Genomic DNA, 55,747 nt, shown 5'->3' with positions numbered 1-55,747 from the left:
GAACAGCTATGTGAATGACCAAAAAAATTCAGGCAAAAGAAAAAGAAGAGAGAGAGAGAGAGAGGAATTGCATTTATTTTTCCCTTTGAACAAAATGCATGGACTGGTCCGGATGACTGAACCGTCACCGGAAAGAAAATAATTAGGTTAAACCATTTGGCCCAATTGACCTGCTTTGAACCAGGCTGGTTTTAAAGAGCCGGGAAATAACGGAACCCGGAACGGACATTTGTGGGTGGGCAGGCCTTTGAAGGGGCAAAATTGGTATTTGAAAAATTGGAAAACCCTGCTTTGAACCGGGCCTCTCGCCCTCGCCTTCGCAGTCGCTCTCCCTTGTTCGGCCTCCAACCCTTGGGTCTCACCCTCACCGTCTCAGCAACGCATCACTCAGTCTCAACTCTCGGTCGGCGTCGATCGGCCTTCTTTCTATTCCGCCCTTCTTCATTCTTCGTCTTCTTCAACGGTGGCAGAGTAGCAGACTGGGAGTGGGAGCTCGAACTCGAGTTCGTCTTCGTCTTCTTCACTCTTCACTAAGCTCAGCATCGATCGACGTTTACGTTCTTCACTCTTCTCTCACCTTCGTCTCCTTCACCCTTCTTATCTTCGTCTTATCCTCCCACTTCCAGGTTAGATTCTTCGCGATGCCTTCTTCTTTTTCTCTGCTATTTGAAAAATTATTCAATCCGATTGTGTGGCCATTTGATTGATCTTGTGATCTTTGGTTCTGAATGCTGCCAAAATTAGCTCCAGTTTATTTTTAATGTTCTGATAGCTTTTATGCATTAAAGGGGTGTTTGTCTTTAAGATGGGCGATGCTACATTATCACCAACTTCCATTGTAGAAAGAAAATTTCCGCTGCATCTACACAAATTGTTTTACATGTCGTGGGGTTATGGTGCTGGCAACTAGAACATATTGTGAATTTATGGTGGTGTTGTATTAATAACTTGATGTAGTGTGTGTGTGTGTGTTTTTTTTTTTTTTTCCAAATTATTAGGTTACAAGTTCGACCGCCGGTTGAACCATGAGATATGTGGCCTGCTGACATTTTCGTTTCGTTGTCCGGTCTGAGTTTTAATACACTGCTTCCTCCTCACCACCAGCTTCCACTTCCGCAGTCGGCTTAAGAACCCTGACATACGCAAAGAGACTCGCGAACACTCACTTCTCCCTCCCTCCTCTATTTTCGTGCACGTATTTTCTTATTGAAAATTGAAATCCACTTTCTCCCTACTCTTGCACTTAAAATTCATTGTTCGTTCCTAAAATGAAAAAGCGAAAATCGAAGGGCGCTTCCAGTTCGGAAACCCTGGGAGAACATCTCCAGGCCGATGATGAGACTCTTCAACGCGAGGCCTCTCCAATTTACGGTGAAGAAGAGGAAGTTGCTGTAAATCCCCAAATAAAGAGGAAGAGGAAGAAGAAACTTTTGGAGGGTAACTCTGGGTTTGCGCTGGAGGAAAAGGAGATTAATGCTTCGAAGGAAACCGGTTCACATTCCTATGATGAGAAAACGGGTGCCATAAAAAACAAAATAAAGAAGCGGTTGTTGAAGGAGGCAGAGAAGGCCGATAAGCGTGGTGTCTGCTATTTGAGTCGGATTCCCCCGCATATGGACCATCTAAAGCTTCGGCGTATTCTCTCTCCATACGGTGACATTCAAAGGATTTATCTTGCTCCTGAAGGTGATATCCTCTAGTTCATTATTGATACTTAATTACATCTCTTTTAACGCTCTACCAGAACATGGATTGTGACTAACTACGGACTTTACTGAATTTGTCAATAGGAGCTTCTGCTGCTCCAGCACCTTCAAAGCCGTCACGTAAACCTCGAGACCAAGTATTTTCAGAAGGGTATTCTTTTAATATTTAATTGACAATTTTGAAATTCGATTGCTCTCTTGGCATATGATCATTTGCTTTGCCTGCAATTTTGTAGATGGGTTGAATTCACCAATAAAAGAGTAGCAAAGAAAGTTGCTAATATGCTAAATGGTGAACAGATAGGTATGTATTCTAAATTAACTCTAAGCCAAATATGGGTTTGTAAGACTTAACATGCAGAGGCAATGATGTACCATGTGCTATGGTTGTTACTAGTAATGCCCTGATTGTCCATCATGTTGGGCCGTATTGATACCATGACAACTGTCCGTACTGTTTATCAGGGGGAAAGAAGAGGTCTTCATTCTACTATGACCTTTGGAATATTAAATACTTGAGTAAATTCAAATGGGATGATCTGACTGAAGAACTTGGTATAGCTTTTATTATCTGTATGATCTTTGTTTTTAATGGTGCTAAAGCAGCTGAGCTTACAGTAAGGTACTGATTTTTTATTACAGCCTTCAAGAAAGCCATTCGGGAGCAAAAACTAGCTGTAGAACTTTCTGCTGCAAAAAGAGAGAGGGATTTCTATCTTTCTAAAGTTGATCAGTCACGTGCTTTGAGTTCTATAGAGGAACGACTAAAGAAGGTATGCTATGTCTGCACTTGTCAAAGTGAATTAGTTACACTGACTATCACCTATTACTCTGTCCAGTCCTAAATATAGATCATATTTACCATCACAGCAGAACAAAAAAATGGGCATTTTCTGGAAACAAATTTAAGTTTCCATCTTCTTCCCTGGTTAACACCATCAATTTAAATAAAACAAATACCCTCTCTATATAGTTGTTGAAAATTGCTATAAGGGCATTTCTGTGGAAAAGCATTAAATACCCTGAAAAACTTATGGATAGTACCTATATTTATTAGGACCGCAAATTTCTTCTAAAACATGACCTATATATATAGGACAATAGGGAGTAGTTTTTAGATATGATTTAATGTTTAGGTTATTAATCTCGCGTTAGACAGGAAATTACACAGGGTTAGCATTTAGTTAGTTCTATGGATTCTATTTCCAAAGAATTGTATAGTGGTGTTTAATGTAATTAATAAGGGTAATATTGGAAAATTTTTCAATTTTATGACAATTTTAATCCTTTAACTACTTTTCTCGGTACGTTTGAATTAGTTAAAAGTGATTTATATTTATGATTGGAGGGAGTACAAATCTTACTTATTAATAGAACATTACAGCTTATAGCTTGATCCAAGGCTCCAAGTTCCATGTCAATTGTCATGTATACCTATGCATTTTTCATATAGCAATTAGCAATGCTGAATAAGCTATTTTTGTATAGCTTCTAATTTTGGCATTACATATAAGTAAAAACAGCCCTGATTTTAATGATTTTGCATAGGTTGTTGCTGGAGATTCGCTTTATCGATCCTTAGATGATCATTACTGAATGATTCCGTATTAAATTAAATAACTTACACAGGCCTTTGAATTTGCTGCAAATTCTCAGATAGTTGGCTTTATCAACTTTAATCCCCTCTTCCCATGGTATTGCTTCTTTCATGATTGCTCTTGTAATGTAAAGCTTGTAAAAGTTGTGGCAAGAACACAGGCTGTCGCATTTGTTGATGTTAACATGTTTTTACGCTGTGTATGCCAGGTCATGCTGACTTCTGTAACTTCATTAATTGTGAATTCGTATTCACAAACTTTGTTCAGTGATGCTTGGTCCTCTGTAGTTTTAATGCAAATAATATAATTTGAAAAATTATTAAGTGATACAATTTCGTTCTGCTTTCACAGAAGCAGAAAGTTAAACAAGATTCGGGAAAAATTGCTAAAGTAACTCGCCATTTCCCTCAGAAAAAACCAATGTCTGCTAATGCTGATGGGAATAAACCCGGACTCTCTGATGATATATTGGATGCGGTAAGTCAATTTGGTTAGTGGTTATAGCTCTTGGTTTTGTCTATGTATTTTTGCAAGAGTGTACTTATTGCATCATGCATGGTATCATGGTTTTTTTAAATTGAACCTTTTTTCACTATGCCTCTTGCAGGTATTTGGTGGTTTGTAATGCATGTCTTGATATCTTTCACTATCATTAGCCAATTTTGTTCAATACTAGGGACACAGCGTGTACACTGTCTCCCAACCGGTTGATTGTTGCTAGCTTACTTATGATGTATTTTCATGATTCAGCCGTGATTCCTCTTAACACAATTTTCTTTTCGTCCAGCTAAGGTTTTGTAGGAAAATCAAATTTAAAACCATGTGAGTGTACCAGGTTACGTAGCCTAATTGTTCAACATTCTGTTTGCTGTGATGAAACGATCCAATTATGAGTTGCAGAGTAAAGGTATAAATATATGAAGAATAATTGTATACTTCAGCGTTCAGAATAACATGATGAGTGCATGTATGGTTTAATTAAAAAAAAAAAAAATCATACATTTAATCTGCAAAAAATCATATGGAGCCATGACTTGATGGTTAACGCAGCATTATAATGAAATACACTGGAAGTCGTGTCATTTTATCACTTTTGAACGGTATAATGTGCTTTTGTCATTGGTGAAGTAGTTTTTGCGTCCATAATATAAATCATAACACAGTAAATTTCTGCGATCATTGGGAGGCTAAATTATTGTCGCATGCCTTCCTGTGGGTTGCGGCGTTTCTTTCTCTCTAATTCGAGTTATTTTGTGTAATGTTCAAGGTTTTGATGTGAATCACATGCTTACATTCCATAAATACTACAGCTTGCTAAATTTGCTATATTTTATATGCAGTAATTACAGTTTTGATGGATCTATAGAAGTACACTACGCAAATTCCATGTTGGAATCCATTCAATTTGTTGTCAATCTCAACAAGACCGATTTCACAATATCCGATATGTTTAATTCGTTCAAATCTAATGCGCGGGATTATTTTCGATTGTTTTTAACTTTTATTCAACGATTTATCACACAATAATGACACAGATGACTGATTGCGCGTTTACAATAATTCTGTTTTACTGAAGTCAAACTGGTGGAAACAGATGAATCGGTTGCTAATTGGGTATCAATTGCACCATTTTCCACATAGCTTGAGAATGGGTATATTGTTTCAATGCAGTAGCAAACAAGAGTAACAACCTAGCTCTTAAAATTTTTATGAAAGGCGTATGATACTCAATCAGGCTTTCATATCTTAGGTTAAAATTTTTGCAACGCTTGAGATTAGAACTATACAAGAAACTTTAGTGCTATCCATTATTCTCAAGACAATTCTTGTGTGTATTCAACAACATTAAATTGCAGGTATAGTTGGGCCGAAAGGATCAAATACAGTAGCTGGCATTCCTCAAAATCAGCTGCAACACCCACCACTCTGACTAACTGTACCGTCTCTAGCCCCTGATTGACCCAGCGGGCGTCCATACCCAACCTTTATGCCAAACGACTGCAATAAAAAGAATCATATAGTTAGATCATCCAATCAGATGGAGTATCCAAACTAATGCTATTTAGGCCTATAACACACTGGTGCTATATTGGCCTGGGGCCAATGGTGACCAATCGAAGATAATTGGTCCCAACTAAATAAAAGTTTCCACCATGAAACTAACGCTATATTTTACCTCATTAGATACATCAAATACACCTTCCTGGATGTTTTGAAGAATCTTAGCAGCAGTCTTAATGAAAGCCTGTAAAATATACTTTATAATTACTTTTGACTCTAATGGAAAATCACAATATTCCAGAAGCTTTGAAGGACATTCAATGCACTCTTAATTTTGAGTCTGCAAAGATGAATCACCTCTTCCACATTTTGAGCCGTCCTCGCAGAAGCCTCTAAGAATAAAAGCCCATTTTCCTTTGCAAATTGTTCCCCCTCCTCTTTGCTCACTGCCCGTCGGTGAGCCAGATCACACTTGTTTCCTATAAGCATGATTGTCATGTTAGGATTAGCGTGCTGCCGGGCATCTTCCAGCCAACTTGCTAAATGATTAAATGTCTCTCTCCTGATAACAAAAACTTCTGATTTTCAGGTAAGGGCAGGATTAGGAAATAAAACAAGCATAAAAACTAGGAACTTGGCATTGGATGGCATTGATTATCATTTTATGCATGCATAACAAAAGGGCAGGTAGCCTACACATGCAAAAGGGTGAGGGGGACTAGCATCCATGCATAAACATTACAGAATAAAATAATCTGAAACAGCTTAAAGTTCAAATATTAGATTTTATTACATTTCTAGAGTAGTTAAATAAACAGACGGGTTAAAAGAATCAATGGACAGTACATAATTTATGACTTTCAAACAGAAGAATCAACAATGAAAAAATGGCAAGGAATAATAAAGCTTCAATCAGCTCCCAGAAGCAAGTGAACTTAATATATGCTGCAGAATTACAATTACACAGAATTTCACATTAACCTCTATTATAAGTACAGTGAAACTCTGGGAACTATAAAAATAAATAATAGAGGTAAACACTAGACAATATAGAACAGTAGAAGCACGCGGAAGGGTTATACAGAGTCTAGCATGACTCTTAACCGCAAAAACAATGCCTACATGTCAACTAACATGTACAATACGCACCTTGTAATGTCATAAACTAGAAGTGCTCCAGCAGCTCCTCTGTAGTATGATCTAGTTATTGATCTAAAAGATTCTTGCCCAGCCTACATATAAATTAGGTATTTTGTATCAGTAAATATGCATTGCAAAAATTTATACAGTGAATCTAGAATCTAAAACCACAGCTATACATTGTGATAAAAAGGACAAAGACAACATTAATTAATGTATCAATTTAAGGTTACCATGCAAGGGCGCACTCTAATTCTACACTCCAGAGACTTACTTAATGGGAAGGAAAAGAGTCGTTCAGATCAGTATCATACTGCAGAGGTTTCAGATATGATTTCATAACTTACTATGCTTAGCGTCTCAATGACCGAAAAGTTTGCAGTCAGTCATTTAAAGATGATGCTCAATGGGCCAATCATTCTTGATATGAAATTCTCCCCGCTTCAAACAATCAAAACAAGAAAAATATTTTTGAAAGAATATAAGGACATCAATTCAATGCTGGCCTTTAGAACTTTCGGAATAGCGAAAGCACCAAACAAATTATTGTAAACTCTCTGAATATTCCATCAATCCTCAACAACTTATTTTGAATACTTGAAGAAGCAATGGGAGAGGTCAACGGTTAGCGTAATTAAATTTTGAGAACACAAGTAAAAAGAAATAATGGAAGAAAGGGAGATGCAATGAAAAATAGACTAATAGACTTACAGTGTCCCATATCTGGAGCTTGATGGGTCGGCCGTCGATGGTGATCATACGAGCGCCGAACTCCACACCAATAGTCAGATCATGGACGGGTTGGAACCTCTTGTCGGTGAATTGCAGAAGCAAGCATGATTTGCCAACACCTGCACCACAACCAACAAATGCCCGAAGTTCAATAAATTAGATAAACACAACCGAAGTGGCAGAGAAGTTAGGGTTCCGAGAGGAAATTAACCTGTGTCGCCGATAATGATATACTTGAAAAGGTAGTCGTAAGACATGTCAAGAAAACGACGCCGTGCAGATCAAGAAAAGAGGTGGCGCTGCTGAAGAAGCAGTTTCAGCTAGGGCGGTGAAATATGTAGTGGGTTCAAAGGCGGAATGGGAAAGAGAACTGAGAAGGAGGGAAAGAAGAGAAGGAGTGACAAAGAATGAAGAGCGTCGAATCGAAGGGGGTTTTATAGTTCAATTGCCAGAGCGTGACGTGTGAGGAACGCCTTCGTAATCGTAAACCCATTCCCGTTCTGGATTGGGTCTTCCGGTCCTCCTCTTATTCATTTATTATGATTTTTTAAATTTTTAAAGCAAAATCGCATGTAAATTTGGTATGTTTTTCCTCATGACATTATAGAATCTCATCTAAGTTATACCCTCGTGCCTGTCTTATGAGTTCCGTGGATGCTGGATTCGTTCAAGATAAAATCGATCAATATTTAATATGGTATGCCACGCCCAAGCAAGATTTTGTAGCTCCTTTGATTTTCTTCTATTTTTGGGTGAAGGTGCATGTTTACTTCCTCTATTCTCTAAAGAATATCAGTGTTCTAAATTATTTATTGTATTAATTTTAGTTCTAAGGTAACTAAAGTGTAGTATATTTGTTCCTAATATTAAATACTCCAATGTTAATCATTAAAAATGTTGTTTGGCCACATAAGTTTGACAAAAAATATCATTTATCATGTCCCATTGATTTAAGTTAATGTTCATTTTTATTGTGTTTTAATTTCTTTAGAGATGAAATTGCTACAATTAAAATAGTTTAGAATATTAAATATTTTTTGAAGAATAGTTTATAAGCAAAAATACACTTTAATCTTTTATTTTTTGTTTATAAGAAAATTTCAGTCAAACCCTGTTGACTTAACATAAGTTGAGCTAACCTCTCAAAACTATAAAATTTTACTGCATATTCAGGGAACTAAAATAAAATTAAAAAAGTAACTCAAATGATCTTATTATCCTGGATGAAGTTAGGTGCATCAATAACTTGTGTAACAAAAATAAACAATTAATGTATAAAAAATGAATCATTAGTGTGAGTTGAATTATGCAAATCTCATTAACAGCAAAACACTATTATGAATTTGTAACTCTTATTCTATTTACGTCAATTATTCATTTTCTACACATCAATGAATTGTTCGTGCGCTTAGTTGTATCGGAGACAATAAAATTATTTAAGTCAGTTCTTTAATTTTATTTCAATCGTCCCAAATATATAGTGAAATTTTAAAAGTTTAGAGAGTTGATTGAAATTATATTGGGTTGAGAAGGGTTAATTAACATTTTTCCTTTTTTATAGCCTATAACTGAAAAATGAATAAATTCAGGCAGGATTGTTAATCACTCCTTTCTATGGAATTTATAAAACCTACTTATTAATCCTTGACACCAAACTATTTATGAAAAGAAAGTATTTATATTCTTAATCCTATATATTTAATGTATTTGTTTTTAATTAAATTAAGATGTTTAGATTTTTTACATAATATTTATTCCATAATAAATTTTGGTTATTAACATGTTTGACAAACTGGGATAATGAATCGTGGAAATGGAAGGGCCCATAATGTGCTCGTACATTTCTTCGGCTTGCCATGAAGGGTAAACTCTTAACAGATGTGGAAAGGATGAAAAGGGACATGACTTCTATGCCCACTTGTGAACTCCGCGATGCAAATGAAGAGGATATTCTTCATGCTCTCTGTGACTGCCAGTTATCAAGATGTGTTTGGTGTCATCTGCAAGCTCGTTCCTTCCAGTAGAGCTTCTTAAATATACATAACACACGTGGATGGATCGTTCATTATCTTAACCACAAGGACCACGGTTGGCACACCACCTTTGCTGTTGCACGCTGGAAACTATGGGAGAAGCACCACCTCATAATTTTTGCTCATGATAGTGATCTAGTGGGCATGTGGAACCTGTCATCCGCGATATTAGATCACTCTGCACAATCATCAGTGATGCAAGCCTAGGCAGGGCTACCATTGTCTCAATGAGTAATGCTACCCACCACCAGGCTGGGTCAAAGTTAATTGTGATGGATCATGGGTGTTTGAGGGGTTCTCTATAGGTTCGACCACGTTACCCAAGTACTGTGATAGCTCTGCTCTTGGTGGAGCAAGCCGAAAACTAGGTGATTGTAACGTTGTTCAAGCTGAACTATGGGGAATCTTGGATGGTTTGCTGTTGGCCTAGTCTAATGGCTACATGCTTTTGAGTTCCCCTCACTTACTCAGTTGAAGCTTCGTCATGATGATGCTATCGGCATTCCTACGCCAAGACTTTGTTCGGTTCGAGGCACTAACCTCTTTGTAATTCCTTTTTAATTTTTAAAAAAATTCACTTGTTTCAATTTGATTGAAAAAATATATTAAATATGTAAAGCCAAGACTTGCCCTCTACAAAATTCAACAAAATCCTTATTAAGAATACCCTTTATATCTTTATAATGACTTCCTTCTTTTCTCCCTAATAAGCCATACTAATCAAAAGGTAACTTTAAAAAAATTTGTAGAAACTTTTTAACAGTTAACGACCTCTAAATAATTTCCTTAATCTTTATAAAATAGTTAATAAAACCTAACAAAAGCACTTGAACAGGGAAAAGGAGAAAAATAACTGTAATCACAGTGAACAATCAATCAAGAAATACCCAAGTGTTTGAAACACAACGCTCGGCCAATGATGTAACGACTCATGCAGGAACATGACAAAGTCATTCGACAAATTCGTTTCCATCCCCCGTGCCTCCCTCCAAAGCTCCCACCCTGGGGGGTAGTAGCATACGTTCCCTCGGGCTTACCCTGAAAAGAGATTCTTCGGCCTCCACAATCCCAAGTACTTTTCAGTGAGAATCAATACTTCAATTTTAATAGCATGTAATGAGAATTTAAAATAAAAAAAAAAACACGGTTCCCACTTGAACTGATCTAATGGATTCATTTGAGGTAAAAACAGGGTCACGGTTCTAAAGTACGACAATACATATTACGGAACCATTCCACTAGTCATTGCTTGCAGTCAAGTTTCGGCCACAGGCATTAGTTCCTGTTGACACGAATGCTACTCTTCCATAGCATCACCTCCTTCGATCACCTCAACCTTCTCCTTCAAGGGAGTAATCTTTGTTAAGAGAACCTCTGCCAGAGAAAAGATTTAACGCCTTAGGCACCACATAGATATATCACTAAATTCAAACGGGCTAAACTTCACACTACTTGATCAGAAAAAGAAGACATGATGCGGGAAAGGAAGCACACAAAATGCCTTACATACTGCAAGTCATGTTAATTTACGTAGACTCCTAGCCTAGCAGACTGATAGCAAGAAATAGAGATGCAAGGCGAAGGGGCCTCAAGTGTATTAAATGGAAGTTTGCCACAAACCGGTCTTTTTAGGGAAAGTAAAGCCTTTTGGATTGACATATGTACGTGGATTTGGCAAAAGATGGTTTCTGAGGTAGTCTTTATGTCCCTGTGCAATATTAGAACAAAATCAGTACAACAATGAACATTAAATTCTTCTCTTCAAAAGCCCAGTTGCAGCCTTGCAGGGTCTGGATGGCATCAAAACTATACCTTGGTTATCACACAAACGTCCACGTTGCTTCCACTTCCCAAATCATTAAATATACCAGCACATATTGCCTCAACCACTAGCTGTACCCCTTCATCCCTCTGCACCACATCAGAAGGTTGATAATAAATCAACAATATCTGGCATTCTGGCAAGGGCCAATATTAAATTTCATGACTCAAAATCAAAGCCTAAATCACCACTAACATTTGTACATACTTATTTTTAACATACCAGTTTTAGAAGGAAAAATCATCTGGCAGACTCAAATTGTTGACAAACGTAAATGTTAACAGGTGTTAATGTTGTCTATTTTCATAAAATGAGCTGGCCATTTAACAGTCCAAGATTTCTGAACCACAGCATGCTCACTTACAGTCAAGCCTTCCTTGTATTTAGACTCAAATAGAGACATTGCAGCAAGTGAACCTGATCCCATTGTTGCAAAGGGAAGTGAGTCAGTTGAACCATGAGGGTATATCTGCATATATAATTAAGAGTCACAAGATATAACATTGCACGCATTCAAAACAAGGAAATTCAAATACAGAGCTTTTAAGCAAAGAACTTACAGTATGTAAATGAGGTCCAGTGACATCAACTCCACCAAGTACCAAAGCTGCTTGGACATAACCTTGGTAACTGCACAATTATTTAGAAAGTCAACATGAATACTGATACAGGGAGTAAATTTAATTGCAATGGAAGTTCTGAAACTCAACTTGAAAAGATGTTTCTTCAGAAGTGTCAGTGCCGTAACTACTCTTGATTCTCGACCAGTATGGTAGCGATGTAATTGCAGTTGGGAGCTGACCATATCTACAGAAATGGTCAAACTTCTCATCATCAAAGATGAGTAAATCTTAAACACAGCCCTATTACAGAAGCCATGAGACATGAAATAGTGTTATGAAGCCAAAAAATATACTATGGCAACAAAATACCTGTTACTGCTTCTGTATCAGCAGCAGTACCTGCTCCACAGCAATATATATTGGGTGCCATGTAATGAATTTTCTCACAGTTTTTATCAGCAACTATGGGTCCTTCAGTGGCCCTTGTATCAGCTCCAAGAATGATGCCATCCTAAGAATTTTTTCGAGTGATTAAACACACGAAAAGCAGCAAACCACAACATTAAAATATGTTATACAAACCAGACAATAAGAAAAAATTATTAAGCATGAAATTCTGGAAAAAATATATTTTGAGCATGTGGCAATGCCATCAACGTTAGCAATCATTAAGAGCCTTAATTATGGGTTGCTTTGTGTTAAAGTAAGCTGCAGCAAGTGGAAATAGCTACCGTATACATTTAAGATCCACTTTTATTAGTTATACTCCATCTGATGGAATAACATGCAAATCTTATGAGAATCATAAATCTGTAAAAGCAAAGCCTTATTATCTGTCCCCTGCTTTTCAAAGTCAGGCAGGGGAGGAGAGAGGTCGCTCAGACCAGGGATTTAATAAAGAATTTAATATGTAAACGGTTTATATATTATAAGTAGACCATTAAGAGCGTGTGTTTAGTTTCAAATTGGAAACCATAAAAATCACAACATGAAACCAAACATGCTCTCAATAGCTTCCCCTAATTTACTGTTTCCATGAATCATTATAAGACTTGAACAACATCATTAACTATCACTTTGTGTTTAAAAGCCACCTCTAAGCATCATGCTTGGACATTAGAATACAAGTCAACTTTTTATCATATAATTTGAGAATTCAATCCAACCCAAACCCTTTCGCCTCTCTATTGAAGTTTAAGCCACATGGCTACCAAAACAGATGGAGATACCCACAAAAATGCAAGCAGCTGGTTCAACTGAACTTAATCAATTTAATAGATTGTGTTGTATGCCACAGTCATAAAACCAGACATTTCACTCTCCACATAAATCATGATTCATGACCAAGTTTCTAAGTTTAGTCTTTCCTTGCATAGCGGCTACTTCATGGTTTCTGAACATGCTAAAGAGGATTGTCATTTGAGTAATAGAAACGGCAAGAAACAAAAGAAAACTCTTAGCCATTACATATTATAAGTGGGAACGTATTTCAAAATTTAGCAACAAACGCCAGAATGCAAAACGCTCAAGTACTAGATCAGCATTTATAGTATACTTGGAATGTCCCCAAAAAATCTATGGTTTTCATCGTGTCACTTCTTTGGAAGAGACGTGACCATTTCCACTAATGCAAGGTAGACCTTACTCACCGAAGACTTAAGACGTTGTTAAAATTCTACTTAAATTCATGGAGCGAAAAGAATCACCGAAGAAAGAGGGCCACATGAGGTGAGACAGTAAACACTAAGCACTAAAAATTAAAGAGCACTGAAACAATCATACCTGAAATATCAAACCAACAATAGTAGTTCCTGTCTTGAGAAAAGATTGCGGCTTAAGACCCTTCTTTTCAAGCATGTCATTTCTTCTACAGAGATCAAAACTAAATCCACCTCTGGGAGGAAGATCTACCGCCAACTTAGACATACTTAAAATTCGTATTGACCTACAAAAGATATATACAAAATATACCGGTTAGAACCACCTCCCAGAAAATAACGTGAGTACTTAAAACCCCATAGAAGTCTGCCAAAATACGAAATCCTATATCCCAAATTATGATGACTGAAAGTTAAAGTTTCATCCAAGTATCACATATCGCGCGCGCTCGCGTTCCCAGGGAAGAGTAGGGAAGTTCTACTCTGATAGTAGTTATTCTTTTTCTATCCTGAAAAAAATTCTTCAGCAACCAAAGGCAGCTGCGTCAAATCTCATATAGATGAGGATCAGATTTGAGATTGATTGGGGGAAAATTAAATCGCTAAACAAGGAAAAAGGAAAAACCGAGCAGAAGACCGACAAGATATTTAACGTTAAGATCTGGGTCAAGGTGGGGACTGTGCCAATGTGCGTTGCTATCAGTGCTAATTTACAGCTGAATGAAGTTCGATGACAGAGAGAGGTGCTCACAGCGCTAGACGGAGTCGACTCGACGAACTTTTTCAACAAGCCAGGACGCCCGGTGTGTCATGGAAAGGAAGAAATCGGAGGCACAGTAACGGCGCAGGCCTTTAACTCCGCTGAGTTCCTGCGGTTTTTTGGGTCAAAAGTCAAAACTGGCCTGCATTGTCGTGAACCATAACAACGAGCCCCCGTCATTTCAGTTACGAAAGAGGCCTAACAAGATGGGCCGACCCATTATTATAATTTTGTATGTGATGTGTATTCTATTTTTACATATCTCTATTATACATTGAAAGCGATAAATAGGATGACATATAACTCAAAGTGGAACCCATTGTCTCGGTATATCAGCGGGGTTTATTACTTTATTCTTATGGTTACGGGAAAAAAAAAACTTGAGGGATGCAAGTCTCACGTTCTATTTTTAGCTGAAACAATATAAATAAATAAGACTATTATTAGTTATTTTTCACAATTGTACAAATGAATATTATTATATATGGAACTCACTTCTTATTTGTATGCTCGTTATCTCTTTGGCTCCGTCTCTTTCTAAATATGTTATACACGTTCATTTGCGAATCTAGAGAGCCATGGAATTGACATGTAACATATGTAACTTATAATTTAAATATTAATTTCAAGCTTACAGAATGTATCCTCATAAGTCAAAGTTAAATAAGACCCGCTTTATATTAATGAAAAACCCGGGGGTGCGATCATGCGATTACTATTTTACTGTCGAACATGTTTTTCCTTTATTGTAACTTACAGAACATGGATCCTTGAGTTACAAAGACACAGGACCTACGAGTAACAGAACAATCTGTTCCTACTATTCACATGGACAATTGACATTGAGCCCAAGTATCGTCAAGTACCAACTACTAGAACTAGAATTAGAATTTTTTTTTTTGTATTTTTTTTGGGTAATAACTAGAATTAGAATTTCTATCACATGCCTTAAATCATCCCAGATTTGGATTCTAGACTTCGGATCGGAACACTGGATATCCCAGCTAACTGAATACGCACTAGATTTATTCACATATCTCGAGTGTCTCTCCAAAACCAGTGTTTTCATGAGCTTAACTTTTCAAGGTCCAATAGCAACCCTTGGGTGAATTCCACGTAAGGAATAGCAAGTGGGCAGTCATCTGATTTGATCTTCCACCTGGTGCATTCACGCAGCAAGTAACATCAAAAAAGCGAATATTATTTTTTTATTCTTCGCAACCCCATCAGCGTAATTAGCTCAATGTTCATTGGCATCAGGAGCAACAATCATGCACAGTGCTCCACATTGGCTTGCATCAGTACTGTTTGCTAATAAACTAATAAAATAATCATGTGGATTCCCAAGTGGGATGCAGTGAGTTAATTTATTCACCAACCTGCCCATCTTGATACCCATAAGCTGTGCATGTCATGATTCTAGTGGACAGTGTTGCCTAGTTAGTGTGATATGGTGATTACCTATAATTAAGGACAAGATGATGAAGGAAGAATGCTATCTCCACCCTAGCTATATCAGCACCTGGACATAGTCGTGAGCCTCCACCAAATGCTGTAACTTTCTTGCATGTTGAAGTGTCCTGCCAATGGATAAGACAAATGTTTGATATGTAACGTTAATTTCATTACACTCTAACAAATGTTTGTTAATGGCAGGGTATCACAACATACTTCCCATCTGGAAGGATCGAACTTTGAAGGATTTTCATGAAACAGAGGATCCAAATGCCCAGCAGACAGAATAGGAAGGACCTTCCATCCTGCTGGTATAACAAAATCTGCAACAATTTTCAACCATTGATGAAACATGACCAGATTTTTTTCTGTAAAAAGAGAACTAAGATAACGTATGCTTTCAGTTTAAATACCTTTGAATTTGACATCTCGAATAGCTTTCCTGTGCAAAAATTTGACTACGTTCCCATATCTTGTTGCTTCATTTATAACCTGATGGCAAGAATTTTGTTGAGATTACATGAGAAACTGCACAATCTTAAGGAGGTAATTAAAATTGTTGTATGGTAAAGTAACTGTTTTTCTTACATCAAGAGTGAACTTCATTTGCTTGAAGTCTTCCCAGTTCAGTGATTCCCCATCTACTTTGCTTTTCCTAATGACTTGATGTTCCTCCTGTGGGGTTTTTTTATTATTGAATTGATAGCAGCGAATCAGTAAATCATTATCAACAGAGTTATGACTTAGGATTAAATAAAATAGGGAGAGTTGAAGCCCAAGTACCTTGAGCCTTTCTAGCAAATCAGGTGACTGGCCAAGGAAATAGGCAATCAAGGACAATAGCTTTGCCGTTGTCTCATAACCACCAAACATGAGGTCCAATACAATACTCACCATCTCTTCAACGCAAAGGTTAGGCTTTGACAATATCACATTTAAGAGGCCCTCTCCTTCTGACGACCCCACATTATCACCTCTACGCCTTTTTATTATTATCTCTTTGACAATGGACGAGAGTCTTATTCTAGCCTGACATATAGGATCCGAGAACAGTAAAATATATCAGCATCAACATCTGCTGGCTCTCGCTTAACCAAACAGTTTAATATAAATCCATTTTTTATCTGTACCTTCACAGCATTGGAAAATGTTGTTCCAGGAATATTCAGTGGGAATGATATGAAACCACTCATGTAAGTCTCGAAGTTTTCTAGAATCTCAGAGCCTAGAGGCTTGTCCGGATTAATGTCCAGAAGGAGCTTCAGCATAGCACAGATTGTAAACTGTTTTAACCACAGAAGAAAAACGGAATCTTATGTCTTCACTTCTACTGCTTCTTTTCTAATATATATACACATATATATATCAAGTGGCAGATAGAAATTTCACCTTTTTAGCTTCAACATAAAAACCAACTTGTTTAGAGTGACGCCATGAATTCACACTCGAGAGTGCAAGCTTCTCCACAGAAGGAAGGAAAGTAGATTGGCACTTGGCCGCACAGACGAAGCTAACAGCAGTGCTCCGTAGCTTCTTATGAAGGTCCCCAGTGACAACAATGAGAGACAAGTTGCCGAGAATGTAATGCATTACCTTGGGATAATCAGCCTCGAATAGCTTCCCTTCGTTCTGAAGAATGAACATGTTGAAGTCGCAGTCGCAGGAAACGATGGTAGGGGAGCCAAACAGATGAGACTTGAAAACTTTGCCGTACCTACATAACAAGGATAATTTCTCAGTGACAATGATTGTCTAACAACACGAGAGAACGGCCTTGAAAGAATATGGTACCTAGAACAGCGTTGTTGTAAGAAGCTTCCTAAGGAGAATGATTCATGGGGTTTGAGGAAGCCAAGAGTTTCGCCACAGAATGGCAAGCCCATGCTTCCATGAGGCAAATTTTCATGGTTGCTCTGTTTTCTCAGATATTTGAGAAGCAAAGCCAAAACCAAGACCAGTCCACAGAGGAAAACTGAGATGAGCGAAAACTCAACCATAATGCTTAATAATCCTCTCGCTGAAGATGCAGATTTGGTCTACAGGCACAGCAGAATACACACACACACACATATATGTAGATGTGAAAATAAATATACCTGGTAACTGTCCTAGATTCTGATTTAATGATTTAATGTCTGATATAGCGAAAAGCAGGCACTTTATTGTGATAACCCGCGAACATTCAACAGGACCTTCCTTTTTATATAGCGGATTCGATCTTTTATTTCTTTAAAAAAGGGCGAACTATCGAATTTGCCCCTGTACATCTGCTGAAAGTCCAAATTCTCATATCACACGAAGATGGGTCTCTGCAAGAAGAAATAAGGGCATGTTTGGAAAAAAAAAGAGGAATAGAGAGAAAACTGAATTGTATCGAGTAGCTTCTTTTTGTTGGGATGTAACAAGAAAATGGGTAAAATTATTAAGATTCTTGATATCCACTGCAATAAATTTTGCATATGCAAAGTTTGCTGCAAAATCCTCATAATCTATTTGATAGATTGAAAAGATCCATTCCTTTAAGTTATGGATTATGATGAAGATAGAAAAATGGATATTAGAAGCCAAGCACGCATAAATAATTAATATACATGGTATGAAATTTATAAAAAGTCATATCAAGGTGGCTATCTAAGATTTCACGTGAAACATGTAACTCAAAGGCTAATTTAATGGAAAATTAACTTTATATCTGGTACATATTTAATAAAAATGTAATATGCGAAGTATTTCATTCAACACAAATAGTTAGAATTGCAATTTTCTTATAAAACTGTAGATGAAGTAATTGTTGTGTACGACCCTTTTCATGCGGTTATTATAATCTAGGAGATGTAATTCCTGGTGAGATAAAACTAAAAACAGCGCAAAACTTATGTTTTTTTTTCAACCTCTTTTGGTTCTAGAAAGCAAATAGAAAAGAAAAACTAGTATTGACGGTGAGGCTCACCAAACTGTGTTTACAAAAAAGGCATTGAGAATGATTTGGCTTCTCCTGTCAAACAATTTTCTTAGCTTTATTGTCCCTATCATAAACCCACTGATTAAACCTCCCTTGAGTGGCCCCATCCATGTCTGTTAAATCATATTTCTCAGTTCTCACCCATTTTACGTGCGCTCAGTTAGTTTCTGAAAGCCCTAGCTTTAACATGTTCGCATACATTAAAATATGGAGAGGTGTCCCCTGAACAAAGAACAAAGCAACACATGGAGCCAAAAAGATTGAAACTATTAACCCACGCAGAAGAAAAAGTCTCAACATAAAGCTTCTTTTGGTATGAGAGGCTTTGATGTCTGTCTTGGCCAATTCGGCCAAACTTTTGTTCCATTACTATATGGTTCTGCAATCTGCATAATCATGGACATGCGCAAATTCTAAGCTTTGGGTCATCATAATAAGTAAAAAGGAAGAGACATGAAGAAGGTACGGGCCTCTGGGGAGGCAAGAAAAGAGAACCGATTCCCTTTCGGTCTGGTACTGTTGTGCCTTGCACGTGCACGTGCAATGGATATGGGACCCTTGATTTGATTGAGTTGAATTTAGAATCACTGGCAAATAGCTGGATATTCATTTTCTCCCAGTGCAAGCATGTTTTTCATTATTCTTTTAGTTTTCCTCTTGACTTGGATCCTATTTATGAAAATAAGTTTCAGATAGAATCTTATGCCGGGCTTCATGATTGAAGTTTGTCAGAGTCTGGTTTGCAAAATGGCGTTTCATTCTAACAATTCATTTGAACAGAGTATCCAGACACTTGTAATTAGTTCGGACCTTGAAACTGTTCTTCACCGAGCGTGCTCAAGATGACTTGAACAAAGGCCCAAACTATGTCACAAGTCCACGTGGAACTATTTGCGTGGGGTACTTTCAAACTTGCAAATCACGAGGGCCAGATAAAAGTCATCAAGTTTAAACTATAACCTGATGCTCCCTAGCCCCTGATTGACCCCAAAAAACAAAGGGCAGATAAAAAATGTGTCCCACCATGAACTTTTGGAAATTTCAAACCAGCTAACACACCATCTTCTATTTTCCTTCTTTCCTTTCCCCCCTTTTCTGTTTTTTTCATCGTTGTGCATCATCACTGAACTGAATGGAACAGTAGAAAATTTGGAGAAGATTTTGTTGAATCGCGAAGGTTTGGTGGACTGCATGGAGGAAACGCCTAATTTCTTAGAAAAAAAAACTAACCTAGTCAAAGTTAATTTTAAAGTTTTTTTTTATAATTTTCTAATCAATTAATAGTTAGAATTATTTTCTGTCAACAGTTGGGGTGCATTGTTTTAAAATGTTAAAAGAAAAACATAACACTAAAAAAATTAGGGTCATGCTTTGAAATTATAAGGAGAAAATATTGTTGAGTCCCATGAAAGGATTTTAATTACTCAAAGATCTCACGAAACAGAAAATTAGCTTTGAAGTCCCGTGGGACTTTGTTGTGAATAATTTTTATTACCTAATTATTGAATTGCCCATGGTCTTAAAAAAGAAGTTGGAGGCAGAAAATCTCTCCAACAAACCCAGTCTTCTCCTTCCAGTATTTGAAACTCACTCTCCCCCCCTTGCCATAACCTGAAACTTACTACCAATTACTTCATTTGTTTATTTGAAGCCATGCGATTTTTCATCTTCTCTCATTTTCAAATTCAATTATTGTATGTGTTATCACCACTTGGTGCTTATTATTAAAGGCTTGCAACTTTTGAGTCAACTTTTTGTGCAAAACATTCCCACACTTTGAGGCATCTAGGAGAATTTTGGATGGTGGAACCTGAAATTGCATTTTCAATTTGAAGGTACAATTGTAACATCCCAAAATTAATTCAAGGGTTTAAGTTAATTAATCAAGTGACTTACTTAATTAATTAGGTTAATTAGGAGTTAATAATCAAATTAGGATAGACAATTAGGCTTATTGAACCCTTTAAAAGTATATTTGGTTAGAGGTTTTTTGAGGGAGGGGAGAAATGCTCCCCTCCTCTCATTCGGTTTAAAAATTTGGAAGGGAGAGGAGCTAAAATTTAGCCCTACCCTCCTCTCATTTTTGTCCCCTCCAAATTGATGCTTTTTTTAGGGGAGCCAAATTATTTACCCTCATTAGTTATCTTATATCCCATAAATGTTCATTACTGAAAAAATAAAATAAATGCTTGTGTTCTTACTCTTTTTGCTCACTGTCTCTCTGAAGAAATCAAAGATAAAGCCAAGGTGAAGTTTCTGATGAGGTTGAATGAGAATCTAAGTAAATGTTAGTTTTGAAGAGATTGGGGAGGGTGACGAGCTGCCAAGCTTAAATCAAATTAAATCGCTCTTTATTTAATCAACACAATAAAAGATCAAAAATTAATATATATATATATATATATATATGTGTGTGTGTGTGTGGCCACTAATTATTCTTCCTTTGCAATCTCAGCCTCATCTTCCTTCCCCTTATCTTCTTCATCAACGATCACATATGTGACTTTTGATTTGTTGCAATCATGACTTTCAAACTCAAAGAGAAACCAATGAGCAATCCTAGACAGGGCCTAATGCTATCTAAGTTATGTTTGGATACATTTGAATTTGGATTTGAGCCAAATTTATTGTTTGGGTAATTAAAAATGTATGAATTTAGATTTGTCTAAATCTAGATTCAAGTTCTACCTTAATTTCTTTATAATTTAAAATTCTTTTTAAACTCTTATTATTTCAAATTCTAACTTATTTTTTTTTATTTGACCCAAATTCATAAAGGCTTGATTAGCCCACCAATGGTAATTAGATCAGACCACCAAAGTTGATGGAAACAAGTAGCCGCTGTTGACAGAGATCAAAAGACTGACTTCTACTGGGACCGGATTAACAATTGACTTCTACAGGGATCGAACTGATAGCAACGACTGAGACTAGATCAGACTAACAGGGATGGCAGAGACAAGGTGGCTGACACTGGACGACCAACTTTCATCGGGATCAAAAGGTTGACTTCTACCAGGACTGAACGACCAACTTCCACAGAGATAGAGCGGTCATCGTCGATCTGGTCCAAGTGGAAGTTAGCCATTTGGTCCTCATAGTTGTCGTTGCCTGTCACTCTAGTCCTAATAGAAGGTGATCGTCTGGTCTTAACGAAAGTTAGCACGTCTATCCTTATGAAAGTATGTTGTCCGATCTCGATAGTCACTATCGGTCCGGCCCAATAAAAGATTGTCATTCAACCCCCATAAAAGTTGGCCATCCTATCCCAAACGTCATCGTCAATCTAGTTCAAGTGGAAGTAGACTGATATGATATTCTTGCCAAAGTAAAAATGAAGCGTGCATAATATGATGAGGCAAGCTTGTTAATTGAAAGTTTGAATGAAAAAGGCTCAATAGAAATGTATTTTTCATCCTCTTTTAGCCAGAGCTGTTTAGCTCAACCTTGAACTTGGTGAACTCAAAGTCAGTGCTTTTATCGTGCCTTTCTCTAGTGTTTTTTATAATGTTCTAATTTTTTAACTTTTTTTTTGTTTTTTTATCAATAGTTTGTACATAAAATAAAAAATATTTTAATATCTTGAAGGTTTAAAATGGTAAGGATTTGTGTTTTTATTATTATTTTTTATAACAATATCACTACAGCTCAGAGACGGAATCGGAAATCTCGATCAAATGATCTGTTTTCATTTCCAAGCATCCCCATTCCTTAATCCATATCACACGAGTCGATATAATTTGCCAGACATAACTGCAAGTAATATGAGTGTTTAACATACCTTGAGACATGGCAACATGCGTTTCGAATTTCAATATCGAGTCACAGATCAAATTCAAATTCAAATAGCAATATAATCATTATAATAGTAGTAATTATAATTACAACAACAATATACGATAATGGAAACTTGTCACATGCGCCGCGCCGCTGCGGTGAATTTCTCGAGAGGACACCGGATAAATGGAAGGACCAAAAAGCTTCCTGTAATTCACTTTTCTCACGTAAATGATTTTGTTTAAAGTTTCTCTTCTCTTATCATACATTTTTTCTTTATCTCCTCGGACCAGCCTTCCATTGAAAAATTACATTCTAAAATATATATATTTTGTGTCCAGACGCGAAAATCTTTTTGATAGGACCTTCCTTTTCTTTTGGCAATATTTGCTGGAGATATCAGACATCCTAAAATATCATATTAATGGGGGTTAAATTTTTGATAATTTTTTTTAAAAAATAAATTAGAAATATTGATTGAAGCAACTACAAAATCAAAGAAAATTAATAATGAATATGACATTTAAGGTTTAAATATAACTACTAAATTGCAATTAAAATTTCTGTCAATAATTGTCTGAACCAATATTCACAACTCTTTTTTTAAATTTTTTTTATCAAATTTAATGATCACTAATTCAATTTTTTAAAACTTAAATCCTTACATTGTTTAAATATAGAACAGGACCACAATTTTATATAAAGAATCATATTTTCATATGTTATTCGCATGGTTCGGAAAACAAGATTGGACTAGCAAAGTGATCATATATCCATCCAGACCTGTCTATTGTCTAAAATGATAGAAGAACAACCCAGAGTAACTCGAGTGACTTGAAAAAAGGTTGAATTAACTCATTCAACCTCACATGTGGAGGCAAGTTGGGCAAGTTACATCACTCCCTTCCAGGAGCTTTAAAGGGACGTCATTCTAGTTTTTCCTTTTTGGTGGAAAAGAGTGAAATGTGGTTACCCGATCTCTTTAAATTTGTTAAAATTATATAGACTTCCCCTCTATTTTCAAAAACTTACACTTTAATCCATCTTTAATTTTCTAAAATGTTTTATTATATTAATTAAGATATGTGAAAAAAATTAAAATTATCAGTCTTTCTCCTCCTATTTTAAAAAATATTGTGGTTATATTTACGTAAACATTTTACAAAATATTAAAATTAATAAACATAAATAAATTATTACAAAAAATTAATAAAATAAATATAAATTATATTAATTATTTTATCTCTTTTTATATTAAATTCTTTACTCTTTCTTTTGCTAAGAAATTTTGTAATTTATTAAATTTTTTATTCATGGATGTCTGAAATATTTCTTTTATCAGCTTATGTATTTAAAATTTAAAAAGAAAAAATTGGTGAAAAGGACCTCATTGAAAGAAAAATTAGTCTTAAGAACCAAATGTAATTCAAGGATTAAGGCTAATATTTTATTCATTAAATAATATGAATAAATGACTGAAACACCCCTTTATTTAAATAAATGAAATTGAAAAAAAAAACCTGACTGTTTAACACATGCAATCCAAAAAAACATTACACTCAAGTCAAAATTCTTGTACCCTAAGATGAAAGACCTTGCACCCCAAGCCAAAAGGCTTCTAGCTTGGGGTGCATGTGTTGAATAAGCAACTTTATTTTTTTTTATTTTATTGATTTAAACAGATGGGTATTTCAATCATTTGTTCATATTATTTAATTAATAAAATATTAACCTTGATCTTTAGAATCAATTTTCCTTCCAACAAATTCCTTTTCACCAATTTTTTATTTAAAAATTACCATATAAATAAGTTTATATAAATGATTTTTAAAATTATATACTATATAAATAGGGAGAGTGATAATAATGTATCAGGATATGCAAATGATAAATAGATACCACAAAATATGATAATTATCTTACAATCTTTAACATCTGCATGACAAATTTTTTTTTTTTTTGGGGAAATCACATACTTGACCCTCCCTCAACCCTCCCCTCCCTTTTTGCCTCCAACATGGTCCCTCGGACCCAACCTCTTCACAGTATTTATTTGTTATTTATATATTTTAGCAGTATTTTATTGTCATTCTTCTATACAAATAAATTTATTTATATTTTATTTTTTTTCAACTTGTATATTTTAGTTATTATTTAAAAACTTAATGATTTTTGACTAATATTTATATTAAAGAAGGGCATTGTAATTTAAAACAAATGATTTAAATAATTAATTAATAATTGGATAAATGAAAATAGAATCTTTAAAATAGGGAGAAAGTATTGTGTTATGTAAATATTGATATCAAGAAAAGTTTATATAGATTTTTAAAATAGAAGAAAATTTTATGCAATTGAAATGAAATAGAAGAAAAATTAATATTTTTTTTTAAAATGTAAGGTATTTTTTGAAAAGTTAAATATTAAAAAATATAATGTATTTTTAATTTTTTAAAGTTTAATCGTTATTTTTTTAAAAGTATCTTTATTGATAATAATTTTATACTTATTATAAAATATTTAATAAAAATAAATATAAAAAGATATAATTAATTTAAAAATAAATAATTATTTTTAAAATTTAATTAAAGATATTTTATATTTTTAAATTGAGAGTATATTTTACTGGAAAAAAAAAATCAGACAGCGGGGTCGACAAAACGATGCGGTAAACGTGAATCAGATCAGAATTCGTGTGCCCCACGCCCTAAGCTCGTCTCTCTGCGGTGTTGCCTGCTCGAAGTCGTGGAACTCGTCTCCGCTGCCTTCGGCCGTGCGGCGCATCGTGAGGTCGCCGAAATCATCCCTGCTTCGCTTCTTCCTCTTCCCAATTCCCCCTTCATCCTGGCTTCAGAGTTCAGATTCTTTCTCACTGTGTGGTTTGATCTATCTTCTCGTGGCTTCAGTTCTTCCTTCCTCGTGTCGCCAAATCGTCTCTTCTGGTTTGATCTATCTCTCCCACTCACTCTCCCTGTTGAGTTCGATTTTAAATTTTTATTTATGCTGAATTATTGGTGCTGATTTTTCATTTTAAGTCTTGTCTCCCTAAATAACTTTATGGTTCCTTTGTTGAATCATTCTTATTAGAATTCAAATGTTAGACAATTGAATTCATCAATAATGTAGTAAGATAGAGATTTGTTGTTACTGTGGACTGATACTGTAATAAAAAAATTATATTATATTTTTAGATTTCAGAATTCCTTTTTTTATCAATACTGTAAGGGAGAATGACAGAGAGGTCCAAGAGGATCAGTTAATTCAAATTAAATTTTAAGTGTTAAATTTCAAAAATTTGAAACTTCCCTGTGACAAATTTCCAAATTCTAACAGGAAAAATAATTTTTTTTTATTCTTTAACCATGTTAAAATTTAAAAAATAAGTTATAAATTCATCATAAGATAGTTGTGAAATTGAGAAATTGAGTTGTAAATTTTTAGAGTTTGGCACTTGAAACTTAAATTAATTGGTCTTTTTGGAACCTTTTTGTCATTCTCCCATACTGTAATCAGAAAATGCAGTCAGATAGAAATGATTTGTTGTTTTCAATTCGAACTCTTGAAGAGAAAATTATTCGCTGATCTTGTAGAATGAATTATTTGCGTTGAGTTATTCTTTCTTGATTGTAAGATTTTTATTTTATTACTTTATTTGTGTTCAAATTATTCCAGCTCCTAATGTCTCGGTGCCTGAAGATTTGAATGAAGTTAATGATAATTTTGGTGTTGGTGATTATTAGTTATAGACTTTTTAATGATTAAAGGATTGTAAGGATGAATATTTTGAATGTTATAATTTGTTATTGTTAGACTTATTGTTGTATCTTGAAGTCTTGGATTTGAATGATTGTTTTGAAGATAAATGTCTTTTTATTTAAATTATATTATTTTAATCATGGTTGGTCTAACTCTGGTTTGACTTCTAATTGGACCACTACCTCTTGAACCAATACCCTGACCAGTTTAGTGATCAGTTTGGCTTTCACGTTTTAGTACCTTGTGAAAAACTGATCTACGGCCAAGTTATCCTATTTGTAACTCTGCTCTGGAAGGTTCATTGAGAACATGATTAATATATTTCTGGATTTAGAAATTTTGCAGCTCTAACCCTAGGCTTTGCCAAGTGCATAATTCCATAACCCTTACAATGGTTTAGTTGTATCTCAATTTTTAAAATGTTCCTGTTTTGGTTGGTGACAAGTGGTAAGGTTCACGATACAATCTCCTGCCTTGGAAAATTCTAGACCCTTTTAAATGGTAAGTATTCGTACTAAAAAGACATATTTGTTGTTTTTAGGTCCAATTATTTGGGAGTTACCTTCATTGCCAATGCATCAAATTCACACACACAGTTTGCTTACTTTGTTTTGCATCCTCCACATCATGATCAAGGTCCCGACCCTCTGCTTTGGGAATGTGTCAGTATAGGGAAAAAAATCCCTCAGCTATGTTTAATTGTCTTTTCCCCTGTAAATCAGTAGTTTTTTCTATTTAAACTGTCACTCAGATATAGATTTCAACTGCTCATTTTCCTAGGGATGAGAACAAAATTTTGAGAGTTGGGGAAGAACTCTGGAGAGAGAGTCTGCCTTTAAATGGTGGCTCTCGCCTTTATGAACTAGGAGATCTGAAGCCCCAAACATGGTATGAAGTGAAGATATCATATCCTGCTTCTGTATGTATAATGTGTTTTTGTCAGTTGTTTGCTGCGGATCCTTCTCTGGAGACTGATACACACTAACTAAAATATCAGATACCTGCCGGCTTTTCCATACAACTGGATAAAGATATGGTGCGGAACAATAACAGAAGATTGCTCAACACTGAAAAGCTAATTTTTAAGACCGAGAGCAATCTGGTTGGATATGTCACTTAAACGAAGCTGTGATTGCTTTAGATGACTTCTGTTATGTTATGTTCTGAAAGCATTGACATTAATCAGGATAAAACGCGAGTGTTGGTAACTGTGGAGCCAGAGGGGTTTGTCGCGATGCCGCATGTACCTGATAGGCCATCCATTATCTTCAATATAGGTAATTTAGCATGGTACATGGCACTATTGTTTTCCGATTCAGAGATTCACATTCTTCGTTATTCTTGTTATGTTCCCTTTTAAATTCAGTTGAAATGTTTTTCCTTTCCAGTTCTATTTTTGACGCACATTTTGGCCACTTTTCATTGAGTTAAATATTATGGATTCGAAATGCATCTCATTTTAGCGTCAGACATCGCTTACCGGGTCTAATTTTTTCCCCTTTGGCATGATATGACAGTTTGTGATGAGCTATTATTGGGCATGCCCCACCAAGCTTGGTGGGTCGTGGTACTGGCGATACTGTGTCTCGGAATTGCATTCTTTATTCCTTCTTTCCATCCACCATGTCTGTTGCCAGAGAATCAAAACTTTGGGTCCACCGATGGCATTTCAAAAACTTCTTGACGAGCCGAAGAAGCGACCCCTGGATTCTTCACTTCCAATGCAGTGATGCGCCCTCTTATGACATTAAAAAATGTGACATTTAGATTTAACCCGTCGGCAATCGATGAAATCGTTCCAAGTCTTTATATGTCGCTTTACGATGCATATTATTGGATGTAATTAAACAATTTGTTTTCTCACCTTCATTTGATTTCCTTGCGATTATGTTCGGACAAGCTGTTATCATGTGATAATTTTATGATATCAGGTTCGCATCAACTGAACATTTTGTAATTATGTCACCTTTATTTTTTACTGTCATACTACTGATCCTGCTCAAGGAAGTTGTCGGAGCCCGGAGAGAAGGTCGAGTTTGAAATGGTTTTTAATCAAGTTTGGGCCAGTGAAAATGGGCAATTTATTTTGCCCAAAAAAAGGGCATTTTGCATTTAATATTGGGCATTATGAATTGTAACTGGCTATTTGAGGAATGCAGAGTCTGTCAGTTTCTTGAATGTGTAGCAAACTTGTAACACTTCAATATCGTATTATGTTAATTTGTTTTCTCCTTACTTTGAAGTAGGGTCAGTAATTCAGGAGGGGTGAGTTTATTCGAGTTGGGTTTATTCGGATTGGGTTTAACATATCTCATTCCTTCTAAAAATCCATATAGTCAAGCTTGGTTCTAATACTTTCGGATTTCAAGCTTATTCGGGTTAATCTGAATACTCAAAATTTTTTAAAAATATTTTTTCTTTATTTTTTGAACCAATTTTAATTTTTAAATAATTCTATTAAGCGTAAAATATTATCTTAATTTTAAAATAATAAAATAAAAATAATTTATTAACTTTATACTTAAGTAGCTTTGTTATTATTTTATTGTATTATGTATAATTTATTTATGAATATTTCCTTTACTTTTAAATTAATTTTTTAATTGTTTAAATATTTTCTTATCATAATCATATATAAATAATTTATATATTTTAATTATATTATATTATTTTAATTATGATTAAGTTGATCTCAATTCAATTATAGTTAGACTATTAACTTAAAATTATTATCCTGATTAGTTCAAAGTTTTTAATAACTTTTAGATAAATTATACTTTTTATTTTTATGAATATAAAAAATTGCCATCATTATATAATATAAAAAAAATTATTTAATTATGAGTAAAATAGTATTTTTTTTGAAATCATTTTTCTTTAATTTTTTATATTGTTTAACTCTTACATATAAGTGATTCTTGCTCTAGTTTACTCTTAATTTTTAACCAAGTCTAGCATAGACAATAATCAAGTAATTATTTAAAAATATTATTCTATTTATTATGTTTATCTAGTAGTAATATCAGAAATTTATATATGCCTAAATTTTATTTTTTAAATTTTTTTAATTTTATTTTTAATTTAAAATTAATTATCTTAATTTATAAAAAATATAAAATTATTTTTTATATACAAATGATTTATAGGACTCAATTTTTTTTGAAAAAAATTGAGTCTTAAAATATAAAAATTAATATTAAAAATATATTTTAAATATTATTTTGAGATATTTTATTGATTAGAATTAATAAAAATATGAAATATAACTATTTTTATTTTTTTTAAAAAATAACTATATTAAAACACTCATATATATAATATTTTGGTATGAAATGATATAAAACTTGAAAAACTAATTAATATTTATTATATTTTATATATTTTTTAAAATTTATTTTTTATTCAGGTATTCCTGAACAATAAAAAATTAACTTTTTTTTTTAAATTTGACCTTAAATTTTTTGGATGAGTTCGAGCCGACCCGTCAAGTTCAGTTCAAATTATTGACTTTGTTTTAAAATGGTTGTTTGTTTGTTTACTTTCAAAGGCAACACCAGCCATCAGCTAATGCAGAAACGAATTGATCGTTCAGACACAAAAATGGCTTAAAGGCCATGTGATTATGTGCTGTCATACTTATAGTCCGAAAAAATATTGACACGTGTATTTCAATCACAGCTGCGTGTTAAATTTAGGCGAATGCGGTGACAACTAGAGACACCGTTGATTATAATTATTTGGAATATGACTCCATGATTTTTCATATCACGGAACTTTTTTTTTTTTTTAGTATAGAAGGCTATGAAATTATATTGGGAGAAAACTAATAAAAAATATTTGTCCCTTGCATAAATCACTATGATACTCAAAAGTTGGGTTGTTCTTGTCATAAAATTACCTCCGTATAATGGTAGTGAGCAAATCTAATTTAATTTTGATTAATCTCCTTCCAGCAATGAATGATTCAATGTGTTTCCCAGACTCCAATAAACATCAATAGGGGTGTTTTGATTTCACGGGCGAAACCTGGCGGATCAAATTGAAACGCCCATGCCCTTGGTGGTGACACACCCAACCTCGCAGAATGGAAAGGAAAATGAGGGCGGAGAAGAGCCGTTCTTCCTTTCTAGAACGGACTTGGCTTTACTCTGAGCAAACGCGCCTCTGCAGCTTCGCTGAATTTTAAGAAAAATCTGAATCGTCCATATAAATATGAAGAGTTAAATTTAATATTTCAATTTTATATTATTAAAATAAAAAATTATAAAAAATTTAATAAATCTGATCACCAGTTTGATCATTTTAAATTTAATATGAATAGTCTATATTTATAAAATTTTTCAATAAATCTAATAATCAATCTGAATAGTTCATGTTTAATATGGATGATTTAAATTTATAAAAAAATTAATAAATTTAATTATCAGGTTGGACAGTTTAGCTTTAATATAAATAATTTGAATTTAAAATTAAAATTTTATAAAAATTATAAAAATTTTAATATTAAACCTACACTGACTAGAGTATATTTAAATAATTAATTTATAAAAATTATAAAAATTTTAATATTAAATTTAAATTATTTATATTAAAGCTGTTGTTTAGGTTGGTCATAAAATTTATTAATTTTTTTAATAAATTTTTTATTTTAATAAATATAAAATAAAAATAAAATTTAAAACATTCAAGTTGGATCATTTACGTTTATATGAACGGTCCAAATCTCTCTCAAAATTCAGCGAGCTGCGGAGGCGCGTTTTGCTCAGGGTGCAAAGCCAAGTCTTTCTAGAATGTGGAAATTTACTGCTAAACTTCCAGGAATCATCATATATTTACTGTGTATATATTAAATAAATATCCTTGGTGACCCAGTTTGGTTCTCTAGACGCTCTGTTCTAGAAGCCCTTTACTATTCAATCATCTGGGAACGGTTTGTCTTCCTTCTTATTCAGTCAAGACGTTGTTGTGTGTGTGTATATATTATACCGTCCCATACAGCCCTGCTCATCATCCTTCACCAATTACAATTTTCCGATGCGTTGGACTTCGACCCAGTGATTCAGATATGTACGCCGATCACTCCGACTTCGAGTTCCCCACTCTAATTTCCAATCTCAGTAACAGTTCCGCCCTTCCAAACGACATCGTTTTCTGCGGCAGGGTCATGCATCTTCAATCGGAACCCAATCCACCCCAGGAAGCAAGTAATTTGCTCGTTCCGAGTTCGCGTTCTCTTGTTAAATCGTTGACGAGGGAAAAGCGGTGCCCAAGGAGTGCCAGTTGCCCCAAGCATCGTAACGGTCTGTTTGGGATCCTCAAGTTTCCCGTTGAAATGGATCTGAGCGACATGAAGATGAGGCAGGGTCGAAGAGAACCGGCGCCGCTGCCCAAGTTACCAGAGCGTGACAGTGGCGATTGGCTGAGCGGTGGTGATGGTGACGGTGGAAAGAGTTGTTGGGAAATGGTGAGGCCGTTGAGGCGGAGAGGCCCGCTGCTGAGCGTCTTGGTCAAGGCCACGTTTGGCTGCATTCCGCAGCTATAGACTTACAGTTGGTTAGGGATATGAGATTTAGTTGAACAGATTGGGTCCTTTGTGGGTTTCGCACTCTCGCCCAATCTTTTTTTTTTTTTTTTGGTTTTCAGTCATGGGCTTTGTTGTTTCATTAAAATTAAATAACTCGGCTGTTTATTGACATGCTCTGATACTTTAAACAGGTTTTTTTTTCCTGATTAATTTATCTTCTTACATAGGATTGTTTTTGGCAAAAGATATAGAAGACTTCAAAAATGGGTAAAAGACAAGATCACATACGCGAATGTGCAGTGTTCACAAAATTAAAAGAAAATGTAGATTTGTATTCTGGCCTACATATATTTATTAACTTACTCGGTAAGTATTTTAATTTTAACTATTGAATTTTACCCATATTTAAAAATTATTAAAATACATATTTCTCTTAAAAAAATTAAAATTAACAATCCTTACATATCCTATCCTCTTCAAAATTTTGAAATTTTGATACTTTATAAATATTATATGATAAAATTTTTAACAATCGATTAAATGGACAATTATTATTATATTATATGAAATATTTACTGAATGAATAAACTTAAACTACTTAGCGGATCTAAATCCAGAAAAGAGAGGGGAAAAAAAATGTGAGTGAACTTTGAACACAACACACTCAACGTCTAGGGCTAAACAACGAATGGCATCGGGTTGTTAGACCTCAAGCGCCGAGTGCTAAAGGCTGTGGATCCAATATGTTCTCTCTTACGCCAACAATGAAATCCCCCCTTAACATTGTCCAATGGCAATGTTACTGCCTTCCGTCTTCTCCAATGTCGATCTTCATCGTCCACATGTTTGAGAGTTTTCGGTTGAGTCGTTTTCTTTTTTGTTTTAATTTGATGCAATGTTACCTTCGAATATTACTGTAATTTCTGACCATTTTTGTTTTTTTAATTTTTGTTTCTTTTAATCTCATGAGTTAGTCTCTTGTAATTTCTAACGATTTTTGTTATTGAGAATATTGCTGTGGTTTGATCTTTTGCTGCCTTTGTTTCCTAACAGTAACACCCATGCTGCTTTATCGATGAGCCTTTGCAAACTGCTTTTCCTATTCAATTTGAACGAAAAACACGCCCCCCCGAATCGAATTGTAAACTTTACATTACATTCAATTCTATTTCTTAAAATTTGAATTCGTGCAGATATTTATGAAACTAGCCTAGGGATTTTGGCTTTGTAACTGAATTATTTCACATTCCACTTCTTTAAACCTGAAACTTTAATTTAACATAGAACAAAGCACCGATACAAGTTATAAAGTTGTTGAAATCACTGGGTGAAAGGAGATTAAAAACAGGAGTGTAATTTAAAAAAAAAAAAAGGTGTGCTATTAAGTGCTTTAACAATATAGTAAGATGCAATTTGAACTAAAGATTACAGACAGTCGTAAATCACTGGAAACAAATTTTGGCACCAATTAAACTGTCGGGTTAACTCTAATTACGAATGCTAGGCAGCGGGTTTAAGAATGGGAATCACCATAATATAACCCAAGCTTCCTAATCGTACTAAACGGGACTTACCGACAACGTACTTACTATTCTCTGATAAATATTTTCAATTTCAACTAGATTGTTATGAGAATTTGTTCATGGATTTTATGGGCTTAAGATCTCCCTCAAGCCACGTTAATCAGGTTTAATAACACGTGATTTTGGTTATATATATACAAGACCATAAAGCACGACAAGGTAATTTAATAGCCATTCTGGGCGTTCCGAGCGAACAAAACGTCAAATCAATATGGTTAGTCAATCGCTTCTTGTCCAGTAGAATATTAAAAGACAATAAAAAAGAGCAAGGCATCAAATCTCTCGCCGGTCTTTTTGATTAATTGAGGCATAAAATATACCCAACTGAGTTTGCAAGGAGAAAATGGAATCAAGTAAAGAAGCAGACCATACCAAAGATCTTCGTCAAGTTTCCCATTGGCCAACATGATTTGAATATGCAGGCTGTAACGTATACAGTGAATACTGTGATACTTCATCAAAGATAAATGGGTTAACCCGTATCTGTATATACTCTCTTTTTGGGCCACTCACCACACCTAAGTTGCTGCACAGGTTTACATGTGGAGATACTATATCGGGCTATTACTCTACTTATATAACACTCGAGCTCTGATCAGAATTTACCATTGTTTTTTAGTTGTTTTGGCTACTGCAGTACTGTGGACAAGGTACAGATTTACACACTTGTACTGTACTAAAGTGAAGAAGTGGGGACAGAAGGCTGGAAGATGCCAAGGATTAGCTTACTCTTAAACGTTCCAAAGACTTAATTATCGCGAAAGCAAGGAAGTAGATTCATCCAGGCTTTATTCCTTTCTGGGGGTTATATAATGGCCTTCTACTACATGGGAGCAAAACACAATCTGTTTTCTCTTCCTTGTCTCAAAACCTCGAGTCCTTTGTCTGCATTTAGCTTCCACTGTTGCTCACTATGGCCTTGGCTAGCTTTGCAAAGTTGAATTCAATGCAACAACTGATGAAAACTGACAAGAACGTGCCCACTTTGTCGGACGACAACATTCTTGTCAAGAAAATAGTGGCAGAACACAATCCTGATGGACTAGAGCATGATGTCAAGCCACTTCTCCGACTTGTTGAGGACATTCTTAGACAGGCCACCTTGAGTTCTGAAGGAGTTTCAGTGGTACGATGCTTTAATTGCCCATTTACAGTTGCTTCTTCAGTTGGCTTGTGCCTGCCTCTCCCTCTCTAATTTTCCTTTCCTGCAGGGTGCCCTGGGAACTGTTGATCATGTTGATGACAGAGACCACCCTTCAAGCTACTTCACCATAATAGAGAGCCTAGCCTACAGGATTGATCGTATTTCCTGCGAGGTGAGCAATAATTTGAATCCAAAAGCTCTCTCTCTCTCTCTCTCTCTCTCTCTCGATGTACTTTTCAATTATTCAGTTATTGAGAAGCATGTGATGATGACTAAAATCTCAGATGTCCTACAAGGCTCTCAGTGGCGTCGATGCACACACCACAACTGTGGCAATATTTGACATGCTTACAAACTTCAAGTGGGATGTGAAGTTAGTGCTCATCTTAGCTGCTTTTGCCCTCACTTATGGAGAATTTTGGCTTCTTGCCCATATTCATTCTACAAACTCTCTGGCCAAATCAATGGCTATCCTGAAGCAACTTCCCGGCATCATGGAACATGCTGGCCCATTGAAAGCAAGGTTTGATGTACTTAATGATCTTGTAAAGGTCATATTGGAGGTCACAAGATGTGTCATTGAGTTCAATGACCTACCTCGGACATACATTACCCCGGATGTGTCAAGCTACACCACTGCCTCTGCCCACATACCCATTGCTTGCTACTGGAGCGTTAGGGGCATTATTGCTTGCAGCAATCAGATTACAAGCCTCACTACTCTGGGCTATGAGTATGCTGTTCCTATCATTTATGATATCTGCTAATGATTATATATATACATACACACATATGAAACTTGAAAGAATATACTCATCACTGGTTTCAGATTCATGCTGTCAACGACAGAGGCTTGGGAGCTATCCACATTGGCTCACAAACTCAAAACCATCCTTGAGCATCTAAGGAAGCACCTGGATATCTGCTACAAATACATTGGTAAAGCCAGTTCATTATGTCATGTGGGAGCATAATAATACATATAGCATGTGTCCCAGTATGCTGTACGTTAATTCCATGACATAAAATCAATGTTAAATGCAGAGAAAAAGATGGATGCTGAAGCCTATGAAATGTTGTGCGAGCTCTTCAAGATGATCCACATAGACAACATGAGGGTTCTGAAGGCTCTGATATATGCTAGGGATGATCTACTCCCTCTCTATGACGGTGCTTCTAAGAAAAGGGTTTGATCATAACATACAAAATATTATTATCTGTATATCCTACTATATTATATTAGTCAGGAATCATAGTAATCACGCATTCGTGAAATGGAAATAAAACAGGTTGGGCTTGAAGTGCTGAGGAGGAAGAATGTGTTGTTGCTAATTTCGGGTCTAGATTTCTCCCACGAGGAGCTGCTAATCTTGGAACAGATCTACAATGAATCGAGGGCGCACGCAACAAAACTGGAGAACAGGTATGAGTTGGTGTGGATCCCAGTTGTGGATCGCCTCATCAACGATCAACTGACAGAACAACAGCAAACGCAGTTCGAGAACCTGAGAGAAACGATGCCATGGTACTCTGTGTATCATCCTTCATTGATAAGCAAGGCAGTGCTTATGTTTGTCCGAAACGAATGGAAGTACAAGAACAAGCCAATCCTCGTAGTCTTGGATCCTCAAGGCAAGGTAGCCTGCCCTAACGCTATCCACATGATGTGGATTTGGGGAAGCAGCGCCTTCCCTTTCACGAGCTTAAAAGAGGAAGCCCTCTGGAGGGAAGAGACTTGGCGTTTGGAGCTCGTTGTCGACGGCATTGACACCGAAATACTCAACTGGGTAAGCATGTACAAACACAGATCATATACACGTTCATGGATTTGAATATCTCTAAACCTAAGCCGCCATCTCTACAATACTAAACAGATGAAGGATGGGAAGTTCATATTCATGTACGGAGGAGATGACTACGTTTGGGTGAGGAACTTCGTAAGGGAAGCAAGGAGAGTAGCACTGGCAGCGCGCATACCCTTGGAGATGGTGTACGTAGGGAAGAGCACGAAGAAGGATCAGGTGCGGCGAGTGCTGGACAACATAGTGCAGGACAAGCTCAACACTCATAGTTGGCAAGACCTGAGCATGGTGTGGTTCTTCTGGACTCGACTCGAAAGCATGCTGTTCTCCAAGATTCAGCTTCAACAAGCCGATGATCATGACGTGGTGATGCAAGAAATCAAGAGGCTCCTGAGCTATGACAAATTGGGGGGTTGGGTCATTCTAGCAAAAGGCTCTCACATTGTGGTGAATGGGCATGCCAATACGGGGTTGCAGACCTTGATGGAGTACGACACTATGTGGCAACAGAAAGCGGAGAAGGATGGGTTCGATAGTGCTTTTGGGGAGCATTACAGGAAGCTTCATGCAGTGGAGAATCCGTGCTGCAGATTTGAATTTTCTCATGCAATGGGAAGAATTCCAGAGAGGCTGAGGTGCCCTGAGTGTCAGCGTCACATGAACGTTCTTACAACCTTCCAGTGTTGCCATGATGAAAATGCTAATGAGGCGTTCATTGTCAGCGCCGTGTCTCCTCCTACCATATGATGATCAAAAGACAATCTTCCACGCGTTGTTGTTAATGTTCTGTTTCGTCCTGTTATTTTCAATTCTGTGTGTTTTTGTTACGCACATCACCCTCACATGGGCGTTATAAGATGTGAGTAGTCAAGGACGTACGGTTTCGCTCAGCGATTATACGTGCTCTTGTGTGCTTCTACACGCTGTGGGGAGTGATCCTTTATTTTGCAAAGAGTTGCCTCCTGTCATGTGATTGGCATCAATCAATAATATTGCAGTTTTCATCAATAACATTTTTGGTCTTCTTTTCCCTTTGTGATACCCCAGCTTCACGGACGACATACTATCAACTGGCCTCTAATTATATCTGCATTGCGTGTTTTATTGATTTTGCATAACTGTGAGCTTGTATAGTCCTAGAATTTTGTGCTCTTTGAGTTTCAAACTGCTATGTATACATTTGCCAGTAACTAGTGTGTTGGATGGCATTTTTCATGCGCAATAATTATAAGATGAGATTAGGCATTTGAAATCCCCATGTTTAGCCTACTGATTGGAACACTGGTATGACTGAGGGAAACTTGTCCCTTTACAACCGTGACCCCAGGCTTTCGACAGGAGTTATCTTATGTCTTAGGGATAAGCATTAATCTATGATGCATGAATCAATCAAGCTAACAAGGATGAGGATATAATTAAAGTGCCAGGGACTTATTTTGCAGATTTTTCTACATGAGCTTATCTATCAGATTTTTATGTTCTAGTCCTGTACTTTTATCAGTGCAACTATTCACAAAAGAGTCTTGTTCAACAGTCATAGTATGAGGAAGTTTTCATGTCTGGACAATAGTGAGTTGTTATATATGTATTTGGTATTCTATTGAATTGTTATCAACAATCTAATAATTTGATCCAGTTTTCTATTGCTTTAAAATTTAAAAACATTTGGGGAAGATCTCATTTGAGCTCATAGTGCTGTTTCTTCCTAGCAAGTGCTCTTAATTAGTAAAATATTCATATTCTCAAATTCTATTGCTATTCTTTGTGGATAGTTGCACATATAAAGTATTTCTCGGACTCCCTTAAAGCTCTTATGCTTATTCAGCATTACCATAACCCGAGTCATCCTCTTAATGAAACCATAAATAAGATCAGATGCCTCGCCATGAAAGATTAAGTTATCACCTTCAACCATGTGTTTAGAAAATCCAACTCCAACAATTATGTGGATTGGCATGCTCATCAAGCTTTAAACGATAATATCGATGTTTTGATTTTTGATGATCCACTGATAGGGTGCCGATTTCTAATGAGTCTTGATTTTGATGTAATTTCTTCCTATTATGCTGTTATTGTATTTAAAAAAAAAGTATTTCTCAGATGCAATTAAGTTGAAAGGTTTAAATTTGGAAACCATATGAAGTTTAGACTTATGTCTATAAGTCTTTTTAAAACCTTTGAACAGTACCTAATTCTCATGAACTAATTCCCCCAACTACATGTATATGCTTGGAATTTACCTTTGACTCTTGACATTTTAGATCTGTATAGATCTCTCTCCTATTAGAATTTCCTGGGAAACTAACTTAGCAGGCACTTAATCTGCTTGAATTCGAGGTTATTAATCACGGTTTTCTGCATGATTCTTCTGAATTCATGTTTGTCTTGTAACATTCAAAAAGTATCTGCTAGTCTTCATCATTTTCATGGGGAGGATAGATCAGTAGATGAGTTCTTTGTTACATGAATCTGGACTTCCATGTGTACCGCTTGGCGTCTGAAAATCTCTGGTTGATTTTGTGGTATGCTTTTCACTTTTCACTGATTCTACTGCATCATAGGTTATCCCAGTTAAGATATGCATTCCTTCTTATATCCTGTGCCGTGAGTGACATCCAGTCTTAGTACACCTGGAAGATTTGGGCTTAGTAGATGCGTCATTAATTCATGTCAGACGAGGATAATCCAACTGCTATACGACCCCATCCTGGATTTGTCTCAATGCATGCCGTCGCCCATTTCATCAGCACTTGGGGTATCTCAGTTCTTGATGAAGCAGACTCGTTCTCTTGGGATTGACCATTTCAATTTAGATCTGCTTCAAGCTTATCTTCACTGCAATGCGCCATGCTACCTACTGTTTCCCTATATTTGTTCTTTAGTTGGGTTCTGGTTATTTTCTTACCAATGCTTCCTACACTGCCTGCCGCCATACAGGTTCTGCTTAGAAGCACTTGCATGATGCATCATCAATCAAAAGCTAATAATGAGAAAATTTAAATATTCTCACTGGTTTGTCTTGGAACTGATTGTGCTCTTTCAGCAGTCATTACTGATTATGCGTATTAAGACTCAATCGTAGTCTTTGCCAGTCATAGAATCCAAATCTGAACTGTAGAGATGAGTAAGGCCAGGCATTATAAATCAGGAAATATTGCTGCAGACACGAGACATGTCTCGTCTTCCCATCACAACGACCGGCAGATAGGGCTAAGGTGAGTGCAGACCAGCCCATCATTATCTTTGCTTTGCCTATTATATTGCAGGTGGACCCACAACACAAACAAAGACCCTTTCATTCGCCTTCAATTCTAGTTATGCACCTGAGTAGATTATGTCTGTTATGTGGTCCTTTTCTTACCAGTGAGATTAGTGCTTGTCTTGTGACCTAATTCCAAGCTTACTCCGGAAATCTTGGGCCCACTACTGATATCATGATTTACAGAATTTATACAGTTTTTATTTTTTTGGGGGGAACCTACTGATGACGTTTGTCTATTTAGGAATTGATATGGGTAATTTTGACCATATGGTCCCATCTGTCAAATGCTGCATCTAACTTGTTTTGAAGCTTTTGGTGAAGCCTGTCTGGGGATCCCAGAGATGAGGCATTGGGATGATTTCATGGGGATTTGCGTCGTTATTTCTGGTTGTTTTTTTTGTCTGGTTTTTCCATGCTCATGTTCACGTGTCTGTATGTTACCAGAGTACAATTGCTAGTTCTATGTAGTTAATTTTTTCGGGGGTTTCAAGGAGGTGGCAGCTCCACGTGAATTTGGGGTGTGACCCAATTCGATCGAAGAACATATCGCTACATTCCACTTACAATTACAAAGATTAATTATAGCGATGCTTCATGAGGCAAAAGAAGCACTTGGCAATTGCCATTATAATTTCCCTGTGACTTCACTAGTTGTCCTGAAGAAAACAACGCAGTGCCTGTATCTTTTAAATGTGTCCCATATTAAAAAACTATGTTCGTATGACTGTGTGATGTTTTCCATGACCCTGTGACGGGCAACAAGTATTGGGCAAAAAATACTTGCGTATACAGATATTAAGGTGAGACGCACCTGCATAGGATTAGATTGATCATTAAATGCAAGGATAGGATTAAACTGTTTGGTTGCTTGATTAAGGGGGTAATTGGCGTTTAAGTAAAAGAACAGTAACAGAGAGGGAGAGGGAGAGAGAGAGATTTACATTGGAGGGAGGAATCTGATAGTTTGTTTGGGAAGCCTCAAAACAGAGGAAGAAGGGAGATGATGATGGTTGTTTGAAGGTGGGATACAAAAGTTGGCCTCGGTTCCATAATTCCAGCTGTCTGGAGAGAATTGGATTAAAGTTTGCAATGTCAACTATTAAACTTTTGCTAAATCATTCAAGAACAGTTAAAGAGCACATGAATCTAAACCTGTGGCCAAGATTGATTACTCCCAGAATTAAAAAAAAAGATAATTCCATCAAGATGGAGAAACCAACAGGGACATTCCATTCACATCTCACCATCTCTGCCCCTTCAATTGTCTGTTCCTTGCTAATTGCTTCATGGCCCTATCACTGAGGTGTCTGATTCACGCTATCTTTTATTCCCTCTTATTCTAACACCAAACAATATATGTCTCTTAAATTATATATCTCATATTTCTTATTTTATCTATATGGTATTTGAAAATTTAAATTAATGCATTTTTAGAGCATGAGTTTGTGATTGAATGAACTATAACTGAGAGTGAAGGGAAAGCAAGTTTTCTCAAGAGAAGTAGATAATTAGTATAGTAAAGCTATTTGCTCTTGCAGCTTTCTAAGATGAGTCAGATTGTTAGTGACATAGTTTTAAATGTCATCATTGAACCCCACGCTCTCGACTGTGCGTGTATATATTTTATAAAAGTTTGATTGATCTCCTTTTCCTTGTTTTTTTTTTTTTGTTTCCTTTTCCTTTTTTTAACTACTATGATAGCCAAAAAAAAAAAAACACTCATTTTGCAACTATTTACTCCAACTTTCATGCACATAATTTTTCAGACTCTTTTTTATGAATAACAATTAAACTTTATTAAAAATAAAGTAAAAAAATTACAACACTAAAACGTCTAATGAATAGGAAAAAGTATTTTTTGTCCCTTGATCCTGAAATTATAAATTCAAAAAATAACTATTTAATAAGTTAAATATACAATTAATATTTTTATATTACAAGAATAACAAACGAAAAATAAATTGAGTAAAACAGTATCAGTATTATTAAGCATATTATTTTATTTTAACAAAGAAGGGAATATAAAATTTTAATTAAAAAATAAGTGAATATAATAAATATATGCAAAAAAGGTGAAATAGAAGCAAAATCCCATGGAGATGGGGAACAGGAAGATGCATCGCCATGCGTTGATGGATGACAGGGAAGTGGGGAGGAAGAAGCGAAATGCGAGCACAATGACAAAATGATGTGGAATGAAGTCCATTGACCTCACTGGCCCAACTTAAAGCAAAGCTCAAAGCGAGGCGAGGCGAGGCGAGGCCAGCCATCACTCACGCTCTCTTCTCTCTCACATTTGCCGCCACACCGGAGAAAGAAGCTCCTTTCACTATCGCTCTTCTCTTTCCATTTCCAAAAAGTTTCATCTTCTGGAAAGAGAAAAAGAAAAGAGAAATTAAAAAAAAAAAAAGGTTAGGAAGGAATGTCGTGGATCTGAATTACTTCAGCGTGGGAATTCAGGACGACGAAGACCAACACAGGAGAGAAAGTGAAAGAGGGAGAGACTCATGGGTGGGGTAACTTCTTCTATGGCGGCTAAGTTCGCCTTCTTCCCGCCGAACCCACCTTCCTATAAATTAGTCACCGACGACTTCACCGGCCTTTTGCTTCTCAGTCCCTTTCCTCACCGCGAGAACATTGAAATTCTCAAGTTGCCCACTCGTCGTGGCACTGAGATTGTCGCTGTCTACATTCGGCATCCTATGGCTACCTCTACCTTGCTCTACTCTCACGGTAATGCTGCCGATCTAGGCCAGATGTACGAGCTCTTCATCGAGCTAAGCATCCATTTGCGCGTCAATCTCATGGGGTACTCTGTTTCACTTCTCTCTCTACTGCTTTACTTCTGTCTCTGCTATTTACTGCTTTTGTATTTGGTGCTTCGTTCTCATTCCTGTGCCAGTTTTGGATTATGGCTTGTCGAAATTTGGCATTTTTACTTCCTATATCCTGATCATTTGGATTCTGGGATTCCGTCTGCGTGGAAGGTTTTTCATTTGCTTAGTTGGGGAAAATCGTAGGTAATTTGGAATCCTAAGAAATAAAGACTACGTAATCGTTATACGGGATTCATAATAAACTCAAAACTGGGGTTTCTCTGGTATCAGCTGCAATTTCAGTGTGATATTCTTTAGCATCAAATGCTTCTTTAGAAGGTCTGAAATTTGTGATCAACATACATAACTGAGGTGATTTATTCGTAATGGATTGTTTAATATCTTGGACTTGGAATTCATATTGTTCTGAGGGTTTTCAATACTGGTTAACATCCCTCTCTCTCTCAAGCGTACAATCCCATTGCACGTATACACAGATGCACTGGCGGCATGTTTGGTGTATCTTTCATCTTAATCTCCGTAATTCTGCTGATGAGTCACTACATCTTTTTTTTTGTGCACGTCAACATCATGACTTCAGAACAGCAAGACCATTAACATACCAATCTTGAAGTTCAATCTATATCTTCCTGTTATCACTTGCTGAAATTGGTCTAATTCAGTGACTGAATTTGTGGAGAAAATTTCTCGAAGTGCATGTATTTTATTTTTATCTATAATGGTTATGGAGACAATATTCTCAACTGTACTCAACAAGGATGATGAAGTGTACTGCAGCAATTTTTCTCAGTCACGCTCTAATTTTGTGTAGGTATGACTATTCTGGGTACGGCCAATCGTCAGGAAAGGTTTGTAGGAATATAATATCATTGTTATTGGTGTAAATAGTGGTGTCATGCATTAAAGTGGTCATAGAGCTAAAAAAATCATCTGAAGAAATAGCTCTCCTTATCTGCAGCCGAGCGAGCAGAATACATATGCCGATATTGAAGCTGCATACAAGTGTCTAGAAGAAAGCTATGGCACCAAGCAGGAAGATATAATTCTTTATGGGCAATCTGTTGGTAGTGGCCCCACTTTGGATCTTGCAGCTAGGTTGCCTCATTTGAGAGCTGTTGTTCTGCACAGTCCCATATTGTCTGGCTTAAGGGTTATGTATCCTGTAAAGCGTACCTACTGGTTTGACATATACAAGGTAATTTACTGATTTGATTTCTGATTAAGAATTAGATTTTTTTTTTAATTAAAGATTGCTGATATACAGGCATGTAGACTTTTCAACTAATCTGGCACTACTTTCTGTTCATGTGCAGAATATTGACAAAATCCCACTAGTTAATTGTCCAGTACTCATTATTCATGTAAGTATGCTGTACAATATATTTCTATTTTATACAACTGCACCTGTAAACTGTATTGACTTCAGCTTGAGAATAATTTGCATTCACCATATATTTAATGCTATTTTATTACAATGAATCTTGTTTCTAGGATTTCATATGGCCAACATTGAGTTAATTCTCTCTATTTAAGACAGAAAAGTGACTCATTTTGAGAAGATTATTACCATCCAATCAGTCTAGAGAATTTAAGTTTTTCTTTTCATTGAAAATAATAAGATATTTTTAACAGATATTGACCGTCCTGATTAACTAAATGGTAAGAATTTATTAAAGATAACCACCATTTTCTCACAAAAAATTCAGAGGATCCTTTGGCCTTTTCTTCAGAGCACGTTTATCCCCATATTTGTTAAACATTGACCAAATTTCCCCGTTTTTTACAAGGTTTCATAACTTTGGTCTTTGATAGGTAATATTCCTTGCCATTTTTTTTCTAAGTCAAGCTTAAAAACAATTAAGCCTCTCAAACCATATCTAAACTCTTTTCTTTCTGTACATTTTAATGAATTTCACTCTGTTTTTCTTATGTACTGAATTAGAGATAATCATTTCCTTTTCAAGAAAGTAATCTGAGTAGTATTGGTCTTTTTAGTCTGAGGTATCAAAACTAGAAAGAAAACTATCTATCCATCGTCGGTTGCTCATATTCACCCTGTATCAGCCAAAATGTTTCTGTTTGAAAGCAAATATGCAATTTAGTTTCTCAATACGTTATGAAGCCCGTTTTGCTCTTGTTTGCGGTCTGAATAGAGTGCCCCATGGCATTAGCGAGATGTGTGTATGGTAATTATCCTGCTGGTGGCACAGTATTCTAGGACTCTTTATTTTACAGGATTTATCATGCCAAAACAATTCGCTATATTGGCAACTGCTCTTTCATTTGTTGTGAAAAATGCGTGCAATCTTTCATACTTTGCTACACAGTTAAACTTTTCTTATGTTACATTACTGATAATAAGTTTCTGCCCGAAAATGTATAAGCTGAGATATATATGCTATAATTAGATTTTGAGATGCTTCAAACTTCTAGTTGTGAGATTATTTGAAGACCTGAATATGATGGATAATTGTTAATTCAAATTTGGAACTCTTGTTTCTTTACCTGACAAATATAGCAGGGATGAAGTTTATCTTTGTAAAATTATTCACAACTATTTGCATTATGATAGATTGAGTATCATTCTAACAGCCACTATTACTCATAATAGCATTCAAATTGTTGTGTAGGGGACTTCAGATGAAGTTGTAGATTGCTCCCATGGCAAGCAACTGTGGGAACTGTGTAAAGAGAAGTATGAACCACTGTGGCTCAAAGGAGGTAATCATTGTGATTTGGAGCTCTTTCCTGAGTACATCAGGCATCTGAAGAAGTTTGTATCCACTGTGGAGAAATCTCCATCACAACGATACAGTTTTAGGAGGAGCACGGACCAGTTTGAACAGCCTAGGAAGAGTACAGATTTTTTTGAAATCGGTAGAAAGAGCACTGATCGCAGAGAAAAACCTAGACAGAGCACAGACAGGCCTGAAAAACTGAAGAACTTGTCTAACAATGTCGATAAGCTAGAGAAATTAAGAATTTCTTTTGATCACATGGAAAGGTCTCGGAGAAGTGTAGATTGCCACGAGAAGTCTCGAAAGAGCATTGATCATCAACTGGAAAAGGCACGGAAAAGTGTTGACCGGCTAGACAGAATAAGGACAGGATAAATCTTGTTATAAGCATATCATGTTCATGCACGGGTTGGTTTTCTGGGAATTTTTTTTTTTCCCCTTTCCTTCTTCCTTAAATCAGTGGTCTACTGGTTGTGTAGTTTTATGACAGATATAAATAACTATTGGCATTCAAGGAAGGGTTTGGTGTTTCGGCTGGATTCATTGTTCTTTGAGATGCCCTAGTCCCCTCTTTTACTTTTTTTGTATGTGTGTGAATTCCTATTTTGGAGATGCTTCCAAGAATGTTAAAAAAGATGCTATCAAGCATCTCTTTAAACCAGCCACCCTGTCAAGTGTTCATGGAGAATTATACTGTTCTATTGTCCTTGGGAAACTCCGCCTATGTTTATAGCCGGTCCCAAGCCCGGGTAAAGGAGGAGGGTTGTGTTAGGCCATCAACAGCCAATGTAAAAATTTGTTGAATCTATCATGAACATGGACAATAGACGTTATAATGTTAATGCTAGGTCGTTGCCCGTAAGTAACGCGCTGCATGGCTCGAGTACAGTGATAAGTGAGTTAGAGCCGCTGCATCGGCGCCCGGATGTAGTGTTAAATGAGCAAGGGCTACCGCGTCATTCTGGACGCACGCGGCTAAAGAAGTTAGTCCATAAGAGCAAAATTAGATTTGGTACTTGGAATGTTGGGACATTAAATTGTAAATCTGTAGAGGTTGTAGGGGTTATGATTCAAAGGAAAATCAATATCCTTTGCTTGCAAGAAACAAAATGGCGTGGAGAAAGAGCTAAGGATATTCAAGGTTTCAAACTTTGGTATACAGGAAAAGTAAGTGCACGCAATGGAGTAGGCATCATTATAGATAAGGAGTGGAAGAAGAACGTTGTAGAAGTTAGCAGAATTGGAGACAGAATTATTTCTTTAAAAATGATAATTGGACGTGAGACTGTTAATATTGTTAGCGCTTATGCGCCGCAAGTCGGGACAGAAGCCAGTCTTAAGGAATTATTTTGGGAGGATCTGGAGGGGTTGATTCGACACATACCACAGAGTGAAAAGATTTTTATTGGAGGAGACTTTAATGCGCATGTCGGGAGGGAAGCTGGTCAGTATGCGAGGGTGCATGGTGGTTTTGGTTTTGGAGAGCTAAACAATGAAGGGCAAACTCTTCTTGATTTCTCATTGGCATATGATTTTAAAATTGCCAACACTTGTTTCAAGAAGAGAGATGAGCATCTCATCACTTACAAAAGTGGAGCCTCAAGGTCGCAGATTGATTTTCTTTTGGTTAGGAACACAGATAGAAAACTTTGTAAAAATTGTAAGGTGATCCCTGGAGATGCTGTAACGACACAACACAGGGTCCTAGTCCTTGATGTGTGTATTATGAGTAAAATCCAAAAACGTCGACAAGTAGTAACACCAAGGATTAGGTGGTGGCAATTAAAAGGTGAGAAGCAAGATATTTTCAAGCAAAATCTTTTGGATAAAGGAATTTGGGATTCTCAGGGAAGTGCTAACATCATATGGGAGGATATGGCTAAAAAGATACGGGAGGTTGCAAAAGTAGTTTTGGGAGAATCGAAAGGTTCTGGTCCGAGAGATAAGGAGTCTTGGTGGTGGAATAATAGTGTACAGGACAAAATCAAGTATAAGAAGAACTGTTTTAAAGCCATACATTTGTGTAACAATGAGGAAAATTGGGAGAGGTACCGTATGGCTAAGAAGGAAACTAAGAGAGCTGTGGGTGAAGCTCGTTCCAAAGCTTTTGAAGAATTTTATAAGAACCTTGAGACGAAGGAAGGAGAGCAAAATATTTATAAGATTGCCAAGAGTAGGGAAAGAAAATCAAGAGATCTAGAACAGGTAAGGTGTATTAAGGATGAAGAGGGAAGAATTTTAGTTACAGATGATGAAATTAAAAATAGATGGGAGACTTATTTTTCTAAACTTTTCAATGATGGAGAGGATTCATCTAGTAACTTGGAGGATTTAGTAACTGGTGAAGGAGAACAAAATTTGTCATTCTATCGAAAAATACGTGATAAGGAGGTAAAGGAAGCTCTTAAGAAAATGGCAAATGGTAGAGCTAACGGACCTGATTGTATATCTATCGAAGCGTGGAAATGTTTAGGTGAAGAAGGGGTGAGATGGTTAACTAAGTTATTTAATGTGATTTTACGGTCCAAGAAAATGCCTGATGAGTGGAGGAGAAGTACATTAATTCCTATTTATAAAAATAAAGGAGATATTCAGAATTGTACTAACTATAGAGGGATTAAACTCATGAGCCACACAATGAAATTGTGGGAGAAAGTAATTGAGCACAGGTTGAGATTGGAGACAAGTATTTCTGAGAATCAATTTGGTTTTATGCCAGGTAGATCAACTACAGAGGCGATTTATCTACTAAGGGGATTAATGGAAAAGTATCGTTGTAAAGATAAAGATCTACACATGGTTTTTATTGATTTGGAAAAAGCTTATGACCGTATACCAAGAGAAGTGCTTTGGAAAGCGTTGGAAAAAAAGGGAGTACGGATTGCTTATATTAAAGCCATACAAGATATGTATGAGGGGGTAAAAACTAGTATAAGAACGCCTAGTGGTCAAACAAAGGATTTTCCTATAAAGATTGGACTACATCAGGGATCATCTCTGAGTCCTTATTTGTTCAACTTGATTTTAAATGTTTTGACGGAACATATTCAAGAGGAAATCCCGAAATGTATGCTCTTTGCGGATGATATAGTTCTTATAGCAGAGACAAGAGAAGAGGTTAATTGCAAACTTGAGTTATGGAGGAGGACATTGGAGTCGAAAGGTTTTCGTCTGAGTAGAAGTAAGACGGAATATTTATATTGTAAATTTGGTAAAGGACTATTCGAAAATAATTTGGAAGTGAAATTGGGAGATCAAATTATACCTCAAGTGGAAAAGTTTAGATATTTGGGAGCCATTATTCAAAATGATGGCGAAATCAGTGGAGATATTTCACATAGAATTCAAGCTGGGTGGTTTAATTGGAGAAAAGCTAAAGGAGTTATTTGTGACCGTAGGTGCCTAATAAACTTAAAGGAAAGTTTTATCGTACTGCTATCAGACCGGCAATGTTATATAGTAGTGAATGCTGGGCTCTAACGGGACAGCAAGAGCATAAAGTTGGAGTAGCAGAGATGAGAATGTTACGATGGATGTGCGGACATACACGTAAAGATAAAATTCGAAATGAGCACATACGTGAAAAAGTGAGGGTGGCACCTATTGAGGAAAAAATGGTAGAAAATCGGTTGAGATGGTTTGGGCATGTACAAAGAAGACCAAGGGAGGCACCAGTGAGAAGAGTGGAACATATAACTTTGAGTCCGATTAAGAGAGGTAGAGGAAGGCCTAAGAGAACACTCTTGGAAGTTGTTGAACGTGATCTCTTAATTAATAATATTTCTAAAAGCTTAATAAATGATAGAGCACAATGGCGTCTTGCAATCCATGTAGCCGACCCCACCTAGTGGGATAAAGGCTTGTTGTTGTTGTTGTTGTTGTTTTAATAAAAACTATATGATGAGTCTCCTTGATAAGATTTTTGTATAAACTCTTTGCCGGGAATCAACAAGTTTGTGCTAGGCTGCTAGGTTCAAATCAGAACTTAATCAATATAACCTTTCATTTTCATTTTTTTTTAATGCAAGGCTAAGAAAAAAATCATGCAAAGAGACAAAAATTAAATCATATCTAAAATCACATGGTTTTTACAGTCAAGGGTGGGCTGTCAAAGATTATAATATCAAAATTATTATGAGATGTTCAGTAAGTTAAAAGATCTACGCGTTTATTTATTTTCCTGTAAACATGACATAACCTTCAAATTTTGCTATAATCCCTATTATACCATTCCCCCTAAACAAGAAGCAATTGAAGCGTGAAATATAGTCATAATTTATCTCCAATTCATAGTCTTTTTTTGTACACACAGTCATGTTTTTTTAAAAATAGGTATTTAAAACCTTAATTTTTAAAGCATTATCCATCTTTTCAACATCCTTATTAATCATCTTATATATATATATATATATTAATAATAATAATTAAAATTTCAATCAACTATTTTTCAACAAGAATAACAATGAAATAAAAATATAATTAAAAAATTATAAAAATTATTTAATGTCCTATATTTTTGGCAAAGCAAGACTTTTAAAAAATACCATATATTATATATCCCATAGGATATATTTATTGTTTTTTTCCCTCAATAACAGACATTTGTGGCAAGTTATAACTTATGACCAACCCCAAAATTTTTAAAAAAAAAAAAGAAAAGAAAAATGAAAAGAAAATTTAAAATAAAAATAATTTAAATGTGCGAATTGATTGACTCATCAAGTTTTTATTAATAATTTAAATGTTCATATTTTTTATACTGCCTCTTAATTATAAAAATTTTTTGTACGTTGATATGACTCAACATGTCGGTTAACGTACCTTACACATGACCTTCTATTAAAAAAATAAAAATAAAAATAATTTGTTGTAAAATTCCAATCCCATCAACCCATTAGTCTCTTTAAAAAAGGTAAACGATTGGAATCACTTTCCTTGTACAGTTGTCTTCTTTTCCGCATTTTAGGTAGACTTTTTGAACAACATATATGCAATATCTTTTCCTTCCCTCACCCAAATTCCCCTAATCAGACACAGCTTTAAGGTTAAGCTGTCTTCATTCAGATGTTTCAACAAAGTTCTACTTATGTCATGTGCACATGAAGACAATGACCTAATATCTCGTGAACAAACGATATTCCATTACCAAGTTCTCAAATTTGAGTCCCTCTGAGTCTGAACAAGCGTGGGATGGGGTTTGTTTGGAGAGAGAATGCATTCACTGCTTGGAGAGCTCAAAGGGCGTGCGACTGCAGGCATAAAAAACAGCACGTAATTAGTTACTAGATACGAAACACCGTATAAATTGTATTTCTGTTGCCTGTGTAGCTTGCAGTGGGAAAAAAAATTCAGAAAGGAACCTAGAACCGAATGGACAAAGCTGCCTTGGAAGAGACACTAAACAATTAGATAATGTACGCAGCGTATATGACCATGGACAGGAAAACTCACTTGGCATGAGATTTTGGCAAGAAAGAGCATCCAGGAGTAATCAAACCCTCCGGAGACATTTACTCTTCAGTTTTCTTTGATCTGTAAATGTGATAAATTTCATTTCTGCAACAAGACGTTTTACTTCCCCAAACCTTGGATCTGGAAGAACTGGATTTTATGCTCACTGTATTGAACTATGGCAGATGGTGGGAGGCGGCCAGAGCAAATCTCATGCGGTAATGAGAAGAGGGGGAACAATTCCAGCCATCCACGATGGCTTAGAACCTCGTGAATATCGCTTGAAATGGAGACCCCCTTTGTGCAGGAAAATTAGTCAAGTAAGGCTAGAATCAATCACACAAATCCACAAGTTTTGGAAAGTGTAATATTTGATAACAAGTAATGAAGGTAACCCATGTGGCCATGTCTACGATTCTTTCCGGTGATAACAATCATTCAGAATCCTTTTGCCTGGAAGAACATCTCATAAACACGAGAACTTAAACTGTTTTATCCTACAATAGGTCGCTTGATAAATGCATATATATAATAACTAGTGCCTAGTGGTCCCTAAGTTCAATTTTTACTCTTATTGTAGACCATATTGTCACCAGAACTCCTGATCAATGCGCAAAATCAAAGGATTTTGTTTTAGTCAATCTAAATAATTTAACCTGAAATTTCTGGCCCTGCAACATTTCTTTTTCAAGCTCATTAGATGACCTGCAGAAAATAAACAGCCAAGGAAGGCAATATTAAATAGATTATGTTCCTTTTCTCTCTCAAGATGGTATGTCTATGTTTGGCAAAAACAAAAAGGAGCGTTGCGAGGTATGCCAGAGTCGCGGGGTCTTAAAAGGAAGAAAGAACCTGACTTTTAATCAAACGTGGAGAAGCTAGGCTCCCTTACCGTAGTTCATCCGATTGTAAAAATGCAAAGTCAAGAAAATTAATGTAAATGCAGAAAAGTAAAAATACATTAATTAAAGAAAGAGGTGGTGAGCTATGCCAGCTATATGATAGAAAAATAAAGATTAAAACTACATGATAAAAGAAAAAATAAAATAAAAATACATTATAAAATTTGACTGGTGATTTGTTGATGCGGATGATGATTCTTGTTGAGAGAGTGCTCCTCCATTTATAGATGATCTTGACTTGGTATTCAAACCTCATGATCATCACTTTTTTTGAATTTAGGAAGCACTCCCTCCATCGTAGTTTCTCATCATGGGTAAAGTGTAGAGACAATGGTCTGGACTCGGTCTTGACTCAGTGACTAAGATTTTATAAATATATTTTTTAATTATTTTAAAGCCGACTAAATTATCTTGAGCCCGAGCCTCTAAATTTACAATTTGAGTACAAATAGTTTGTATCAGAGGTGAAAAACCCATCTCTTCCCTCCATTCTTGGCAAAAGCCTCGGCAACGTCCCTGTTTCTTCCACCACTGCCATGACTGATTTGGTTTAAATGAAATCCCTATATAAGCGATGAAAAGAGATATTAAGTCAAACGGCTTCCTTACAGCATGTTGTGATAAGGTCAGCCACACCACAGCTTTCTTGCTGTCCTTAACAGACGGAAAGAGTAGCTTGGAAAACGCCTTCATCTCTTCTCGCATGATGGCAGCCTAGGCATGTGGAAAACAAAAACACGACAAAAATCTATCTATACTTGTGTTTTTTCCCCTTAAAATCTTAAGAACATGAAATCATTGAAACTTACTTTCTTATTATTTCCCATCTCCAAGCCATCAACAAAACCTGTCCCATTTGGTTTTCATTCCTTGGTCATTCACTAAAATTGAAAAGAACAAACAGCAGGATACTGTTGCACACGCCCGCAGCCATGGCTATGACATTTTTAAAAGTTCCACACAGCTCGACCCCTTCAACATCTTGGACCTATTATTACATATAATGCAAAACTCACGAGCACAAAGTATAGTATTTCATAAATAATAGTATAAGTTTCTCGTTAATCTTAATTTTACATTTTTGACCAGTCTACTTTCTCTCAGTATTGCAGATTACTGCAAGCAGTTTCTTGATTGATTTAGCTTCATTTGGAATCTCTTGTGATAACCTTTTCCACAAGATTAATTTTATCGTTAATCAGTCAGAATTGATGCTGCACTTACGGCCGTTACATTGAAATAGGGAGTATTAAACAACTGAACCCGTGTCTCTACAGCCACCCTATTCTGTCTGCTACCCAATGGTTGCTTCACTAAACTTTTCTTGGCCTATCTGTACAAACAGTATTAATTAGAACAGGAAACGATATTATAATATGGGATGTGACAGCACATTGCACAAAGACATAGTAACAAAAGATTATTTTGAACTACCTCCTTTGCTATGTTCGCCCCCATTAAGACAGAGCAATTGAATCCCAGCTGCTGGGAGATAAGAGTAGACATCATGCTAGGACGTTCACCTTGACCTCCATCCCTTTAACAAGGGAAGTAGCTTCTGCATCTGTCTTAATTTCACCAACAGGTCTCCTGCATATTCCTTCCATGAATGTGGGGTCACGAAAACTAACATGTTCGCATCCTTCACTGCATTACGACCCAGTCAGAACAGCAGACAAGTTGACACCAAAAAACAAAAAGTAAAAGTGCATAGCTGTAAATGTTTGTGAAGTTTCTACGTCCTTTCCACGTATTAAAATGTTGATTCTATTGTCTTGTGATTTATCTATATAATGACATTGTGGAAATGCGTATAAACAAGAAATCATTGCCTGCATTTTCAAGATCCGGATCTGCAACTACATCTAGGCCTTGCTTAATTCCAGGAAGATATTGAACATTTTCCCAACAAAAAGAGTCGAGATTCTATGAATGGGAGAAATATTGAATTCACAGCATGAATGATGCACGAATCGGCCTTACATTGGTTCCATTGATGACATCAGTGAGCTTTTCGCCACTGGGCAGTGTTTCGTCGAATACCCACATCCTCACTTCATCTAAGTCAATCAGAGAAACCATCGGAAAGATAAATCTAGAAATCTACGAGACGCGGATATGACGTTTATTAACTGAGAAAGGTCTATCAAAGCAACAAAACACTCCAAATTCAATTCAAGTGCATGGCTCGATTAAGAAAAATGTCATTCACAGATCACAAGGCTGGTGCTAGGTGGGTGTAAGTTTGCAGGCGCTGCCCAGAAACGAAAGGAAAGAGGGTGAAATTTAATAGCATTAGAAGTAGAACGTACCATGAAAGTAGATGAACCTCAACGTATTGGAGGCGATGAGCTTAGCCGCAAAACTGCCTCAATTGCCGTTGCCAATGACGGTGAATTTGGATCTGAGGCAAGCATTGTGAGATTCTTGGAGGTTGGAGTCATAATCAGATTAACGAAGGGGGAGACTGAATGCAAGGGAAGGGAATTGCAGTGAGAGCATTGCATTGGGTTAAAACTTAAACGTGGGAATCCCCTCCGCTTCTGGTTTTGCACTCTTGGCCGACGAGAGAAAAATTTTAAATTTTATTGTCTTTTTTTTTTTGAGAATTTATTTTCACCTTTTAATGGGACATTTATAAGAAGAAAAAAAAATTAAACTAAATTATAATCCTAATAACATATAACAGACATAATTCAGAAATCACAATAAACTAATCAAAATTGAATATATAAAAAGTGTTGTCAACAAACATTACTAGTTATATAATGAAATCACAATTTAAATAATAGAGCTTAAATTAATTAGGAAGTGACGTATACATAAACTATGGTCAGGTCTTTTAAATTAATCAACTATTTTTATAAACTCGATACAAATTTTTCTTAAACTCGTGAACATAATCTAGCTCTTAAATTACAAGTCTACATTGGCTATTTAAGTAATATCGTTAAATTTAGAATGTTGACACAGATTTTTAATTATAAAAGAAATAAAAACTGCACGATTAATAGATCGCAAAAAGAGCAACAAAAAATAACTAAGACGGCTCAAGATGGCAAGCTCCCAAATCTCACTGTGGTATGAAGAACCAAGTTTTTTTTTTTTTCAAAATAAAGGTTCTTTAATTTTAGATATTTATATTTATATACTTACATATAATTTATACCATTAATTAATTGAATATTCTAATACTTGTGATTAATTCCATTAGTGGTAATATTAAGAACATAATTACTATTTTTAATAAGGATGAAATTACTGATTAAACTTGTCTTAAATTAATTAAGCACTGAACGGAGTATATGGATATATATACATATAGATGAATGTCGAACAGCTAGCCATCTTCTTCATCAATTAGATCCCGACGCACGTGTATAGAGTATCCTTTAATTACAGCAATATCATAAGCGTGTGGTATTATATTATAGCGTTCACTATTTTATTGTATGCACAGTGCACGTGACATGATCCCCCAACATATTTTCTCGAAATGTAGCATCTTTTCATGCAATGTTGAAGGATGACCCCAAACGCTGCGAGGAACTAGGGCAATATATAGGAATAAGGCACTACGCGGAAGGGATCAAACCAGACGCCACAATTATTGAGGGTGAGAATCTAATAAGAGGAAAGAGACCCAAACTGAACATGCCCGGTATCTTTGACGGATATGTTATAATCTGTTTCATGAAATTCGTACTAATTGCATCGCCTCGCATCCTCACTCCATACATCATGTGTCTTTTGGCACCAGGCCAACTATATATGTTCAGTGAAGAAATCGTCAGGAGCCTATAATTAGGCCTCAAAGTACCCAAATCACCCTTTCGGCACTTAAATCGTATCTGTCGGTCAATCTACTGTTTGATTCCCATGAACTATTAAAGAGAACGTTTTTAACATTAAAAGGGAAAAAAGTTTGATTCCAAGCTATCTCGGCTGGCAATACACCTGCTGAAATATTGAACAGATCAACTTGGCTAGTGTGAGCAATAACTTGATCATTCGATTTGAGAACCGCTAACGAAGATATTTATGGTTTGATTTGTAGCGACGCAAGGTGACAGGGCCATTGGTCCCAACCGAAATGGCAGACGCATACACGGCTGAAGAGAAAACTGCAAAGGCTTCCTCAAACTCAAAATATATATTCTTGATGCAGAACATTACATGCATGTGCAGTGGCTAGCATATACATACACATGTCCCTAAGATGACCCACCACTTGTCACTCCCAGGTGCCAACGAAGTTGTGAAAATGGGTAACAGATGGATTAACCGTGGGGTTAGTGAAAGAAGAAGAAGTTACAATCAGGGGGGCTCTAACTTATTATTGACGTGCCTTCGTCTGCGAGATAGAGAATAATCCTGAGACCACCAGCCTGACGCCTGCTGCTGCACTCTCATCTGTTCGTTGCTCATCATGTACTAGAAGTCCCTATATAGCTGGAAGAGCTTAACTCGGTGGGCAAGTTAAGTCACACGCACTCACAGTCAAACGCTAAGCATATGGGTCTCTTGCCTGATGTGTGGAG

General features: G+C 36.0%; 7 protein-coding genes and 1 long non-coding RNA gene across 11 annotated transcripts; 4 read left to right on the top strand and 4 right to left on the bottom strand.

Annotated features, from left to right (window-relative positions):
• Positions 1-275: 275 nt before the first annotated feature.
• LOC129302514 (pre-rRNA-processing protein ESF2) lies at positions 276-4,239 on the top strand (the record flags this gene model as incomplete). Its single annotated transcript, XM_054941458.1, has 8 exons — positions 276-626; positions 1,278-1,686; positions 1,791-1,857; positions 1,943-2,010; positions 2,172-2,261; positions 2,349-2,479; positions 3,656-3,781; positions 3,912-4,239. Coding segments are annotated over 8 exons (1,260 nt in total), but the record flags the coding sequence as incomplete, so codon positions are not given.
• A 666-nt stretch (positions 4,240-4,905) lies between these two features.
• On the bottom strand, positions 4,906-7,688 carry LOC129287259 (ras-related protein RABB1b). Its single transcript, XM_054923464.1, has 6 exons — positions 7,389-7,688; positions 7,157-7,296; positions 6,455-6,537; positions 5,663-5,867; positions 5,481-5,549; positions 4,906-5,302 (listed from the first exon to the last, which is right to left on the bottom strand). Exons 1-6 carry the CDS (start codon positions 7,432-7,434, stop codon positions 5,210-5,212), a joined length of 636 nt encoding a protein of 211 aa, XP_054779439.1. The 5' UTR covers positions 7,435-7,688; the 3' UTR covers positions 4,906-5,209.
• Positions 7,689-10,048: 2,360 nt separating this feature from the next.
• On the bottom strand, positions 10,049-14,159 carry LOC129305952 (proteasome subunit beta type-7-B). Of its 2 annotated transcripts, none has more exons than XM_054946194.1 (9): positions 14,005-14,159; positions 13,378-13,540; positions 11,965-12,106; positions 11,743-11,839; positions 11,593-11,662; positions 11,397-11,501; positions 11,023-11,121; positions 10,831-10,918; positions 10,049-10,584 (listed from the first exon to the last, which is right to left on the bottom strand). In XM_054946194.1, exons 2-9 carry the CDS (start codon positions 13,519-13,521, stop codon positions 10,508-10,510), a joined length of 822 nt encoding a protein of 273 aa, XP_054802169.1. In that variant the 5' UTR covers positions 13,522-13,540; positions 14,005-14,159; the 3' UTR covers positions 10,049-10,507. The 2 variants fall into 2 exon arrangements, with proteins under 2 accessions (XP_054802169.1, XP_054802174.1); XM_054946199.1 differs by having other exon boundaries at positions 13,895-14,048.
• A 652-nt stretch (positions 14,160-14,811) lies between these two features.
• On the bottom strand, positions 14,812-17,499 carry LOC129304416 (cytochrome P450 724B1-like). The gene is made up of 9 exons (XM_054944062.1): positions 17,260-17,499; positions 16,858-17,182; positions 16,599-16,751; positions 16,252-16,497; positions 16,057-16,143; positions 15,882-15,960; positions 15,685-15,791; positions 15,475-15,593; positions 14,812-15,172 (listed from the first exon to the last, which is right to left on the bottom strand). The coding sequence occupies exons 1-9, from the start codon at positions 17,463-17,465 to the stop codon at positions 15,079-15,081; spliced, it is 1,416 nt and encodes a 471-aa protein (XP_054800037.1). The 5' UTR covers positions 17,466-17,499; the 3' UTR covers positions 14,812-15,078.
• A 4,833-nt stretch (positions 17,500-22,332) lies between these two features.
• LOC129302505 (uncharacterized) lies at positions 22,333-27,905 on the top strand. Its single transcript, XM_054941451.1, has 6 exons — positions 22,333-22,416; positions 24,851-25,149; positions 26,744-26,882; positions 26,961-27,065; positions 27,150-27,240; positions 27,481-27,905. Exons 1-6 carry the CDS (start codon positions 22,333-22,335, stop codon positions 27,645-27,647), a joined length of 885 nt encoding a protein of 294 aa, XP_054797426.1. The 3' UTR covers positions 27,648-27,905.
• A 6,004-nt stretch (positions 27,906-33,909) lies between these two features.
• LOC129305822 (protein SIEVE ELEMENT OCCLUSION B) lies at positions 33,910-37,027 on the top strand. 2 transcript variants are annotated; one of them, XM_054945960.1, is made up of 7 exons: positions 33,910-34,196; positions 34,282-34,386; positions 34,511-34,947; positions 35,044-35,153; positions 35,259-35,401; positions 35,504-36,001; positions 36,089-37,027. In XM_054945960.1, exons 1-7 carry the CDS (start codon positions 33,984-33,986, stop codon positions 36,761-36,763), a joined length of 2,181 nt encoding a protein of 726 aa, XP_054801935.1. In that variant the 5' UTR covers positions 33,910-33,983; the 3' UTR covers positions 36,764-37,027. The 2 variants fall into 2 exon arrangements, with proteins under 2 accessions (XP_054801935.1, XP_054801925.1); XM_054945950.1 differs by having other exon boundaries at positions 34,499-34,947.
• A 4,360-nt stretch (positions 37,028-41,387) lies between these two features.
• LOC129317991 (uncharacterized) lies at positions 41,388-45,394 on the top strand. 2 transcript variants are annotated; one of them, XM_054962460.1, is made up of 5 exons: positions 41,388-42,087; positions 42,927-42,963; positions 43,074-43,310; positions 43,429-43,476; positions 44,746-45,394. In XM_054962460.1, exons 1-5 carry the CDS (start codon positions 41,786-41,788, stop codon positions 45,226-45,228), a joined length of 1,107 nt encoding a protein of 368 aa, XP_054818435.1. In that variant the 5' UTR covers positions 41,388-41,785; the 3' UTR covers positions 45,229-45,394. The 2 variants fall into 2 exon arrangements, with proteins under 2 accessions (XP_054818435.1, XP_054818440.1); XM_054962465.1 differs by having other exon boundaries at positions 44,756-44,912.
• Positions 45,395-49,758: 4,364 nt separating this feature from the next.
• LOC129306492 (uncharacterized) lies at positions 49,759-52,388 on the bottom strand. The gene is made up of 3 exons (XR_008592225.1): positions 52,016-52,388; positions 50,305-51,920; positions 49,759-50,102 (listed from the first exon to the last, which is right to left on the bottom strand). It is a non-coding gene; the product is annotated as an uncharacterized LOC129306492 (long non-coding RNA).
• Between the last annotated feature and the right edge of the window lie 3,359 nt (positions 52,389-55,747).

This window comes from Prosopis cineraria, unplaced genomic scaffold (assembly GCF_029017545.1).
Source record: "Prosopis cineraria cultivar Desert tree isolate PC_DT_omini unplaced genomic scaffold, ASM2901754v1 PC1, whole genome shotgun sequence".
Classification (NCBI taxonomy): domain Eukaryota; kingdom Viridiplantae; phylum Streptophyta; class Magnoliopsida; order Fabales; family Fabaceae; genus Prosopis; species Prosopis cineraria.
This window is presented reverse-complemented; position numbering and strand designations above follow the sequence as displayed.

What these genes read in the sequence shown, in the direction of transcription:
- LOC129302505 (XM_054941451.1), top strand. Translation starts at nt 22,333, where the DNA reads ATGGAAACTTGTCACATGCGCCGCGCCGCTGCGGTGAATTTCTCGAGA. An exon ending in TCGCCAAATCGTCTCTTCTG is followed by an intron (nt 25,150 to 26,743) that starts GTTTGATCTATC and finishes TCATTTTCCTAG; the next exon opens with GGATGAGAACAAAATTTTGA. An exon ending in AGATATCATATCCTGCTTCT is followed by an intron (nt 26,883 to 26,960) that starts GTATGTATAATG and finishes CTAAAATATCAG; the next exon opens with ATACCTGCCGGCTTTTCCAT.
- LOC129287259 (XM_054923464.1), bottom strand. Translation starts at nt 7,434, where the DNA reads ATGTCTTACGACTACCTTTTCAAGTATATCATTATCGGCGACACAG. An exon ending in CTAGTTTATGACATTACAAG is followed by an intron (nt 5,868 to 6,454) that starts GTGCGTATTGTA and finishes TTTTGTTATCAG; the next exon opens with GAGAGAGACATTTAATCATT. An exon ending in TATTTGATGTATCTAATGAG is followed by an intron (nt 5,303 to 5,480) that starts GTAAAATATAGC and finishes TTTTTATTGCAG; the next exon opens with TCGTTTGGCATAAAGGTTGG.
- LOC129317991 (XM_054962460.1), top strand. Translation starts at nt 41,786, where the DNA reads ATGGGTGGGGTAACTTCTTCTATGGCGGCTAAGTTCGCCTTCTTCCCG. An exon ending in ACGGCCAATCGTCAGGAAAG is followed by an intron (nt 42,964 to 43,073) that starts GTTTGTAGGAAT and finishes CCTTATCTGCAG; the next exon opens with CCGAGCGAGCAGAATACATA. An exon ending in ACTGGTTTGACATATACAAG is followed by an intron (nt 43,311 to 43,428) that starts GTAATTTACTGA and finishes GTTCATGTGCAG; the next exon opens with AATATTGACAAAATCCCACT.
- LOC129305952 (XM_054946194.1), bottom strand. Translation starts at nt 13,521, where the DNA reads ATGTCTAAGTTGGCGGTAGATCTTCCTCCCAGAGGTGGATTTAGTTTT. An exon ending in ACGTTTGTGTGATAACCAAG is followed by an intron (nt 10,919 to 11,022) that starts GTATAGTTTTGA and finishes AATATTGCACAG; the next exon opens with GGACATAAAGACTACCTCAG. An exon ending in TACTTTCCCTAAAAAGACCG is followed by an intron (nt 10,585 to 10,830) that starts GTTTGTGGCAAA and finishes TTTCTCTGGCAG; the next exon opens with AGGTTCTCTTAACAAAGATT.
- LOC129304416 (XM_054944062.1), bottom strand. Translation starts at nt 17,465, where the DNA reads ATGGTTGAGTTTTCGCTCATCTCAGTTTTCCTCTGTGGACTGGTCTTG. An exon ending in TTTATGTTGAAGCTAAAAAG is followed by an intron (nt 16,752 to 16,857) that starts GTGAAATTTCTA and finishes TGGTTAAAACAG; the next exon opens with TTTACAATCTGTGCTATGCT. An exon ending in ATTTGCTAGAAAGGCTCAAG is followed by an intron (nt 16,144 to 16,251) that starts GTACTTGGGCTT and finishes AAAACCCCACAG; the next exon opens with GAGGAACATCAAGTCATTAG.
- LOC129305822 (XM_054945950.1), top strand. Translation starts at nt 33,984, where the DNA reads ATGGCCTTGGCTAGCTTTGCAAAGTTGAATTCAATGCAACAACTGATG. An exon ending in ACGGTGCTTCTAAGAAAAGG is followed by an intron (nt 35,402 to 35,503) that starts GTTTGATCATAA and finishes GAAATAAAACAG; the next exon opens with GTTGGGCTTGAAGTGCTGAG. An exon ending in ACACCGAAATACTCAACTGG is followed by an intron (nt 36,002 to 36,088) that starts GTAAGCATGTAC and finishes AATACTAAACAG; the next exon opens with ATGAAGGATGGGAAGTTCAT.